The 72089-nt window shown below is 35.5% G+C and overlaps 1 pseudogene; it reads left to right on the top strand.

Moving 5' to 3' along the window:
* Window positions 1–44204: 44204 nt before the first annotated feature.
* On the top strand, window positions 44205–44911 carry LOC140523709 (complement component 1 Q subcomponent-binding protein, mitochondrial pseudogene; annotated as a pseudogene).
* The last annotated feature ends 27178 nt before the right edge of the window (window positions 44912–72089 follow it).

Below are 72089 nucleotides of genomic sequence, written 5' to 3'. Positions count from 1 at the left end.
TTAAAAATGAAAGGGGTGAACTCACCTCCAATGAGGAGGAAATTAAAACAATAATTAGAAACGAGTTTGCCCAACTTTATGCCCACAAATTCGATAATCTAAACGAGATGGATGAATATTTTAAAAAATACAAATTGCCCAGATTAACAGAAGAGGAAGTTGAATACTTAAACAACCCCATCTCAGAAAAAGAAATTGAACAAGCCATCAATGAACTCCCTAGGAAAAAATCTCCAGGGCCAGATGGATTCACAAGTGAATCCTATCAAACATTTAAAGAACAGTTAATTCCAATACTACATACACTATTCTTGAAAATTGGGGAAGAAGGAGTCCTCCCAAATTCTTTCTATGATACAAATATGGTTTTGATACCCAAACCAGGAAGAGACAAAACAGAGAAAGAAAATTATAGACCAATTTCCCTAATGAATATAGATGCAAAAATTTTAAATAAGATTCTAGCAAAACGAATACAGCATCTTATCACGAGATTAATACGCTATGATCAGGTAGGATTCATACCAGGACTACAGGGCTGGTTCAATATTAGGAAAACTATTTGCATTATCGATAACATCAACAACAAAGCTGACAAAAACCACATGATTATCTCAATAGATGCAGAAAAAGCTTTTGACAAAATACAACATCCATTCCTACTAAAAACATTGGAGAATGTAGGAATAAAGGGAACTTTCCATAAAATAATAAGCAGTATCTATCTAAAACCTTCAGCAAGCATTATATGCAATGGGGATAAGCTAGATGCATTCCCAATAAGATCAGGGGTGAAACAAGGTTGTCCATTATCACCACTATTATTTAATATGGTACTAGAAATGTTAGCTGTAGCAATTAGACAAGATAAAGATATCCAAGGAATTAAAATAGCCAAAGAAGAAACTAAGTTATCACTCTTTGCAGATGATATGATGATTTACCTAGAGAATCCCAGAGATTCAAGTAAAAAATTACTAGAATTAATAAACAACTTTGGCAAAGTTGCAGGGTACAAAATAAACCCACACAAATCTTCTGCATTCCTATATATTAGCAACAAAGTCCAACAGCAAGAGATAGAAAGAGAAATCCCATTTAAAGTTAGGGTAGACAGTATAAAATACTTAGGAGTCTACCTGCCAAAACAAACCCAGGGATTATATGAACACAATTACAAGACACTTTTTGCACAAATAAAGTCACATTAAGTAAGTGGAAAAACATTAGTTGCTCATGGGTAGGCCGTGCTAATATAATAAAAATGACAATTCTACCCAAATTAATATACTTATTTAGTGCCATACCAATTAAACTATCAGACAATTACTTTCTAGAGCTGGACAAAATAATATCAAAATTCATTTGGAAAAACAAAAGGTCCAGAATATCAAAGGGACTAATGAAAAGAAATGCTTGGGAAGGTGGCCTAGCGCTACCAGACCTCAAACTATACTATAAAGCAGCAATTATCAAAACCACTTGGTATTGGCTAAGAAACAGAGAGGTAGACAAGTGGAATAGACTTGGCACTCACGATGCAGTAGGCAAGGAATATAGCAACCTTCTGTTTGATAAACCCAAGGACCCCAGCTTCTGGGATAAGAACTCATTGTTTGACAAAAATTGCTGGAAAAACTGGATAACAGTGTGGTGGAAATTAGGCATAGACCCATACCTGACACCGTACACAAGAATAAAGTCCAAATGGGTACATGATTTAGGTATAAAGATTGATACCATGAATAAACTGGAGAAGCAAGGAATAGTGTATTTATCAGATCTATGGAGAAGGGAAGAATTCTTTACTAAAGGAGAGATAGAATGCATTATGAAATGCAAAATGGATAACTTTCATTACATTAAACTGAGAAGTTTTTGCACAACCAAACCCAATGCAACCAAAATCCGGAGGGATGTAGTAAATTGGGAAAGAATTTTTACAGCTAAGCTCGGGGATAAAGGCCTCATTTCTAGAATATATAGAGAACTGATCCAAATGTATAATCATACAAGTCATTCCCCAATTGATAAATGGTCAAAGGATATGAACAGGCAATTTTCAGAGGAAGAAATTAAAGCTATCTATAATCACATGAAAAAATGCTCTAAAGCACTATTGGTTAGAGAGATGCAAATCAAAACAACTCTGAGGTACCACATCACACCTATAAGATTGGCAAACATGACAGAACAAGAAAATGATAAATGCTGGAGAGGATGTGGGAGAGTTGGAACACTAATTCATTGTTGGTGGAGCTGCGAGCGCATCCAACCATTCTGGAGAGCAATTTGGAACTATGCCCAAAGGGCTACAAAAATGTGCATACCCTTTTACCCAGCAATATCGCTACTAGGACTATATCCCCAAGAGATCATAAAAATGGGAAAGGGTCCCACATGTACAAAAATATTTATAGCAGCACTCTATGTAGTTGCCGAAAACTGGAAGTCAAGGGGATGTCCATCAACTGGGGAATGGCTGAATAAATTATGGTATATCAATGTAATGGAGTACTATTGTGCCATAAGAAATGATGAACAAGAAGACTTCAGAGGGGCCTGGAAGGACTTATATGACCTGATGCTGAGTGAAAGGAGCAGAACCAGGAGAACTTTATGCACCGCAACAACCACAGTGTGTGAGAGTTTTTTCTGGTAGACTTAGATTTTTGTAATAACACAAGAACTTCTTACCAAAAAAAAAAAAAAAAATCCCAATGGAGGATCTCAAGGCAAAATGCCTGCCACACTCAGAGAGAGAAATATGGAAGTCACTCACATATTGTAGCAGATCATGTTTGTGTATGTGTATGTGTTTGTGTATCATGTTCTGATTTGTTATACGATTTCTTTCATTTATCATAGTCTGACTACATAGCATGACTATAGTGAAAATATACTCAATAGGAAAGTATATGTAGAATCTATACAGAATTGTATGCAGTCTTGGGGAGAGAGGGGGGTAGTGGGGAGTAGGTGGGGAGGGATAAAATCACAATTGTATGGCAGTGATTGTTAAACATTACAAAATAAAAAAAAATAAAAAAATAAAAAATAAAAAATATCTTCCTTAAGTCAAATGTAAAGTACATGAGAATGTTATGTTTTTGCTGATAATCATCTATTCTATGAAAAATTTTGGATCTGTAAGAAAAAATTATAAATACCAGAATTGTATTTTTTTATGACAATTTTGTTCTGTGGTTTCACTTTGTTTACTTTTTATTTTGACAATTTGAAACAATGTTTTTAATTAATTTATTTTTAGTTTTCAACATTCACTTCCACAAGATTTTGAGTCCCAAATTTTCTCTCCATCTCTCCCCTTCTGTACATTCTGATTACCCTTTCCCCAAATCTACCTTCCCTTCTCTCACTCCCTCCCCTTTCTCTTATCCCCTTCCTTTCTATTTTCCTATAGGGCAAAATACATTTCTGTACCCCATTGCCTATACATATTATTTCCCAGTTTCATGAAAAGACAATGTGCAACATTCATTTTTAAAACTTTGAACTCCAGATTCTCTACATTCTGCCCTCCCTATGCATGTAATTAAGAAGATAAGCAATATGATGTGTAATCATGCAAAATAATTCCATAATAGTCATGTTGTGAAAGACTAATGGTATTACCCTCCATCCTATCTTGGCCCATATTTATTCTATTCTCTCCTTTGACCCTGTACTACCTAAAAAGTGTTTGCTTCTGATTGCCCCTCCACCATTTGCCATAGCACAGTGGGAATGGGCCTGAGTGGGCTGAATCCCACACCACTCAAGAACAGAACAGGACTCCAGCAGAACTTGGTGAGACAGAGGCAGAGGGCACCACAACTGCAGCAGTTACTCCTGCAGCTATGAGCCCACAGACTAAATGTTTGAAAGTCACCTACTTGAATTTCTCAGAGCCAAGATGGGGGAGAAAACTGTAAGTGCTCTTACCCTCCCTGGTTAATCCTGAAAGTTCCAAATAATATTACTCAAGGAAAAATTCTGGAATAGTGGAGCCAGGAGAATAGGTTAAGAGTCTTTTAGCTCTGGAGCTAGGGAGATCACAGGGAAGAGTTCCCCTTGTTGTGACTGAAGGGAATCAGTGCAGAACCTGAAGTGTCCCAGCAAGCTCCACATGAGGGGACCAGCAGAGATCCTGAATCCAAGGGTGGTGGAGTCAGTAGGCACCAAGACCAGGACCCCAGGTGTGCCTCAGCACAGCCAGAGGGATTGGGGAGACAACAAGGCAGACAGAGTTAGTGCAACCCTAAAGGAGGAGGAGAACTATAACAGCCAAACTACACCTCCTCCACACCTCACACCATGAGCTTAAGTGTAACCCTGGGGAAATTCAGACTTCACCTGGCCTCAGCCTTGGCACATATCAGGCAGCTCAACACAAAATAAGCTGCAACATTATATAGCTTCTAGTTGAAAGAACGAGAGACCACAGAACACAAAACCAGTTAGCAGGGCCCTAGCTCGCAGCACAAGAAACATGGGACATAACCCCTGTGCCTGAGAAGCAAAGATCCACTTTAAAAGCCAAGAAAAAGTAAATCACCATGAGCAAGAAACAAATTAGAAAACTAAAGAATATAGAACCTTATTACAGGAATAGGAGAGAACAAAATGCAAATTCAAAAGAGTACAGCATTGATACTGTAGATACATCTAAAGATTCACAAGATTTATCTTATCTTCTCTCAGGCCTAAAGACTATTCTTGGAAGAGCTCAAGAAGGACTTTAAAAGTCAAATTAAGGAGGCAAAGTAAAAAATGACCAATGATTTTAAAAATATATTCTGCTCCTTGAAAAGTATAATTGGGCACATGGATAAGGAGACACAAAGCCTAACTGAAAAAATAATTCTTTAAAAAAGAGGTACAAAAACTAACTAAAGAAAACTACTCAGTAGGAATTAGATTTGAGCAAATAGAAACTAAACATTCTATGAGGCATCAAGAATCAGTCAAACAAAATCAAAAAAATGAAAATAGAAGAAAATGTAAACTATGTCATTTGAAAAACAACTGACCTAGAAAATAGATCTAGGAAAGAAAATCTAAGAATTGTTGGTCTACTGAAAAGTCATGATAAAAAGGTCCCTAGACAGCATCTCCAAGAAAACTTCAGGAAAACTGCCCTGAAGTCTTAGATCCAGAGAACAAAATTGTCACTTAAAGAATCCACTGATCACCTCCTGAAAGAGATCCCAAATTGAAAATGCCAAGGAATATTGGTGCCAAATTTCAGAATGATTGGGTTAAGGAGAAAATACTGCAAGCAGATAGGAGCAAACAATTCAAATATTGATGAACTATAGTCAGGATCACCCAGGACCTTGCAACTTCTACATTAAGTATCAGAAAGATTGGAATATGGATTCCATAAGGCAGAAGACATTGGACTATAACCAAGGATTAACCACCCAGCAAAATTGAGCATAAGCATTTAGGCAGGGAGATGGACATTCAATGAAACAATGAATTTCCAAACCTTCCTGATGAAAAGGTCAGACCTCAATAGAAAATTTTATCTTTAAACACAAGATTCAGGAGAGCCATAAAAAGGTAAACAGGGAAAAAAAAGAAAAAAAAGCTTATTATTCTCTTTTGGCAAACTGTTTACATCCCTATATGGGAGGATGATAATTGATAATCTTGAGAACAATATTTATTACAACATTTTAAAAGGATATAAATAAAGGGTATGGGTATAAATTAATGGATGTGATGTTTAAAAAACCTAATTAAAAGGTGCAGGGGGAAAAAGGAAAGGAGGAGGAAGAAAAGGGTAAATTGCATCATGTGAAGAGGCATAAAATTTTATTATAGTAAAGGAAAAGAAGGGAAGGAGATGAGCATTGTCTGCTGGACTGGAAAAAATTGAATGGGGATAGAAAGGAATATACCTTTTTCTCAGTGATATATAGCACATGCACAAAAATTGACCATGTATCAGCACATTAAATACCTCACAATCCAGTGCAGAAATGCAGATAGTCAATGCACCCTTTTCAGAGCATGATAAAATAAAAATTATATGAAATAAAGGGTCGTGGAAAGATAAACCTAAAATTATTTGGAAATTAAATAATCTAATCCAAAAAAAATGAGTTAGTCAGAGGTTGGAGTCAAGATGGCAGAGCAGAAGCAGAGACTTGCTATAGCTGCCCCCCAAAGCATTCAAAAACCTATAAGAATGACCCTAAAAGAATTCTACAGCAGCAGAAGGCACAAAATGACAGACTGACACAAATTGCCAGCTCAAGACAATATGGAAGGTTGATGAGAAGGGTCTATCACACCAGGCTAGGAGCAGAGCACAGTTCAGCATAGGTGGCACCAGCACAGAGTGGAGCCAGCCTGAGGGGACCGAATTGCTGGCAGTTGCTGTGAATTCCAAGACTTCTCAACCCACAAATGCTAAAGACAGCTTCAAAAGTCAGTGGGAAGGGCCTCTCACCTGCTTGTTAGCTGAGCGTGATCTGGCCCCAGTTCCTTCCAAGATCTCAGGGCCAGACCCCACCCCAGGATGGCTATAGTCACTGCTGAAGTGAAGGCTGCTTCTGGAGCCCTCCATTTAATAATGCTCTAAAGTCAAGCAAGTGGTTAGGCAAAAGAGGAAACAGGAGAATAAGAAACAGATGATAAATTCTTACTTTCTTGGTGGAGAGGTATTTTCTTATGCCATGGGTGACAAGGATGACCATACACCCAGAAAAAGAAAAAAGAGGAGAAACTTCTCCATCCAAAGCATCTAAGAGAATATAAAATTCTCTCAATCCATAGAAGAGCTCAAAAATGATTTTGAAGGACAAGCAAGAGTTGAGGAAAAATTGTGAAGAGAAATTAGAGCAATACAACATAATCACGTACAATGAGCCAACAACTTGGTAAAGGAAACCAAAAAGAAATAGTGAAGAAAAAATCACCTTTAAAATTAGACTAACCAAAATGGCAAAAAAAAAAAAAAAAAAAAAAAGGTCAAAAAAGTCAATGAGGAGAAGAATGCTGTAAAAAGCACAATGAACCAAATGAAAAAAGAGGGTCAAAAGCTCAGTGGAGGAAATAATTCTTTAAAACTTAGAACAGAGCAAATGGCATCTAATGACTTTAGGAGAAATCACGAAATTATAAAGCAAAACCAAAAGAAAGAAAAAATAGGTGACAATGTGAAGTATCTCACTGGAAAAACAACTGACCTGGAAAATGAATCCAGGAGAGATAATTTTTAAATTATTGGGCTACCTGAAAGCCATGATAAAAAAGGAGCCTAGACATCATCTTTCAAGAAATTATCAAGGAAAACTGCTTTGATATTCTAGAACAAGATGATAAAATAGGAATGGAAAGAATCCACCAATCACCTCCTGAAAGAGATCCCAAAAGGAAAATTCCTAGGACTATTGTAATGAAGTTCCAGAGTTCCCAGGTCAAAGAGAATTATTGCAAGCATCCAGAAAGAAACAATTCAAATATAGTGAAAACACCATCAGGATAACACAGGAATTAGTAGCTTCTACACTAAGGGATGGAAGGGTTTGGAATATGATATCCCAGAGATTCAAGGAGATAGCTTTACAACCAAGAATCACATACCTAGCAAAACTGAGCGTAATATTTAACAGGAAAAATGGAACTTTATATCATAATCACCCCAACATACACAGGAGCGGGGCCTGCTACCACAGGTTCTTTGAGTTGTGCTTCTCTAAAAGGAAAGGCAACTGTTGAGAGGATAACAATCACTTTAATCAAACACAAGTATCACAGAAAATAAAAACCAAAATTTCAGAGAAATCAAAAATCAAAGGGGGTAGAGCCAAGATGGCAGAGGAGAAGGACAGACCTGCTGTAGCTCTCCCCCCATTTTCCAGAAAATATCTGTGAAAAATGATTCTAAACAAAATCTAGAACAGCAGAAGCTACAAAATTACAGAGTGTAAGAGAATTCCAGTCTAAGGCAGCCTGGAAAGCTAACAGGAAAAGTCTATAGTACCGGTTTCAGAGACAAGCACAGTACAGCCTTAGCTGTGTGGTGTGGCATGGCATAGACAGGATTGGAGCAGGCCTCAAGGCATGGAATCATGGGCAGCAGTTGCAGTTCTCAGATTTCTAAACCCATAAATGTCAAAGACAATTTCAAAGATCAGTGAGAAAACTCAACTGGGTGAGAATCAAGCAGGGTCCAGTCCTAGCCCTGGGCTCAGGAAAGCAGCAGCCACTGCAGCACAGTGTCCATTTTTGGAGCTCTTGGCCAAAAGACCCTGGGGGAATCAAGCAGCTGATCTGGGTCTGCGTTCTGAGTAGTGGTTCTGGGGGAGGAGGTGCACTGATGTGATGGAGCTGTTGGGGGTTCTGGAGAGGGAATTCTACTCGCAGATCCTGGGCAGAAAAATTTGTGTTGCTCTCAGCCCAGAGCACAGGCCAGGAGAGGAGTAAACTCCTCTCCCTTGAGAGTGCGACCTTGAAGGAACTGAGAACTTAGAGGCACCTAAAATATACTGTGCACTTGGCAAAATACTCAAAACTCAAGTAAGAGGCTGGGAAAATGCTCAAAAAAGGAAAAAAAATAAGACTATAGAAGGTCACTTTCTTGGTGAACAGGTATTTCTTCCATCCTTTCAGATGAGGAAGAACAAAGCATACTATCAGAGGAAGACATCAAAGGCAAGACTTCTGCATCCAAAACCTTCAACAAAAATATGCAATGGTCTCAGGCCATGGAAGAGCCCAAAAAGGATTTTGAAAATCAAGTAAGAGAGGTGGAGGAAAAACTGGGAAGAGAAATGAGAGAGATGCAAGAAAAGGATGAAAAGCAGGTCAGCACTTTGCTAAAGGAGACCCAAAGAAATGCTGGAGAAAATAACACCTTGAAAAATAGGCTAACTCAATTGGCAAGAAGTTCAAAAAGCTAATGAGGAGAAGAATGCTTTCAAAAGCAGAATTAGCCAAATGGAAAAGTAGATTCAAAAACATACTGAAGAAAACAGTTCTTCAAAAATTAGAATGGAGCAGTTGGAAGCTAATGATTTTATGAGAAACCAAGAAATTACAAAACAAAATCAAAAAAATGAAAAAATAGAAGACAATGTGAAATATCTCACTGGAAAAAGACAACTGACCTGGAAAATAGTTCCAGGAGAGATAATTTAAAAATGATGGGACTACCTGAAAACCATGATCAAAAAAAAGAGCCTATACATCATATTTCTTGAAATTATCAAAGAAATCTACCCTGATATTCTAGAACCAGGTGGTAAAAGATATATTGAAAGAATTCACCAATCACCTGCTGAAAGAGATCCAAAAAGAAAAAACTGTAGGAATATTGTAGCCAAATTCCAAAATTTCCAAGTCAAGGAGAAAATATTGCAAGCAACCAGAAAGAAACAATTCGAGTTTTGCAAAAATACAATCAGGATAACACAAGATTTATCAGCTTCTACATTAAGGGCTTGAAGGGCTTGAAATATGATATTCCAGAAGTCAATGGAACTAGGATTAAAATCAAGAATTACTTATCCAGCAAAACTGAGTATAATACTTCAGGGAAAAAAAATGATCATTCATTGAAATAGAGGACTTCCAAGCATTCTTGAAGAAAAGACCAAATCTGAATAGAATATCTGGCTTTCTAACACAGAAATCAAGAGAAATATGAAAAAGTAAACAGGAAAGAGAATTCATAAGAGGCTTACTAAAGTTAAACTGTTTACATTCCTACATGGAAAGATAATATTTGTAACTCTTGAAACTTTTCTCAGTATTTGAGTAGTTGAAGGGATTATATACATATACACAGAAGGCATAGGGTGAGTTGAATAGGAAGGGATGATATCTAAAAATGAAACTAAAGACTGAGAGAGGAACATATTAGGAAAAGAAAGGGAGAAATGAAATGGGGCAAAGTATCTTTCATAAAAGAGGAAAGATAAAACTTTTTCAATGCAGGGAAAAAGGAGAGAGGTGACAAGGAAAAAGTAAAGCTTGCTCTCATCACATTTGACTTAAGGAGGGAATAACATGCACACTCAATTTGGTATGAAAATATATCTTACACTACAGAAAAGTAGGGGAGAAGGGGATATTGTGGTGAGGGGGTGATGATAGATAAGAAAACTATTGAACTAGTAAATCAAAATAATAGCTGGTTTTATGGGAAAAAAAACAATAAAATTGATAAATCTTTGGTGAATCTGATTAAGAAAAAAGAAAGAAGAAAACCAGATTACAAGTATCAAAAATAAAGAGTCAATTCACCTCCAATGAAAAGATTAAAACAATAATTAGAAAATTTTTGCCCCACTATATGCTCACAAATTTGACAACCTTAATGAAATCGATAAATATTTACAAAAATATAAATTGCCCAGATTAACAGAAGAGGAAGCAAAATACTTAAATAAATCCACCTAAAAAAAGAAATTGAAAAAGTCATCAATGAACTCCCTGGTAAAAATCCTCCAGGGCCAGGTGGACTTATAAGTGAATTTTATCAAACATTCCAAGAACAGTGAATTCCAATATTATACAGACTATCTGGGAAAATTGGCAAAGAAGTAGTCCAACTAAATTCTTATTATCATAGAAATATGGTGCTGATGCCTAAACCAGGAAGTCAAAAACACAGAAAGAAAATTATAGAACAATTTCTCTAATGAAAATAGATGCAAAATTTTTAAATACCATATTAACAAAAAGATTACAGCAACTTACCATGAGAATAATACACTTTGATCAGGTAAGATTTATACCAGGAATGGAAGGCTGGTTCAATATGAGAAAAACTTTTAGCATAATTGATCATATCAACAACAAAACTAACAGAAACCATATGATTATCTCAATAGATGCAGAGCACTCATTCCTACTGAAAATTCTGGAGAGCATATGAATAAGTGGAACTTTCCCTCCAATAATAAGTAGCATCTACCTAAAACCATCAGCAAGTATTATATGTAATGGGGATAAGTTAGATGCATTTCCAATAAGATTCAGGATGAAACAAGTATGTTCATTATCACCACTGTTATTCACTATGGTACTAGAAATAATAGCTTTAGCAATAATAGAAGTAAGGAAATTGAAGGAATTAGAATAGGCAAAGAAGAAACTAAGTTATCACTTTGCAGATGATATGATGATATACTTAGAGAATTCTAGAGAATCAAGTAAAAAACTATTTGAAATAATAAACAACTTTAGCAAAGCTGCAGGATACAAAATAAACACACATAAATCATTTGCATATACATATATGTGTATATATATATATATATACATACATATATGTATATATATATATATACATATATTTCTAACAAAGCCCAACAGCAGGAGATAGAAAGAGAAATCTCATTTAAAGCTACTGTAGACACTATAAAATATTGGGAAGTGCACCTCCCAAAACAAACCCAGGGACTATATGAACACAATTACAAAACACTTTTTGCACAAATAAAGACAGATCTAAATAATTGGAAAAACATCACTTGTTCATGGATAGGTCTAGTGCCATACCAATCAAACTACCAAAAAACTATTTTATAGATCTGGAAAAATAATATCAAAATTCATTTTGAAGGATATAGTCCAGGGAGCATTAATTCAGTTCTTCCTCTTCTCTGTCTAGATTCTTTAAATTTCCGTTAAATCTTTGGTACATTATGGTTTGGTTTTTTTGTCCTTCTTTGTTCTCAATAAAGATCTTGGTTCTCAGTATAAGACCTTGGTCCCTCTAGGGGGTAAAAACTGGTCTCATCTATGTTTCTAGTCTTTTTATATAGCCACTATAGCTCTTTTCCTCTGACTGAGTCTTCTGCCCTCCTTCTCCTTATACCCAGTTGTTCTTTTTTTTTCCTCTCTGGGCAGAATCTGATTTTCTGTCTCTTTTGTTGTGCTTATGTGGTAATGAGATGAATGGAACGGGTTTAGGTTTTGAGAGTATCCTAGCCAAGTCACTGCTGTATGGAAACTGATTAAGGATACCCACAGTACGACACCATAGCACAAACCTGGGAGATTGATTGTACAGCCATCTAGTAGCATTCCTCATTTGGTTGAGGAATGAAGATGCTGAGGGGGAGTTCTAAGTATTTACATTCCTCCATGTAATTTCCCGGTGTTATTTACCGTGGATATTCTCTTTGTCTCCTGATCTTTTCCTTTCTACCTCACAGTACAATACATCTGACGCTTAATTCTTTCTTTTCCTGATTTTGGGTGTTTATAAAGTTTTGAAGAAAACAATTCTTCTGGCACTTCTTCGACAATCGTATGAGGTTTCTGAAACTTATTCAAAAAGTTATCACTGACATAGCTATGGCTAGGCAATTACTAGAAAGGAGCACAGAGAGTCTGTCGTTCAAAACTTCATTGTACAGATGAGAAAACTGAGGTGCAGAAAGGTTCAGTGTTCTTCCAACCAAATGTCACAAAGGTAAATTGGAAAATTGGGATTGCCCAAAGGAATTCTAAAAATTTTAGCCCTATAATGCATTCAAGCATACTAGTTTTCAAATGTATTGGAAGGACAAAATTACAGAAATAAACATATTTTTAATATATTTCAAGATAACTATTCTAGGTGTCAGTACAATCTGATTAATCTTCTGACTTCTAGGATTGAAAGTAAGCTTCCATAAACAAGCCAGAACCCCTGTCTACCTGACTTCTTTTGATTTTTTTCTGCTTTATGATTATGAAAGAACAGAGAGTAGCAATATAATCCTCCACTTTGCTCCATTTTTCTTTTCTCTTTTAAGATATAATACAGTGTAGGGATACTTGGAAATTTCCTTCTTAAAGTTTAATGTTTTCCAATCTTGAAGGGGAGAGAAATGGGTTCATATTTGTTTCCATCCAAGTTTGCTTTCATCCAACTTGGCTCAACTCTCCCTGGAGTAAAGTGACTGCTTACAAAAGCCATTTTATTCACTCACCAAAGGTCAACACGATTGCCAGAGAATTGCATTGGAAAAAAAGCTCCTACTAGAGTATAAAAGATCAAGAAAAGATCAAGAAGCTATGGTCTAATCTCTCTCTCTCTTTCTCTCCCTCTCTCTCCCTTTCTCTCCACCACAGCATCCTTGATTACCTGAATTTTACAGGATAAACTGCTCACTCTATTTGAACATGAAAGGAAAAGTACCAGAAATACATAACAGGCTCTAGGAATGGTGCTGTGAGCAACTTCTTAAGCAGCTTTTTTTCTCTGCTTTCAGACGGAAATTTTTGGAAAAACCTACCTACTCTCCATCATCTCCACATATGCTATTCTACTGTTCTCTAAAATCCTACTTACTGATGATTGACTTTGGTGAGTCAACAATTCAAAATGCTCAATTTCACATATTCATGAGTATTTTTTTATTTTAATCCTACCGATTTTCCGACAAGAATATCAAACTGACATTTGTAAAGAAAAAAGCACAACAATGATTTTTTTTTAAAACAGTAATGTAAATAAGTTGTCAGAGGCCTGGATGTAAGCAAAATAGACAAGAAACAATGAACTTGTCAGAGCGAATTTTGGAGCTTGTTTGAGAGGATCATAGAATTAAAACTGGAAAGAAGCTATCAAGTTCAATCTAATAATCCCAATTATAATGATCACACTAATCACAAGTAACACGTACATAGTACCTTAAAGTTTGCAAAGAGCTCCACGAATGTGTGTAATCTCATAATAATCTTGTGAAGTAGGTGCTATTATCATTCCAATTTTATGGGTGAGGAAAATAAGATAGCAAAACTAAATGACTTGTCAAGGGGCATGTAAGTAGTAATTTTTTAATTTGAACTAATCTTTCAGACTCCAAATTGCATGCTCTATGCAATGTGTCATACAGCATTTCTTTTAAGACATGGAGACTGAGGCACAGAGTGGTTAGATGATTTGCCCAGGCTTGCACAGCTAGTAGCTATCTAAAATATCATTAGAACCTTCTTCTGAGTTCAGTGGTTTTTTCATCACACTATAATGTCCCTATTTTTGCCAAGTAGAGAAAAGTCTGGCATTTCTACATATGTACCATGACATTCATTCCTGTGATATTTAACAATTGGAAGGCTAATTAGAGTAGCTTGAAATACAGAGAAAAAATACAGTTATGACAAAGGAAGACTGTGCTACCTAGAAAAGGAAAGAAAATACATTTAAGGAAGACAAGTATCCACTGAAATTACTCTTTCAAATATCATTAATGACTTCCTAATCATTAATTTCAATAGTCTTTTTTCCATCCTTTCCTTTCTTGACCCACTCTATGTTATGATTCTATTTATTCCTCTGATATCTACGTAGGAATTAAAAATCAATAATAACCTTTACTGTGTGTTAAATGCTAGGTATATGAGTAGAAAAGTGAGACACTTCGTGCTTTCAAAAAGCTTGCATTCTAAGAAGGGAACACAGCATTTATAGGAGGGATCTGCTACAGGATAGATGAAAAGGCCTAGTGGTCCTTAGAATTTAGAAACAAAGCAGATGATAAGACCTGATGAAAGTAATTTAGTCTGGCTGAGGGTTAGAGAGAAAAGGCTGGGGTTACAAACACTTGTTCTTTATTGCCATAATGACTGAGAAAATATTCATTTTTAATCTTGAAACATTTGACAGGGATGTAGTGGTAAGAACTTTATTTTCAGGGTCTTCCATAGCTGTTGCTCCTGGGGAGGTGGGGAATGAAGCACTAGCAAAAGTACTTGACAACTATGTCTCCACTACGATTGCCTCTCTGGATAATCTCAATGTAGACCAGGTTGAAGGCAGGGCTGCTATCGCTGGGATTTGTATGTGGAATTCTGGATCATCATCACCAATGTGTGAGGCGCACACTCGGAAAAAAAACATCTAGTTAAGAAGATGATGTCTGACAAATAGTTTGGACCTCTGGACCATGGTTTGAAGTACCCGTAACAAGTAAGCAGTTGTACAAAAGGCATTTGCCTGTGTTCTTGCACATCTAATTAAAAGTTTTAAATTTAAAAGAAATAGTAGAAAACTTCCTATGTCTTATAATATTCATTCATTGATTTTTCTCAAATGCTTAAATGGATCTGTAAGTTTATCAGTACAATCCCTTCAATTCCTTTCTCCTTTGATATTCCTCATTTATTGCATCTATCAATTATCTTTCTTTTTTTTTTTCCCCTTTGGAGTCAAGGACCAAAACACAGATACAGAATAGAGAAAAGAAACAAAAACATATCATAAACTTAAATAGTGGAACTGAAATACAAAGTAAGAAAGAATAAAAAACATGTCATATGCATAAGAGAATATGAGAGGATTCAAAATAGGTAACAATAAATTTTCATTTCACGAAAGCCTGTATGATGAATACACATTATATTGAGAATTTGTTCTCTACCATGAAATTTTTTTTACTTTGTTCTTTTTCCCTCCCCCTATCCCTCCAGATGGCTGCAATAAAATTTAGATGTTTCTCTATAGCTATTGATATATACATACACATATACATATATGCATACATACATAGACATTTACTTTCCCAAAAATATTCTACTCTTGATCTTTATTTTTGTGTTTGGGCAGTTCTCGTTTCTTATCCCTCCTGCCTGCTCTATTTTAATTTTATCCACTACCTTGCTTTCCTATTACTTGCCTATCCCCCTCTAAGGATCCCTCCCCTATCCTTCCATTCTCATAAATCTAAACACCCTTCTATACCCCCATTTTACTGATTCCCTCACCCTCCCCTCTAAAGATCCCTTCCTTGTCCTCTGCCTCCTCTCTAATGCTCCTACCATTTTATTTCTTTTGAATTTAGAAGATTTTTTATAATCTTCTAAATATATATGTATTGTTCCCTCTTAAGCCCATTCCTGATGCAAGTAGGTTACCAGAACTACCAGCCCTCCTCCCCCATCTAATTCCTCTGTATCAATTCTTTCTCTTGCACCTCATGTGTATAAAATAATTACTCTTTTTAGTAAAACCATTCCTAAATGTTTTTGTTTGTTAAATTAATATAAAGGTCAAGTTTACCCCAATCTTTATGAGGTGCCCAAATATTAGTAAGAATCTTAGACATACATTTTACATATATTAAAGGCAAGCAATCTGTTGTTATGAATAACTTATAATCAGTCATTGGTATATATCTTATATTTCTCTTGGTTCTTGGGGCCATTCCCATGACTACTTTTAAAGAGCCCTACCCACTGAATGGACATTACCACACTTTAAGTGACAAGCTGAAAAAGCCTCATCCTAAAAGGCCAAGGTCTCCCATAGCATCCTGGGCTATCTCCAGTTATCCTGAAGAATATCTGGTCACTGGATCCAGATGATTCAGGAGGAGAAAGTGAGGCTGGTGACCTTACACAGCCTTCATTCACTCAAAACAAAGTGCAGTGCAAGTTAAGTCATCACTTCTTTGATATTATGGTCTTCTTCGAAAACAAAGGATGAAGACAACAACAATTTCAAATCTTCTATTAAGTTCAGGATTATTTTAATGAAGTCTTAAAAGTCTAAGAGTTTATCAAATGTCTGTTTTTTCATTCAGGATAATATCTAACTTTTCAGGGTATAATATTTTTTACCACAGCCCCAATTCTTTTGCTCTTTGGCATAAAGTGCTCCAAGACTTGCAGTTCTTTAATGTCTCTGCTGCTAAGACTTATGTGATTCTAATTGTTGCTCCATCATATTTAAATTGTTTTAATCTTGATACTTTTAATATTTTATCTTTGAGCTGAGGGTTTCAGAATTTGATTATGATATTCCCATGAGTTTTCCTCATAGGATCTTTTTTAAGTAGTGAGTGATGGATTTTTTCCTATTTCTACTCCCCCATCCTCCCTTTGTTCTAACGCTTCAGGACAATATTCTTTAATTATTTCTTGTATTATTGTATCAAGATTCTTTTTTTTTGGTCATAACTTTTAGTTAGTCTTATTATTTTTATATTTTCTCTTCTTGATCTATTCACCAAATCTGTTGTTTTTCTTATAAGATGCTTTGCTTTCTCTTCTATTTCTCATTAATCATATTTTGTTTAATTATTTCTTGGTCTCTTATCATTTCACTGTCTTCACTTTGCCCAGTTCTAATTTTCAAAGTGTCATTTTCTTCCTTAAGATTCTAGATCTCCTTTTCTAATTGCTTGACTTTCTTTGCATAACTTTCTTGTTTTTCTTGGATTATTCTTTTTTTTTCTTTTCTTTTCTTTTTTTTTTTTAGTTTTTCCTCCATCTCTATCATTTGATCTTCAAAGTCTTTTTTAAGATCTTCTACAAATTCTTTTTGGGCAGGTGACCATTTGACTTTCCTCTTTAGGGGCTTCTCTGCTTTACTATCCTCCTCTGAAGATGATCCCCAGTTATCTCTATTCCCATGATAGCTTTCTATGATTGCATTCTTCCTCCTTTGTCTGTGCATTTTTGTGTATGTGTGGTAATAGTTTAATTTTTGTAATCACTTCTAGCCCTGGGGTACGGGAAATGGTGCCTCTTGCCCCAGCTCTTCAGTTCTCCCCTCTAGCCTGGAAGCAAAGCCAAGCCTCCCACCTCCTGTAAGTGCCCACAGGCAGAGGCTTTCTACCACACTGCTTCTGCACTCACCATGTGTGTGCTGGCTTCTTCTTGTCCCGCCCCTCTTTGCAGCAAAGCTGTGACTGGTGTTCCTTATCAGCAGAGGTTACCTCAGTCTTCCTGAGCCCAAATGCCCAATTCCCCCCACTATGGGGGGTAAAATTTCCTGTTGCCGAGGCAGCCTCCCAGACCAAATAACCCCAGGGCTTACCATTTATTATTTAAGTGGCTTGTAGCTTGTTAAAAGAGAACATAACGTGGAGGTGTTTGCTCTTCACAGGGAACAAACCTAGTCCTGGGATTTTTTTTCCTGATTCTCTAAAATTGTCCCAGGAAGACCCCTATTGTGCCCCTACTCTTCTTTGTACCTATACTTTGTTTGCCCTAAAGTGATATTTTAACTCTTTTGTGAGGGAAAATCTTGAGAGCTTCGAATTTTCTGACCTATTCCACCATCTTCCCAGAATACTCTCTATCCACTACCTTTCCAATGAAATCACAGTCACTGATCCTGAAATGTTGACATATTCTCTCAGTAACTGGGGTATAGTTCCTCTGGGTCTCACAACCTGACCTCATCAGGTAATCTTCACTTCCTTCAACCATTTCTCATATGAACTTCCACTAAGCTTGTAACTCTCCTTTGGGGGTTCTCCACTTAGTAGCTGTGTGATCATAGCTAAGTCACTTACTATCTTGTCTGTGATTTTGTTTAAGAGAGTCTGCTTGTGATTTGTTCAATGGAACTAGTTTGTGGGCAGCCTAGCAGGGGGGAGTCTTGGGGATGGTGTTGTTCTCTGCATGGTTATTATGTATAGATTTTTGTTACTATGATAGATCTGGCTTTCTGGTGTCTTGATAAATATTTTGGTTCTGTCTTCCATGTGGAGAGTCTGTGGTATTTCACAATTCAGAATTACACTGGGATTTTCATGGCTACCAATCTACATTGGTAGAGGAAGTTTATTAACCAGAGATACAAATAAAATCACAAGTCAGGTAAAAAGAACAAATCAAACCAAAAAACATTATAATTGTACTAGATTTAAGCCTAGATTATATAGCTGCAGTGATTTTTCCTTGTTGCTTTCTTTTTTTTTTCAATCCTAACACTGTCATCCAACTGATGTTTAGGAAAGATCTATCCTTCCAAGTTTTGGGTAATCCATGAATCACTTAACATTTATGTTTTAATCCACAATGTTGATAAAAATGTCAAATTGTAAAAGTCTAAGCATAATTCCTTGAGATTACATAGGAGACTAAATTGAAAGATCATGGTTATTCTTTGCATTCAACAGTTCATTGATCTCTAAATCCACCTAATTGTACTACTGTCTAGATCACATCTTTCCATGGCCTTGATCTACCAATCTATTAGGCACATCCAAAAAGAAAACTAGCTTAATTGTATGCCCTGTTCTTGCTAAAACTACACTGGTTCTTTGTGGTTTTTACATATTTGTCTAGATGTTCACTAGTTATCTTTGAGAACTGGTCTATTGTTAGACCCTGGCTGACAGAAGTGAGTATGCATTTGATCATTGATTGACCTATCTATATAAAGAGAAATTCCTATGTACCCAACAACTTATTTGGCTGGCTACATTTAGGGATATGAATGCAAAATTAGCAAATCATCAAGTTTAGAAAGCTTTAGTTAATCCAGGTATATAAATTAGCCAACTTTATTAATTGGCATGCTTGTGGATAATAATAATAATAATAATAATTAGCATCTATGTAATACCTACTCTGTGTCAGGCACTATAACACGGGAGGTTGCAGTCTAGAACACCTGCTGAATAACTGCCATTAAAGCCTCCTCATACTCATTTACTATGAATCTGCTCAGCAATAGTACTTAGATATAAGGGGAGAGACCTAGAAGATCTGGGCTTGTAGTTGGGGTATACATCCCACTGTATGTCTGAGCTACTGACTTGTGCCCATGAGACCTGTGAGGAAAGGGAGTTATACAAAGTCTTCTTGATCCTTTAAGCACTTATTGTCCTTCTCAGGTTCTCCTCACCGAAATTTTCCTCATATTATCCCTTCAGCAATATATTCTAGATTTTTTTTCAGAAACTGAAGTCAAGTTCATTGACAGAGAGTTGCCAATTTTTCCTGTTTTGAGTTTTTTTGTTTTTTGTAAATCATGACATTTGCCCTTCATACTAGAGAGATACTGGTTCTACTATTATTCTTATAAAAATAGGTGGCCATACAATTTTGTGCAGATTTGTTTCATTTCACATTTTATAGTGTCATAAAATTTAGAGATGGAAGTTTCCTTAGACATTATCTACAAATTGTTTTGTCCTCATTCCTGTTTTATCTACAGATTTTTTCACCATTACCTGATTTAGCTAGGTCTCATACAAAAGGCTTTCAGCCAGGTTTTTTGTTTTTTTTTTATGTTTCATACTTTATTGTAACAATATTGTTATTGATTTTTTATCCTCCATAGTACTTTGAAAATTCATCTTGAAACAATAATAATAACTACTTGTACATATATTGTACTTTAAGAATTATTAAGCACTTTTCTTCTGACCCCATTCTAATCCCAGGAGATTAGGTTGTGCAAATATTATTTTCCCCATTTTACAGATGTATAAACTGAGGCTCAAAACAGGAAACCAAGGTCAATAAACTAGTCAGTTTCTGAACTTAAATTCAAACCCAAGTCTCCCCACTCCTTGCCCAGCTTTCTTTCTAACTCTTTGGTTACCTTGTCTTTCCACTTGGCAAAATCAAACATTTGTAGTCTGAAGCAGATTCTGGGGTATTTTAATGTACTCCCTACTGTTGCAGAGATTTTTTTATCATTCAAATTTCTCTAGAAATGTCTCAAAGTGGTGAGTCAATGTTTTTACATTTGTCAATTTCCCATTTTTCAGACACCTTGTTTAAGCAGATTGGTTCATCACTGTAATCACACAGTGCTTCTCATATTTATCCTTATTTTGGTATTTTTTATCTTTGTTCTAACAATCAAAGATATGACTCTACACCGATAGCTAAATCCAGAATGACTCTCTCAAAGGCAGCCAGCAACTTCTTGTTGACATGTGATATATATCATTTTCTATGCTTTTCTTTAGTGCTTATGTTTGATTCCTCTCTTCTTGAAAGAAAAAAATAAAGTGACGACACAGAACCACTGGGCCAAGGGAGGCTATGATAATCACCTTTTCCATTACCAGCACATCTGGCTCTAGACCTACATGCAGAGTAACAGGTTCACTCTTCTGAGAGCTTCGAATATGAAGGGAGGAAACAGATGCTTTTTTCCCCACACAGTCTGGCTCTTTATGCAACCACCCCAGAGCCTTGGCAAGAATCATTTAACGCATAAACTTTGACTCATATCTAGTGTCCCAAAAAGAAAGTACAAGTTGCTGAGTGTCCAGGTTAGATCAGGTATAGGACAAGTACTTATTTTTTCTACACTAAAGAAACATGACAAAAATAAGAGATTCAAGCATGTATTGATAAAAACTTAAAACATGAAGAGTTACTTATGTCTATTATTATAATTCCCCAGGAGAGCAGTAGTTACAATACCAAAATCTGAGACATTTTATGAAACTGCTAAAGCAGCATTTGACCCTGGAAGTTTTCTACTCCCTTTTGCCCCATGCCTTGTCCAAAAAAAAACTAGCTCACACTCAATGTCTTCTGATTGGGGTCCTTATTCTGTTGGGAGTAATCTTTTCTAAGAAACAGTATAGTCATTTCAAGCACTCCTCCCAACATATAATACTGACTGAGGAACCTAGGAATATCCAAATTCCTTAGACATCCACTCCAAAATGATGTATGTTTGACTGTTTATGCTCAGAGAAAGAAATGCAGAGTAGAAAAGGTAGCCAAGACAAAAAAAGTTTCAGGCTTGCCTACCACTTTATGTGCCCACTGCTCAGACATATCATAAGTTAAAGGAGAGAGGAGACAGTGAGACACAGAGAGAACTCTCATCCCCAAAATCTCTCCCCTAAATAAGTCTCAGAGACTTATATAACACTACATGTTCCAGAGAAAGAGAGAATAAGAATCAAGTCAGCTGTTTCTCCTTTCCAAATCATGCAATCCCACCATACTCCTAATAATATCACAGAGTAGGGGCAGAGGAAAATGGGAAAGGAGTAAAGTTTGGAATTAAGAAATGAAAGAGACTAAAAATTTGCATATTACTCAGCGGCCTTATATCTCTATATCATGGGGACTATTGTTATGGGAACAAATAGGTGAGCTCTCCCTTTGATCTGTGGGATGTTGGGTCACATTTGGTATTATAAAATGCTCTTCACAATCCAGCGTTCTTCTCAAGAATGAAGTGTTTGATACTTGGAATGATGCAGTAAATTTTGGTGGGCGATTGTTATTTGTCTCCCCATTTTAGAAGATGTTCTATGTCTACAGAAAAGGAAAAAATTAAAAAGAAGGTAAAATATAGGACATGTTCAAAATTCAAAGAGACCTCACAACTTATATAAGAGTGGGTCAGAGGCTCTTCTCTAATGATTGAAATTAAAGTCCCTTCCCCTAATTTGTTTTCCTATTCAAATGTGATAAAAGTGAAGCCAGACATTTCTAAGTTGGAATTTTGTTTCTGGGCTGTATCAAACTAATCATTCTTGGAAGTGATCTCATCAATTATGTGGAATGAATAAGTGAAATCTTCCTAGGCACTCCTACAGTCATTTATTTATAGATTCATTCAACAAATTTTTACCAGGTTTCTTTTATAGCCACAGTATAGTGCTCAGCCCTGTAGGTGACATAAAGGAATATCCTATGTGATCTGCAATGTGAAATTATTTATAATCAAGTTAATTATAATCAATTGTAATATTATCAATATTATCAATTATGATATTATAATATCAATTATAATTATTTATAATCAAGTTACTATATATTTGAAAGACTTATTATTTAAGATGCAAATAATTATAGATAATGAAAAAATTGTAGTACTTATGTTACAGTGGAAAAAAATCAAAGCAATGGCTTTGGAGTAAAAAGTATTAGATCCAAATCCCTCATTAGACACTATTTGTGTTGCCTTGGGCAAGTCATATGACCTCCTTGGGTTTTGGCGTCCTCGTGTAAAAGAAGAGGGTTGGAATAGATAGCCTTCGAGTTCTCATTTCTTTGGGGTTTGTACATTCATATAGTTCATATGACATAAAGTCATAGTATCTTGTATTTACAGCTTAAAGAAACTTTAGAGCTATCAAGTACAAATCTGTCATTTTAGTGATGACAAAATGTAGGCTTAGAAAAGTAATATAGGACATATACAGGACAACACAGCTAGTAAATGTGGGAGATAGAATGGGAACTTAGGTCATCTTCACACCAAGTCTAGTACTACATCCACTTTCTGGTACTGCTTCTTAAGTTATAAAATATACAGTACATATCAAAAGTGCCTTAAGATCAAAGAAGGGAAAGTGCATTATGAGAATTCCATTCAGAAAGTGTTTACTAGGTGCCTTCTATGTGCTAGGCATTGTTCAGTACTACTAAGAGAAAGAAAAAGAAAACATTCCATGCCTTCAAGGAGCATGTTTTAACTGCAGCCATACAAAATATATACAGATATAGAAAGTAACTAAAATACAATTTGGAAGCAGGTATAAGGGAAAGCACTAACAGGGTACTGGGGATCTGGAAAAGCCTAAACTAAAAAGAAGCAGATGAGATGAGCTTTGAAGGAATCTGGAGATTGTAAGAGTTTGAATGGAGCAAAGAAAGGCATTACAGACATGAAGGATAGCTTATACAGACATGGATGAAGAAGATGGAATATCATATATGGAAACAGTAAATAGACAAGTCTGACTACAAAGTGGAGAGTGAGAAATAATAATGTGAAATCAGTTTGAAAAGTAAGATTAATATTGGATGATGAAAGGCTATACATAGGAGTTCTCATTTTGTTCTCATATAGTAGCCTTCCCCTATCTAGTCTTCCAGCTCTTGTCCATAAGACTGAAAATAAATACCAGTCATGGATATATAAGAATAGGTTCCAGTATTTTGTCTTGTTTTGTTTCCCCAAAGAACAATTGTTGTACATTCAGAAAATCTGAGCTTCTTTATACAAGACCTAAACTGCAAACACTAGAATGTTACTGGAGCACTTAGTACAATGACCACTATTTGGGGATTATCAGCCTTATAGAGGGAAGGAATTAGATTCAGGAAATTTTTAAATGGAAGAAAATCAGTGTGTGTGTGCGTGTGTGTGTGTATGTGTGTGTGTGTGTGTGTGTGTGTGTGCATAAAATCAAAAGCCATTCCTAAATTATTTGTCAAAGGGTATAAACAAATAGTTCTCATTAAAATGTTTATAAACAATTAAAAATCATATGAAAGAAGGCTCCCAAACTCTAATAATGAGACCAATGTAAATCAAAAAACTCTGAGGTTTTACTTCACACAGTGATTTCGCAAAGATAACAGAAGATGGAAATAGTTAATGTTGGAGGGGTTGTGGAATGATGCTAGGTACAGTAATGCACCGTTGGTGGAACTGTTAATGACTACAAACATTTTGGAAAGCAATTTGTAATTATGCCAAGAAAGAGATTAAAATGTCAATGCCCTTTAATCCAGAGATACCACTACTAGTCTTATCACCCAAGGAGGTGTATCAGTAAGCACCCCAACATACACAAGGGGCCTGCTATCACAAGTTCTTAGATCTGCATTAATAAAAGGAAAAGCAACTTTTGAAGGGTTAACAATCACTTTAGTCAAGCACATGTATTATTCCTTTAACCAAGCACATATATCACTCCTTTAGCCCAGCACATATATCATTCACCTAGTTCAGGGGAGCAACCTGAACTTCAAAGAAAATACAGAGAAATCAAACATCAACAGATATGGTTTCCTCTGCCTGAATTCAACAGACAGGTCCAATTGTCTGGCTATAATTACCAGAGAAGGAAGCAGAGATATCTGGGTTTTCAAAGTTGGGAACTCCTTAGCAACTTCCCAGAGTCCTCTTCTGGACAAACAAACACTTTCAATCAGTAAGCCCCAAAGGAAAACTTCAACTCAGAGTATTTATACCTATTTTAGAGCCAGAGGGCATCACAACCCTTGAGAACCTGTAGAAAAGGTTTGGGACTTCCCACAAATCTTCACTAATCAAACTCCCTTTAATGGGCAGGGCCATTAATGGGTGGGAAAGATCTTTAATCACATTAACAATAATTAACAATATAAATACATTTGCTGTTTCTAGTTAAAGAAACTCTTGTTTCTGTACTTACTCCCAGTAAGGATTCTTGACTGATAAAGGCAAGATTCTGTCAGAGGTCCTTGATTACACTAAAACAAAATACAACAAAAGATCCTATTTTGCTTGCCATCACACTCCACCCTTCCAGGATCCTTGGCCTTACAATCTAAATGACCATGGATCCTAGAACAAACAGAGGCATTATACTTCTTGATTATACTAAAACAAAAACAGTAAAAGATCCTACTTTGCTTGCCCTTAAAGAAGGTCATCAAGAAGAATAAACTATGTAAACCTGGAGCAAGCCTTGAGAGTGACTGAATCAGCAGCAGCAGTGGATACTTCCAGAGCTCTCAGACCTTAAAGGGGTTGAACAACTGGTCGAAAGGAGCTTGCAAGGGTTTTCTTGCTAGCACTGAGGCAGGACTGTTGCTTTGCCCATATTCAGATCTAGGTCACAGTCCTGAGTGGCAGTCCCAGGGTGAGGAGGAGCACGAGCATAGCAGCCCTTGTAGCCACAATGGAGGCAAGACCCTCCTCAAAGTTCTAGGGCAAAAAAAGAGGACTTGTGGTCACTCACAGACAAGAGCATAGGCCAGAAGAGTACTAGACAGCTCTCCTTACATCATGCCACCTTGGAAGAACTGAAAACTTACAGGTCCCCAAAAGTGTCTCTGAAAATTTTGGCACAAAAGATGAAAGTACTCACAGACACCAAAATATTTGTAACAGCACTTTCTGTGAGAGAAAAAATACATAAACAAAGTATATGTCTGTCAATTGAATCATGGTCAACCAAAATGTAGTACATGCATATAATGGAATATTACTGTGTTGTACAAAACGAGAACTATGATGAATATAGAGAAGCATAGAAAGTTATACATGAATTGATAAGTAAGCAGAGCCAAAAAAGCAATATACACATTGACTATGACAATGTTAACAGAAAAAACAACCACACACACACACACACACACACACACAATTAAAAGTGAATGTTTCAAAATTGTAAAGAATGAGTATGGCTCAAAAGTCATATGAGAAGAGATATGAGAAGATACCATCCCATTACATTGTATACAGTTTTAGATTTTTTTCAAAGTATCAATCAGTTATGTTACTTTTTTTCTTTTTTACTTTTATTCTTCTTTTAAAACACCATTATATGAAAAGGATGAGAGGATATTGAGAAAAATTATAGTGATGTAAATAAAAACATTTTAAATGGGATTTGAAAAACACTATTGCAGTAGTCCAAGGAACAAGTGACGAAGTTGAAGCTACAAATGTGTGTGTGTGTCCATAAAAATGAACATCATTTCCATATGTAACAAAATCTAAGAAGCAATAGTAAAAAGGAAAACACCATTCCAAATAACTACAAAATGTATAAAATATCTTACAATCAATTTATCAAAAACAACTAATTTTCTATAGATTCAATAATTAAGTCTTCCTTAAAGAAACAAACAAAACTAAGTAGCTAGAGAAATATTCAATGCTAATGGTTGGACCAGGTCAATACTGCCAAAGGTAATTTACAATTTTAATTCCATTTCAATCAAATTATCGAAGTGATATTTTTTCAGAACTTGATAAAATAATAACAAAATTCATTTTGTAAGGCAAAACATTAGAATATCAAAAGAAATAATGGCAAATAAAAGAATAAAGTACGAATAACACTTCCGGACAGGAAGTATATCCTGAAGCAAGAGTGATAAAACTTTTTAGGGTATTTACAGTTAAAAGTTAGTAAAGTTTATCAAAAGAGAAAATCAGAAACAATGGAACTCAGTTACTCACTATTCAATAAACCTGAAGACATAAGTTACTTTAGAAGAAACTCTGTATTTGATAAACTACTGGGAAAACTGAAAATTAGTCTGTCAGAAATTAGGATTAGAACATCTTATGCCACATTCCTCAATAAATTCAAAATGACTATTTAACCTTAATATTGAAGCTCATATCATAAAAATTAGAGAAGAGGCACATCATAAGTATTTCATAGGTATGAGTCGGAGAGGCCATCTTAAACAAAAAAGGGATGGAAATAGTTACCAAAGATTAAATAGATAATTTTGAGTACATGAAATTGAAGAGTCATTACACACACACACACACACACACACACACACACACAAACTAATGTATTTATGCTAAGAAGGAACGTTATGGGATAGAAAAAAATAAATTTTTTTCAGATAAAAGTTTAGAATCCAAGATATATAAGCAAAAGATATATGTGTATTCACATAAATATATGCATAGAACCAAAAGACATCCCCCAATAAATCAAAAAAGACTATAAGCACTTTTAAAAAAAACAAAATAAATGACCGTATGAAAGAATGCCCCTAATCACTAATAATGAGAGAAATGAAAATCAAAAGAGCTCTGAGGTTTAAGCTTATACACAATAAATTAACAAAGATGATATAATGGGAATTGTCAATGTTGGGGGGACTGTGGGAAGACAGGTAAATTATTAGATTTTTTTTGGTAGAACTGTGAATCAGAATAACCTATTTTGGAAAACAATAAAGAATTATGTAAATAAAATATTTTCGATGCCTATACTCTTCCCATCAATTCCACTACTAGGTTTAAACTCCAAGCATGTCATTGTTAAGAGGAAAATCTTATACACCAAAATATTTATAGAATCACTTTTTGAGGTAGCAAAGAACTGGGAAAAAAGTAAATATCTTTCTATAGAAGGATGGTTAAATAAACAGTGGTTCACACATGTAATAGAATGTTATTGTATCATAAGAAATGACAAGTATGAAAAATACAAAGACGCATGGAAAGACTTAAATGAACTGATACAGAGTGAAGTAAACAGAACAAAGAAAACAATATATACCATGACTATAACAATATAAATGGAAAGAACAAATAAAAACCAACTGAAGATGAATGTTGTAGTTAGAAGGAAAAAGAAGAGCCTTGAAAAGATATTATAAAATAATTCCCTCTCCTCCACTCTTTTGCAGAAATAGGAGACTCGTGGGTGTGAAATATTGCATGTATTTTCATATTTTTTTCAATAAATTCATTATTTCTACTGTTTTTTATCTTTTTTTCCTCTTTTCATTTATTTTTAAAATATGGGAAGGTTGTGTGGAAAAAGGAGAAAAAAATGTACTAGAAAATTAGGAGATGTAAAATAAAAACATAACAAATATTTATCTATTTTAAAATACCATTTCAATAATCAAGTCAAGAATTTATGAAAACTTGAACTAGGGTGATATTCATAACCCTATCTAAGCTAAAGCTTACTCTTTTATGAGTGCAAATTTGCTTTCCCCTTCATCCCCAAAACTTGAGTTCCATGAAAGAATTGTCAAGCCAAAATGCACACTGAAAATACAAAGATGCTGTGTACCTCCTAACTTCACGAATACAGAAAGGGGAAAAAATGTGTCTATGAATAAGGCAGTAGGTGGAAACAGTATTTTCTCTGTTTAGCTATGCTCCTAACATATCTAATAGCAATCATTTTATTCTAAGTGTGTCATCATTTTAAACCAGTTTGGTATTCACTATAATTGAGCCAATTTTAATAAATTGATTTGACATTTATGAGAATACAGTATGACTATTTCCACCCAAGTCCACCAATAATTCTACAGTTTTTAGGATCAATTGCTCACCAATACTGTGATTTTTTTTTCCAATTTGTACTCCCTATAGAAAAAAAAAACTATATATTTCTTTATTGAAAGAAGTAAAAATAGCAAGTAAAAGCAACTTTGCTTCTTTTTTGCAAATTTCTTTTTAATGTTTAGAGTGTTATATGTGTTTATCATTGTCATCTGTAAGTTATTTCTTTCTTCACATAATTTATACCACCATCTGGGGGGCATTAACCATATATTACATTTCAGTAATCATTCTGCTCTTTCTATTTTGCTCCTAGATAAAATATTTAGGAGTAATTTTTGACAATTCACATTAGTGACTGGTACTATTATTGATATAAGAAATAATAATAGAGCATTGAAATAGGATATTTTAGTGGAAACCATCATTTCTGAGATGGGTACAATTACTCCCATCAGGGACATAATAGTTAAAGACTTTGTCCTAGATATTGGGCCTCAGTATAGTATGGCTAATTTTTATTTCTTCTAGATTCCTGTCACTAAAATTAGTATTAGATCCAATATTCCACTCACATTACCTGCAATAGCTAATGTTCAAAAGAATAATATTAATCAAATATATGTATATAATATAAATGTATGCATATATGTGTGTATATGCATTGACATAGTCATATGTATGTATGTATGCCTATATACACATGCATATTGTGTTTATAGCTATATAAAGGAGTATGAGAAGTATTTTATAGAGGAATTAAGTATTTTGTTATATATAAGTAGTGAAAATGATTACAGATTAAAGGACATTCTCAGGTAAGGGGCCAAATGAAAATGTAAATGGTGGACGACGGTATTTTAAATATTTTAATGGAAGATAGTAGATCATTCTCAGGACCAGATGGTAATGCTTTTAACATGCTAATGTGTATTGTGTATACCTAAAAGGAGAACAGGATGATGAGAAAGATAAAAATTTGGGGAAGATGGGCCTTTCAGCTGAACCTAGCGGACTGATACCAAGGGAGAGGGAAAAGTAGAGGAAGATCCCAAGAGAAAAGAGACATTTAAAAAAAAAAGAACAGGATGTGGGAGAGTTGGAACACTAATTCATTGTTGGTGGAGCTGTAAGCTGATCCAACCATTCTGGAGAGCAATTTGGAGCTATGCCCAAAGGTTCATACCCTTTGACCCAGCTATACCATTTCTAGGACTGTATCTCCAAAGGATCATAAAAATGAGAAAGGGTCCCACATGTACAAAATTATTTATAGCAGCACTCTTTGTGATGGCCAAAAACTGGAAATCAACAGGATGCTCATTAATTGGGGAATGGCTGAATAAATTATAGTATATGAATGTAATCAAATACTACTGTGCCATAAGAAATGATAAACAGGAAGACTTCAGAGAGGCCTGGAAAGACTTATATGATCTGATGCTGAGTGAAAGGACCAGAACAAGGAAAACTTTGTACACAGCAACAACCACAGTGTGCGAGGATGTTTTCTGGTAGACTTAGAACTTCATTGCAATGCAAGGACCTAAAAAATTCCCAATGGCCTTTTAAGGAAAAATGCCTTCCACATCCAGAGAAAAAACTATGGAATTCAATCGCAGAATGTAGCAGATCATCTTCTTTTGTATTACGGTTTGGTTTGTTAAATGATTTCTTCCATTTCCTTTAATTCTTCTATGCAACATGACTATGGTGAAAATGTGTTTAATAGGAATATATGTGCAGAAGCTGTATAAAATTGCATGCTGTCTTGGGGAGGGGAAGGGAGGGAAAAATCTAAGCTATATGGTAGCAATTGTAGAACAATGAAAATAAAAAAAATAAAATATAAAAAAAAAACAGTAAAGAGAAGAATCCAATATAAGCTGATCTAGAATCTGCTAGAGAAACATACAGAAGTAGGACTTCAAAGGGAGACCAAGAGTCTTGAAGCTAGAAACAAAATGGGATTCTGAGAAACTGATCTCAAGACTGGCTAGAAGCCATGGAGAAAAGAATTTTAATATTCCTGAGACCAACAGGTGACTAAGAATTTGGACTGGTGATAGTTTTTTTGATAATTGAACCAGTCCTGAATTTTTAGTATAAATTCCACCTGGTCGTAGTGTATGATCATTATGATCACTGAGATATACTGCTGCAATCTCCGCAGGTATTTTGTTTAAAACTTTTGCATTGCTAAGCATTAATGAAATTGGTCCAAAACTTTCTTTCTCTGCTTTTGTTCTGCTGGTTTAGGCATCAAAACCATAAGTCATAAAAGGAATTTGGTAGAACTCTTTCCTTACCTATTTTTCAAATAGTATAGCAGTGGGATTAATTGTTTGTTAAAGGATTGGTAGAATTCACTTGTAAATTCATCTGGTCCTGGGGATTTTTTCTTAGGCAACTTATTGATGGCTTTTTAGACTTCTTTTTCTAAGATAAGGTTATTGAAGCATTCTATTTCCTCTTCTGTTGATTTGGTCATTTTATATTTTTGTAAATATTCATCCATTTCACTTAGATTGTAACCTTTATTAGCATATAATTGGGCAAAATTATTATCCTGATAATTGATTTCATTTCATGTTAGTGGTATATTTTACCCTTTTCACTTGTGATACTGGTCATTTGGTTTTCTTTATTATTAATCAAATTCAGCAATGATTTATCTGTTTTATTATTTTTAATAAAAACCCTTTTTTTATTAATTTAATGGTTTTTATTTTTATTTTATTATCTTTCCTTTGGTTTTCAGGATTTCCAATTTAGTGTTTAAATAAGAATGTCTAATTTGTCCTTTGGGTTTTTTTTAGTTACATGACCAATTCATTGATCTGCTCCTTCTGTCTTTTAGAGAAATAAATTTTCCATTAAGCATTGCTTTGTCCACATTCCACAAAATTTTGGTATGTTGTCTCATTGTTGCCATTATATTTAATGAAATTGTTGTTTATTTGTATGATTTGCTCTTTGTTCCACTTATTCTTTAGGATTAGATTATTTAGTTTCAAATTAGCTTTTAATCTATTCAACCACAGCACTTTATTGAATGCAATTGCATTATGGTCTAGAAAAGGTTCATCTAATATTTCTACTTTTCTGTGTTTGGTTGTGAGGTTTTTATGCCCTGGTATATGATCACTTTTGTGAAGGTGTCATGTGTAGCTGAGAAAAAGTTTCTTTATACTTCTCTCTATTCTCATTCCTTTTTCTCCAGAGATCTATCATGCCAAACTTTTCTAAAATTCTATTCATCTCCTTGACTCTTTTCTTATTGATTTTATGGTTACATTTATCTAGTTCTAAAAGGGGAAAGTTGAGGATGCTCACTAGTATGGTTTTATTATCTCCTTTTTCCAGTAATTCAATTGAGAGAAATAATTATTAATAAACATTGATGAGAGGAGGCCCAAATTCCTCCTTTTTCTCTAGTCCTCATTTGAAAGTTCAGTCTCTTGAAGGACATTACTGATAATGGTCTTAAAAATCTAGTTGAGACCTTACCCAGATGAGGAAACCATTGTGCTCTACTCAGTTTTAGGAAGGGACAAATTCTTTGAATAGATTTCCTAAGTCTGGAGGTAACTTGGAAATAAATGTAAAATCAAAACAAATAAGTTAACATAAATCAAAGTTCATTAAAATGGGGCCAGTCCCTCATTGTAACATTCATTCTCTCATTAATTGTTAACCAATCAGAGTTGACTAAAACCCTCAGGAATACTCCTCTTCCAAGGACCTATAAGCTGTCAGCCTGCCACCATGATTGCGACCATTTGACAGTGTCAGTGATTTTTATTAAAAATGTTGGCAATATTAATAAAATAATTAAATTACCCAGAAATTATCTCTTGAACTTTTTAAATGCCACATATTTAAATTTTTCTTTAAGAATTTGTATGCTATTCTACTTGGTGCATATGTGGTTAGTAATAATATTATTTCATTGTGCATGTATCCTTTTAGCAACATGCAGTTTCCCTACCTATCCCTTCTCATTAGGTCTTTTTTTTTGCTTTGTCTGAAGTCATAATTGCTACTCAGTGCTTTTTTTTTTCTTTACTTCAGTTGAAGTTCATTCTGATCTAGCCCCTTATTTTAACTTCGTATGTATCTCTCTGTTTCAAGTATGTTTCTTGTAAACATGTTGTTGGATTCTAGCCTCTCATCCATTCTGCTATCTGATTTCATTTTGTAGGTGATTACATCCCATTCACATTCACAATTCTGATTACCAACTGTGCACTTAGATACATTCTATTGTCTTCTGTTATCCTGCTCTCTCTTTTTATCCTATCCCTCCCCTCAAGTCTGTTTTTCTCTCATAGATATGTGTATATATACATGTAAGTGTATGTGTATACATATATACTTGCATATATACATGTATGCATGTATGTTTTCTCTTTTTTGAGATTTTTGAGATTAAAGCATTGCCTGATCCACCTCCACCATTTTCCCTCCACAGTAAAAGTTGTTCTCTACACATCACTTTAATGTGAGGTGAATTACCCCATTCTTATTCTTCCTTCACCCCTCACCCAGGCATCCTTCTCTCTTGCCTATCCAATTGTTTTCTTCATTCATACTTTCCCTCACCCTTTTTGTGTGTAGAATTCTTCTAACTCTCCTAATAGTGACAAAGATCTTAAAAGATATATGTATCATCTTCCAATATAGGAAGGTAAACTGTTTAAGCTTATTGAGTCCCTTATGATTTGTCTTTCATATTTACCATTTTATGCTTCTTTTATATCTTTTATTTCAAAGTCAAATTTTCTATTCAGCTATGGTATTTTCATCAGAAATTCTTGAAAATATTTTATTAAATGTCTATTTTTCCCTTTTGGTTTCTACTCAGTTTTTCTGGGAAGGCTATTATTGGTTGTAATCTCAACTGTTTTGCCTTACAGAATATTATATTCTAAGTCATCTGCTCCTTCAGTGAGATAGCTAATAAATTTTGTGTAACTCTTACTATGGCTTCATGATATTGGAAGAGGTTTTTTTCTTACTTCTTGCAGTATCTTCTCTCTGACCTGTAATTTGGCCAGAATTTGGCATCTGTAATTTGGTCAGAATACTCCTGGGAGTTTTCATTTTGAGGTCACTATCAAGTGGTAATTGGTGGATTCCTTCAATTTCTATTTTGTCCTCTGGTTCTGTGATATTGTGGCAGCTTTTTCTTGACAGTTTCTTAAAATAGGATGTCTAGGCTCTTTCTTTGATAACAACTTTCAGGTAATTTACTAATTCTTAAATTCTCTCTTCCCTAATCCCAAGTCAATTGTATTTCCAGTGAGGTATTTCACATTTTCTTCTTTTTTATTTTTTCATTTTGTTTTGTTGTTCTTTGATAAGTCATGGAGTCATTAGCTTCTAGTTGCCCAATTCTAATTTTTAATGAATTATTTTCTTCAGTCAGCTTTTGAATCACTTTTTCTATTTGGCCAATTCTGTTTTTTAAGTAGTTGGTTTTGGTTTGCTTGCTTGTTTTTTGCTTGTTCTGATTTTAGTGGATTTTTGTACTTCTGTCTCATTTGGTCAATTCTGTTTTTAGGGTATAATTTTCTTCAGTATTTTTTGTGCCTCAAATTGTTATATATAAGTAGCTGTTAATTCTTTTTTTCATAACTTTCTTCCTTTGCTTTCATTTTTTGCATAATTATTCCTCTACTACTCTTATTTGATTTTGAAACTAATATTTTAGCTCTTCTGGGAATTTGTGCAAGGTTGGTACCAATTCATATATTCCTTTGAGGCTTTGCTTGTAGTTGTTTCATGGTCTTCTTCTGAGTTTGTGCCTTGGCCTTTCACCTCTGGACTAAAAATGTTCCTTTCTGCCTTTGAACAACAACCCAGATGTTGTTATACAATAGACTTGAAAAATAGCATACAGCCCTGTGTCTAGTGCTAGCACAGGGGCACCCTGTAATCTATTCTGACCTGTAATATACTCTGACCAGTTGCCAGATGCTCTTACTATCTCTGACTTGACAGATCCTGAAGCTGCAGCTACTTCTGTCACCAAGACCCAGTCCCATCACTGGTGCTCCATTTGCATGGACTGCTTATTAGCCTCCACTCCCTTGTCACAAATCTCTTTCCTACTTCCTGAAGTATCTTGGGATAGAAAATTGTCTCACTCTAACTTTTTATTTCCTCTGTCATTCCAGTATTCAATATGAAGCAATATTTTAAAGTTTTTTAGAGGGGAATGTTGAGAGAGCTCAACTAAGTCATTTTCTATTTTCCCATCCTGGCTCTGCCCTTGGAAGAATAGGAATGTCTTTTCTAAAGAGACTGGTTTAGGGGGTTATGGAAAATATCTGTTATGGCAAAGCAAATAATATTAGTACATTTTAAAAGAAAATGACAGAAAGGTAATTCAAGAACAAGATATGGAACACAGTTCATGAGTCTACAATGTATTTGTCTTTGTGGAGAGAAAGCTCTTGTGTCAGAGCTGGGGTACTGTATTGCATCAATTTCATCAACTAAGCACCTTTCCTGATAACTTCAGGGAATTACAAAATATGAAGTTATTTTCTGTGAAAAGCAGCTTCCTAATTTTATGGTAACTAAAATTCTGTAACTATATTTATGTGAATCATGCTTGCTCAATATCTAAAAGTAATTGCTCATTTTTTTTAAAAAAGTTAGTTTTTTTAAAGAATATGAAATATATAATTATAGGTACAGGTTCTGAAAAGAAATTCTTTCTTCAAGTGGTACAGACACAGCAAGCTGAAGGTATGATGCCCAGAGTTTTGAATTCATGGAACTCCCTTTTTTCTTCTAAGAGCATGCTAGTTTCATTATGTATGCTCTGGGGTCACTGACCATTTTGTTTTTCTTCCTATATATAATGCCTTGAATTGAACTGAATTGTATTTACACCCAAGATAGATTCATGAGTACTTGGAAATCATTTTTATAGCCACCAATGCCATCTGAAATTCCCACCCCAGAGGATAGACATCATACTATTTCTTAAGTTTGAAGTGACATTTTGTTTCTAAATGCGTCATAAAACATTCTAAGTTTAAGCTCTGAATCCAGATATTTCTAGGATAATTAGGTTTTAGCATTTAGTATAATACTAAGTTCTCATATTCTGAATAACTACCTACTATTAGGCAATTAAAACTCCCTACTGGATAAAACATAAACACTTTTTCTCCTTTATGGAAAATACTTATTAGAAAATCCAATAATATGACTATTACTCAAAGTGTAAAAGAAAAATTATTTTATTTAAACTTTCAAAAGCAAAACATGAGGGTTCTCTTTTTTTATTCTGCCAAGGAAGGATGCATTTCTCAGTTCACTTTCTGACACAGATAGCATGTTAATAGTGAAGACACAGGGAGAAGCATTCAAAACATTTTCACATATTTTATCTCATTTGATACATACATATACATATATTTTTAATATATATATATATATATGTATATATATATATATATATATATATATATATATATATATATATATATATATATATATATATATATATAATTACATGCTAGTTGTTATTATTCCTGATAACAACGTCTTTGGAAACTACCACTGACTACTTCCTTATCATAAAGGCAACAAAGTAGAGCAAGATACCCAACAGTTTCACAGGCATGGTATCCTCCAACTGAAAACTTGTTCTTGTTAAATGTTCTTTTGTCCACCCTCATCTAGCTTAAAGTATGACTATAGCAGGTACTAAAGCAAAGAAAACTTACAACTGTTTCCTGAGAGATTAATCAGAAATGGTTTTCATCAACTACACCAGAGTCCTTTGAAATCAGCACCTTCCTAATAATTACTATCAACCTCCCCATTTCCAGCCAATTCCCACCTTGCATGCTATAGGTTTCTCCCTCAGTATGGAATTTATCAGTGGCCCTTGAGTCAAAGAAAATGAGACTAGCTTCAAATGTTCCAGCTATTTAATATTGTTTTTGAACCACAGTTATTGGTTTTGATTTTTGTTCCAACTCTTGAATGCAAAGCTACAGAAAGAGAAAGAGAATCCATAGCTTAAAAGATACACTAGATATTTGCTTTTCCCCTTAGTGGAAGCAGAAGAAAGGGGGCCCAGAGTAGAGAGGAATTTTTGTGCTAAAATTAATAATTCTCTATAGTGCACTTATAAAGCATACATGGATATATATCCCTGGACCTTTAATCTATTTTTTAAACCTGGTATGAGGAAAATTAGTAGCTATGGGGTATGGCTTTTTGCAGATTACCTGAGGGCGTCCTTTGATGAAAAATGCTAAGGCCATGATAATTTTTATCCTTGCCCTTGCACCAGGAAATATCTAGGATTTGTATCCTCACTGTCCTCTGAGTTAATTGAAACCCAATTCAGGGCTGCCATCTTCATCACATACCCCCCGACATAATACCAAACACTATATAGGAATCAAACAGGTTACGTGACTTGTTCAAGACCTTATAGCTACTAAGTGGCAGAAAAGTGATTGAGATCTGATCCTTCCAATTCCAAATCTAGTTTCTTTTACATAGTTTCACACTATCCTCAGAAATGCTGAGTTCTGAGATGGTGGATACATTTTAAGATGATCTGCCTTGGAGGGATTTATACTTAAACATTCAGTTTAATTTTTTCTAAAGTTCTCAAATTTGAAGAAAAGTTTTCATTATTATTTCTTGCTAAGGACTACTTTCACTAAAGTCAGACAAACTTTTCTAAGATGGTTTCAGATAAATATCTTCTTCTGTTCTTGCCATTGTCATTCCCCATAAGTAACCATCTCTGAGCTCAGATTAACCACCCTCTCTTATTAAACCATGTTTCTTGATTTAAAAAGAAGATATAATGGAGACTGTCATGAAACTATCCAAAGAAAAATGGGTTCAAAGTTGAATAGACCCTCATGATAATTCAGAAAAGCAAAAAGTTTACAAAATGGATATTTTATGCATAAGACACATACCAAAGAACTAAAATTAATAGGATGATCAGGGAATAGGAGGTGCCCAAAGGTAATTGATTCATTTGGGAGAATAAACACAGAAGCAATGAAAAATGACCATATTCTTGACCATATTCTTGATAGTAGAAACAGGATGAATTAGCCTTCTAGTTGGTCTATCTGCCCCACGAGTCTCTCCATTCCAATTCAAATTCCATTCAGTTACCAAAATTTTTTTCCTAAAGTGCAGGTCTGATCACGTCCAGTGGCATCCTAATACCTCCAGGGTCAGATACAAAATCTTCTGTTTGGTTTTCAAACTACTTTATAACCTAGCCCCTCCTACCTTTCCAGTCCTTTTTTCCCCCTTATTCCTTACCACATGTTCATTAATTCAGTGACATTGGCCTCCTTGCTGTTACATGAACAAGAAACTCTATCTCTCAATTCCAAATATACTCTCTGGCTGTACCCCATGCCTGGAATTCTGTGCCTCATCACTTACCCTACTGGCTTCCCTGGCTTCATCTTCTAGAGGAAACCTTTCCCAATCCTTCTTAATTCCAGTGCCTTCCCTCTTTTAATTATTTCCTATTTAACTCACATAAAGATTATTTGTATGTATGTGTTTGCTTGCTGTCCCCCCATTAGACTGTGAGTTCCTTGATGGTAGAGACTTGTTTACCTCCTTTTGTATTCTTAGTGTTTTTGGCATAGTGCCTGGCATAAATGTTTATTGACTTACTGAATTATTAATAATTACAAAAAGAAATAGAAGAAAAAAAGGAAGGAAGCAAGCAAGCAAGCAAGGAAGGAAGGGAGGGAGGAAAGAAGGAAGGAAGGAGATTCAGGTAGCTTACTGCACATATACTTCAAGAAAGTCAAGGACAGAAAAAAATTTTCATAGTAGCATATTCAGTTGTTGAAAAAATTTGGAAACAAAGTGAGTGCCTATAAATCAAGGAATTACTGAACAAATTGCAATATGTTAGTTAATATAGTAGAATGTTGTACCTTACAAAGTAATGAATATGAATAATTTAAGTGAAAAATAGGAAAGATTTGTATTGACTTATGTAGATAAAAGATATCATATCGAGGAGAACAATTTGCCCAATGATTATGATAATGTAAGTAAATATAAAACTAACAGGGGCCCAATCTCAAATTAATTGTATTGATTAATCTTAGTCAGAGAAGATGAAACTTATTTCCCACTTTTCATTACAGAGGCATGGGGCCATGGGTGTTAAATGCTATATACTGTCAGGCAGGATTATTTTGTCAGAAATTTTTTCTTTGCTGTTTTTCTTTACCTCAGGGGAGAGTTAAAAGGAAGGAGGTTTGTATCAGAAAATGACTATGGTATTTTTTTTTTTAAAAAAAAAGGAATCAATTTTATTTTTTAGTAAGAACCAGATGTGACTGGTCAGTAGTAAAACTCTTGAGACTGTGGATACCTGACTAAATACCCCATGTCTTTATGACTTTGTTCCCCTGAACTATGCGTGTCCATGGGGGGAAATTGTGAGCAATGATTTATATAATACAAGCTATTATAGACCTTAAGACAAAGTTTTACAAAATAATTGGACAGTGATAAGGCTGCATCTCAAGATCAGGAATAATGACATAATGATAACATCTTCTAAGTCCTTCTTTATTCTCTTATGCATCTCTATGTTATGAGATTCTAGTATGTTGTTTCTAACATTGGGTTTTCATCCATCTCAAAAGAGAACAAGGAATTTAAGCTGTCTCTTTGATACTTCATCAGTCTCAAGGAAATGGTAAAGGAATGGTACAGACAACCAAACATGCCCAGAAGCAGAATGGGAAGTGTTATATAAACTGATACAGATTAACAAAAATCAAACCAGAAGAATATATGCAATGACCACAATAAAGCAAATGAAAACAAAATTCAAAGACAACTAAGCTCAGATTGAATATGAAGACAAATCTTTATTAGAAAGGACAGATGAGGAAACACAGCCTCTCATTTTGTTAGAGGGGTGGGGACTATAATAATGAAACATTCCATGTTCTGTCAAATTTATTCACTATATCATTTGATTTTGCTTTGTTTTGGGGGGTTTTTTTGTAATAAAAATAGCTGTATGTTGATGGCATATATTGGGATATTTCTTTGGTACAATTTAAAAAAAACCTTTTAAAATCATAATGAAGACCTACTTATTCCTTAACCATTTCCTTACAGAGAAATAAACCATTGGTTACATATTCCCAGGTGTTTGATATTTTTTTCAGACAAAAGCCAAACTCAATTAGCAAAACCTCTCATTTGGAAATACCTTCCAGCTGCAGACATTATAACAAGTCTTAACATATGAATATAAAAATTATATTCATTAATTGAGATTTAGGGGTGCTGGGAACCCAAAATAGTGACACATGTCCTGCCTGAATGAATTCAACTCAAACCTTTCAGCCAAAGGAAAACAAAGTTTATTAAAGATCTGCTATATTGGACATCTTCTTAAGAAATCTGAGCATTGGCTATACTCTTAGGGAATCTAAACATTTTTGATGCTTATATTGGCAAGCAGAGCAGATTGAATTTGGGCACTTTTAAGGAGGCCAAGATGGATATTATATACAGAAAGACTGAGGGAGGGATCTAGGGTTGGCCAAGTAGTCTGAGGAAGAGGGGATCTAGGGCAGATCATGATGCGGGTGGCCAGTAGGCTAGAGTTGGACACCAGGGTCTTAGATAGGATCAAGCATGGGAAGTACCTGAAGGTTGATCTGGGCAGACAATGGAGGTCCAGGCTAGGTTAAAGGTAACATTTGTACATAGGAATAACGAAAGGCTTATAGCCTCAGATGAATGCCAGATCAAGTGGGCAAATTCAAGGAGAGTTCAAGGTGGTTCCCAGAGCCTATCACACTGATCTGCTTAATCTTCTTACTGCAAAAAAAATTTCATTCCTCAAAGATCATTATGTTTCACAATTAAAATGCTAGCCATCAATAGCTAAATCATCTTTCCTATTAAGATATCTTAAAAATCTGTTCTATATTTCTCTAATGTACAAACACTATTAAGCTAAGTTATTAATAGAAATGGAGAATAGATTATCAATTTTACAACATATGCTACTAAATGTTTCCCTTTGAGCTTTGAATATGCAGTCCCCAAGTAGGTATAGATGAAATTCATCCTAATACTCAGCTCATACTCACTACCCTGGAAAGGAATCTGCCATGTACCTTCTCAAAAATGACAAACAAATGCCACAATTGATGCATAGAATCAAAATTTTAGGGAATCAAAGCATTGCATTTGAAGACAAATGAGCAAAGTTCAAGTCTATGCTCTGCCATTTAGTAGTTAGATATATGACTTCAGACAAGTCATATAATCTCTCTTTATCAGTTTTCTCATTTCTAAGGAACAAATAATAATACTTGTTTCACCTTCTTTACCAGGTTGCTGTAAGGATTAAATAAGATAATATAGATGGATCACTTTGTAAAGCACAACTACCAAGTAAGATTTTATATTCTTATTATTATTAGTTGAGGGGGTCAGAAGTGAAGTAAGAGTGCAAGCTTTGAGGTGGAGTTTACTTTTTTGATTTCAGTAGCATCTATGTAAACCAGGAAGCAATAATAACAATTATAGTACTACAGGTCCCATACTCTAAGGCAGTTATAGAATGATAAGCAATTCCTCACCAAAAAGAAGAGGATTGAGATACATTTCTTAGGGCACCTGGTCAATGGACCAAAACCTTCCAGATATAAGTTTTGGAACAAATAGATAGGATTACACTGAACAATATAAAGGCTCTTAATACACATCATTGAATTTGCCTGAAGTAACCAGAAATTATTTGCTTCTGTTTAGAGCCTATGCAAAGGCTAAGATCCAGTATAGAACCAAAAGTTCTTCATGAACAAAAGTAATAGCCACATTAATTAAATTATTAAATTATGTCAACAAAGGAGCATTGAATAAATGGCTTAGGCATGTGGATTTGATTGTGAAAATAGAGAGGTTTATGGTATGGTATGGTATGGGCATAAAAAGCTACTGTAATGGTAATTTAAAAATGGGAAGATCTTTATCATTCATGAATAAGACCATGCGACCTGCCCCTGAGTCTGGAGCTTGTGGTGGGAGGAGTTTCCTGAATGGGTGGAACAGGAAGGGTGGAGTTGGAAGAGGCAGAGCTAGAGCAGAGCTGAGAGGAAGTTAGTGAGAGCAGTCAGAACTGAAGGATAAAGGCAAGTCTGCAGCTCCCTGTGAGTATGAGAAAGGCATTTGTTTCAGGGAAGCCTGTTTGTGATTTGTCTAATGGAGCTGATTTGTGGGAAGCCTAGCAGGGGGAAGGCTTGGGGCTGGTGTTGTCCTCTGCATTGTTATTGTGTATAGATTTTGTTACTGGGATAGATTCAGCTTTCTGTTGTCTGAATAAATGTTTTGTTCTGTCTTCCATGTGGAGAGTCTGTGCTATTTTGCAATTCAGAATTGCACCAGGATATTCATGGCCTCCTTAGGCACTATGAATATCGCATTGGTGCTACAACTACCTGACAGTTGTAGTTCTTAGTTGTACTAAGAAGTCTGGACTTTGTAAACAATATACATTATGCAAGGAAATGGCATAAACCATAAAAAGCATCACTGCAGTTGAAAAAAAAAAACAGTAGTAGCTCCTAGCGATATGTGACCGAACAGCTAGAATTATATATCAGAAGTTCAGTGTCTTTCATTGACTAAGAATAAATCTTCATATTGCAAATATTCTGGAGAACTCAACAAATAAGGTATATTGAACCAGATCATTTTCATAGCTCAAATTGTTGCCCAAAATTGAAAGCATATGACAGTGATTCATGAAATATTGATTTTAATAGGTCACCATGCCAAATAGTCATAAACTCTAAGATATATGAAACAAAGGGCTTCCAAAACGTAGAGAGCTAGGGATAGAATGAATTTCATATTATTCCTACAATTTTGTCTGCCACTGGAATTCTATCGTGAATGACTGCTGAGCATGAACTCCTTCTGCACAGCAGTTAAATAGCATTAAATATAAAATAAGAGTAGCAGAATAGTGGCTTTTCCCTGTACCATTTTTATCTGAAACTCATTAATAAAAAATGAGAATGAGATCATCATAAACATAATAATAGTAATAATGACAGCAGTATAGTAACCTGTTCCAGAAATATTTCTTTCTGGACTTCATCAAAAAAGATATGACACCAAATAATCAATCAAGATGAGAGCATAAGAATAATAGCAGCAATAACAGCAAAAACTGACTTTTTCCTCAGCTCAAAATTCCCTAGTGTTGTGTATCCTCATCTTCAACATGGCCATTTTCCATCTTGCTCCTGCTACAACATTATCCAAACTGGACCTCCAGAAACTATTTCCAGTAAGAGTTAAGCCACTCAGCACTGACATCTCTGATACCAAACATCTTCATCTTCAACTCGACCATTGTCCTGCCCTTCAGTCATGCATGGGATTTATCTTCCCTTCCAATGTCCATATTTTACTCTAATGACTATAATCAAATCAACACCACAGTTATTTCTAGAGAGTATTTAGGTCCTTCTCACCTCTATGAAATCACTTAAATCTAGTACCTCAGAAACAATATGCAGTTGTACTAGATACAATAGCACAGTGGTAGGCTACTAAAAAACCTGTGTTAGTTCATTTTCTACAATTGCAAACATTCCTGAAGATGGAAGTAAACAACTTTACAAATAGGCAAAGGATGGAAAATTCTGAAAAAGGGTATCTCTTTCTTGAGGAAATTGGGCTTTCGATTGGAATATTCACAAAAATTGACATGGTGCGCATAAAAGTAGGGTAGAAGAAAAAAAAAGTTGATCTCTGTAAGGGGCCCAGAGGGTCCCAGGGGGTGCAAGTCAAAGGCAAAGCCTGTTCCCGTGGGAACAGTGCTGACACACACCCTGGCAGAAGCTCTGTGTGACCCTGGAACCTGATGTTCTGTACAGTAAAGTTACAAGTGAGCCTGGGAATCCAGAAACTAGCTGCAGGAAGAAGATAATCTTCCTTCCTTACTGCGGGTGTAAGGATGTGGAATGATCATGAGATGGTGAAGTAATGGGATGAGCTCAGCATGTATGTGATTGGTGGACACAGCCTTTATAAACCCTAACCCTCATCTGAATAAAGTTGTTGTTGCCTGGATCATCTTGCCTCCAGTCTCCTTCCTTCAGGGCCCACAGATTAGAGGCCCATGGGTCAGGGGGATCCAGGGGGCTCGGGCCCTGACCCTGAGCAGATCTCAAGTCAGAATGTTAATAAAATTGAAGATTTAAAATGAGATTAAGTGATGACATATTGAATAATGCATCACTCACATAACAAAATTCACAGTGAACAGCTCTTTAGAGATGACTCCTAGATCACCCTAAGTATCTAACTTTTGACTGTCTCCTGAGCCCTAATATCATACTACCTTCTGTCGGGTGGACATTTTGAAATGAATGTTCCATAGATATCTCAAATACAATATGTGTAAATTGAAACTTAATATCTTTTCCTTTGAATCTTCTCTTTCCAACTTCCTTGTTTCTACTGATGGAACCCCCATGCTTCCCACTTTTTTCAGAGAGAGTTAATCATTATAGTCTTTAAGAGGCATGCATCCTGGTGAAGGTTATGCCCCTCTTTTGAAGTTTATGTCTTTAAATGCATGAAATAAAAGACATAGGATTGCAAAGGAAACCAATTATGTTGAAATGTAATTATTAAGATTTTTAAAAATAATTTCATGGAGGTCACTCCCACCCCCCTCTGCGTGGTCATGGCCTCACTGCTGCTGCGCCCTGCAGCCCATGCCCATGTGCCCCCACCTCCTGCAGTCAGTCTGGAGTGCACCCGGCTTATGCTAGTGTACGTGCAGGGGTCTCCACACCAAGGGGTACAAGGCCTTTGCTGAATTCCTGAAAGATTAAGTTAAAAAGGAGAAGAAAATCCAGAAACACAAATTCCTTCCCAAGATATCCAGGGATTGGAAACTGGCTGTGCAAGAGACAGAGGCCAAGTTAGTTCAGAGATTAGCTGGCCAGAGGATCAAGGTCACATTCAATATTTAAATGTCTTACCGACATTTGATGATGAGCCGCCAGCCCAAGAACAGCAAAAGCCAGAAGGTTGTGGAAGGTGGAGGTTGTGAAGGAGGATCCTGAGAAGGCCCTTATGCTGGACTGCCACCATCCAGAGGACGAGGTTGGACAGGAAGAACAGGAGGAGAGTGACATCTTCTCCATACTTGAAGTTAGCTTTCAGCCCACCTCCGAATCCAATGGGAAAGATACAAATTGCAAGGTCCACACAGATTCTCTGCGCTGTATACCCACTGGATGGATGTCCTGGCTGACCCAGCTGTGGACAACACGTTTGCAGATGAACTGATCAAGCTCAGCATGCCCTCAGAGCACCAGGAGTGCCCTGGTTTGGGAAGATCTGAAAGGGTTTGTCATGTGTCAATAGGGAGGCCTGAGGCTGCCTGCCCCTGCAGTGCACGCAGAGCCCTTCCTTCCAAGAGAACATTATCTAGAAGCTATCACGGAGAAAGTGCTGTAAAATGCCACCAGGCATAAATTATGTCCTCTAACCCTTTTAATTCCTTTGTCTGTTGGCATTTTTGTATACCACCACCAAATGACGAAAAATAAAGCCCTTGGACTCCTCTTCCCCCCCCCCAAAAAAATAATAAGATCATAAACTCAAATATAAGAATCCTTGGTTAAATACTGTGATTTTGGCATTTTACAGTCCTTTTCAACATGATACAACCTCATTTCTTCACTCATATCTAGGCCACCATTTTTGTTGTATTGGCATAGTACCTTTCTCTCAAGATCTCTGCCCCCTAATCCTAAACCCTGGAGGGGCACAGGCTTGATTCTCTTGGGGATGATGGATCATCTTCCCTGGAATAAATGCCCTTTGTACTGCTTTTCCTCCCATCATAAGTCCTACTCTTCCAATCTCTTGTGTCATTTCCCAAACTCTTTTGCTCCAGATGGCAGAAATCCTTGTTACTATGCTCTGAAGAAAGCAAAAATTAAATATGAATTGAGTCACTATTTCTTCTTTAATCCTATTGTCAGTTTTTATACCCCTAAACAGCAGTCTTAGCCCTTATTTGATTTGTCACTAACATAGATTTAAAGAAAAAAACTCTCTTTTGGTTATTTTGTTCATCATAAGCCCCAGTTCATCCTGAGACTTAGTCTTCCTGACATTTTTATATGACTGTGCCACTCTCATATTTATCCTCAGTTGCCTGTCCCTTGTTTTCATATTCTATATACATATATTTTTTTTCAATTTTGGTTAACATATGTGTGTATATATGAACACATACACACACACAAATATGCACCTCACACATTGGTTTCTTTAAATAAGTCCATTTTTCTTCTACATTTTTTTTGTGTCATCCAAGCTTTATTGTTGAGAAAAGTGAGCCTGTTGAGCTATCTTCTCCAGTCAAAGTTATCCTTCTTCTGATCTTGAAATCTATTCTCTATAAATCTAGAATATACCAGATGATACCTAATATCCCTGTTCTTATCAAGCACAAGTTTTATGATTTAGTCACTTTTTCCCAAGTTTCTCTGGCCCTATTACTTCATCCATTTTGAATAAGTTGAAATTAACATCAACCAGGCAAGAATGTGTCCCTAGGTAGATTCCGCTCTTCTGGAGCTCATGTATAATAGTAGAAAACTAACTATACAGAGCAGAATATGATTTTATATATGTATATACATATATATATATATATATATATATATATATATAGAGAGAGAGAGAGAGAGAGAGAGAGAGAGAGAGAGAGAGAGAGAGAGAGAGTTCACAGAATGGAAAAAGGATAAAGAAAAGTTTAATGGATCAGGTGACCTTTGATTTGTACCTGCTCTGAAAATATTATATAAGAAAGATTCTAATTTTCTCTCTTCACTGTTATTTATTCCTCCTTTGAGCAGTAAGTTCACAAAAATTATCTGAAATCATGAAGTAGAAGATTTTTAAGTGGCCTATGTTAATAGGACATCTAAATAGAGTTTTATTGAACTTTTGAAAAGTTAGTAACAAAAGAAAAGCAGACAAAAGAGCTCAATTGTTAGAGACCAAAGTTCTTTGAGCTACCAAATGGACTTCTCACAATGTGTCAGAATGATAGCACTTTTATACAACAATGCTAATACTTTTTCAAAGTCATCCAGCATATCTAGATAAATTTTCTGTTTATGTATCATATGTTATTCTGGGATATATCTAAAAGAGCTGAGAAAATACATTCTAATATCACACTAATTTGGAAAACACCTGGTAATCTCTTCTAAATTTGTAATTCATAAATGTGAATTATAAAATTTCTTTACGAAAGCTCAGGTTAATTCTGGAACCCTGTAACTTGTCGATGAAAAAGGGGTCTTTTTGGTCAGATCTTTTGTAATAGTTCCCATGCCCCTGCCACACACTATTCTCAAATTGATCCTAGGTCTTTGAAACACTACCCCACTCTCAACATCCTTTCAATCCAACAAGCAATCAGGAAGCATTCGTTATCAAATATATACCAGGCATAACTATAAATTCTGAAACCACAAAGACAAAAGTTAAACAATCCCTGACTTCAAGGAGTTTTTGTTCCAAATATGGAAACAACATTAACATATTTAGGTTTATATAAGACACATAAAAAGTAAATGAAAAGTAGCTTTGGAAGGAAAAGTGCTAGCAGCTTGAAGGGAAGAGAAGGGGGAACTATGCTTAAGCTAAGCCTTGAAGGGAGGAAGGGATTCTAAAAGGTTAGATATGGGAGAGAAGGTGGTCCAGTGAATAGACAGTACAATACTACAGGAGGTGGAATGTTTTGTGTGAGTAAACAGACCAGTATAGGTAGACCTTAGTTTATATTTGAATCTAGAAGTAACTGGGAGCCACTGGACACTAAAGTGTGTGCTTTAGGGAAGTCGCTTTTAAAGGCTACATGGAGGATTATTGGTAATGGAAAGAGACTTGAGTCAAGCAGACCAAACTAGCTAAGACCTCTTCACATAAGTAGTAAAAAAAAAAATGATGTATGTTAAAAAGACAAGTCCAGAAATCAAAACATCTGATTTGTAATCCTGATTATGCCACCAACTACCAATGTGGCCTGATAAAAAAAAAAAAAAAAACACCTAGGCTTATTGTGTCTCAATTTTCATGTCTGTCAACAATAATAATTTCTACCTACTTCACATAATTGTACTGTTGCTTAAATAAAAAGAGAGATATAAAAGCATATTGGAAAAATCTTAAAGTATTAGGGAAGCTTAAAGTATCTTTGGAAAGTAGATAGGAGAGTAATGTGCAAATGCAATTTCCAAAAGAGGGAATAAGTGGGAATCAGTCAGCCAGCAATGCTGATTAACTATCCTTATGAGGCACTGAAGAAAAAGGGAGACAAAAAGGAAATAGTAGCAACATCCTGTCCCTGTCCATAGAGTGGACAAAAATAACAAAAGTGACAGTGTTATTTATCCTTCATGGTTGAAGAAGACCAAAATGACATAACGTGGATGATATCTTTCAACTTGCATGTTTATAGGATTTAAGTGAGGCAGAGTTGCACAAAGTCCTCAAACTCACTCACTCTTCCAGAGTCATCTAAACCCTGTGTCAAGACAAAACTCAAGACAACTCGTGATGGCTCTGAATGCAGTAGATGATCTGCCTTTTCAGTGTCTGACCAAGCTCTCAGTACTCCACAATGTCTGCTTCTGCCACTTTTATGGCCTATTGAAACAGAATGTTCAGACTCTACTGTTTCTCCAGGATGGTCTTCTTGTGTTTGAAAGAGTATTAACGTGCAATAAGAATAGTGGCTTACATTTATATAACAATTCATATTTACATTAGGTTTAAGGTTAATAAAGTGCTTTTCCTACAACAATCCTCTGAAGTACTGCCATTGTTCCCATTTTACAGAAGAGCAGACTAAAGCTCAGAGATTCCCCTACTCACATAATATAACTTGTAAATATTGCAGCCAAAATAATAAATATCATGAAACACAAAAGGGCAGAAAAAATAGCTGAGGCAAGAAATACCTTGCTAAGGAATATAGATGTGTGTATATAAAGACAGAAACACTTCTAGTATATACATGCATTTCTACTAACATGTACATGTTAGTAAAAGAAGGCTTGAAAATATAAATATATGCGTATGTATATATATGTATATTCATTTGTATGTATATATGTATGTACATTTTATATGCATGTACATCATTTATACTATATATTTATGCACATATACTATACATAGACTATGTGTGTATACACATATGTGCACAAATATACAAAAAAATAACTATTAGCTGCCATTTTGTGAGGCACAGGAAATAGAGTACTCAGTCTGGAGTCAAGAAGATGAGTTTAAATGCAACCTCAGAGAGTTAGTAGCTGTGAAAATCTATGTAAATCATTTAATTTCTGTCTACCTCAATTTCCTCATCTATAAAAGGGGCAAATATTAACATCTTCTTCTCAGGATTCTTGTGAGGCTTGCGTAAGATGATATCTGCAGGCAGTTAGTTGGCAGAGTGGGTAGAGCATCGTGTCTAGACTGAAAAAGAGCTGAGTTTAAATCAGGCCTCTGATACTTGCAAGTTGTGTGACCCTGAGCAAGTAACTTAATTTCTGTTTTCATCAGTTTCCTCAACTATGAAATAGAGAAATTAGCACCTAGAACATCTTGTTGTATGGAACAAAAAACATATTACTTAACAAAAATCACCAGGAAAACTAGAAAAAAAGTATGGCACAAAGTAGGGACAGACAAACATCTCATACAACATACCAAGATAAGGTCAAAAAGGGTACATGAGTTAAACATAAAGGGCAATACCAAAAGCAAATTAGGAGAGCATGGAAGAGTGTATATTTCAGATCTATGGATGAGGGAAGAATTTAGGAAATATAAAGAATAGTATAAAATACAAAATGCATCTTAATCATATAAAATTTAAAAGCTGTTGCACAAACAAAACTAATGCAACCAAAATTAAAAGGAAAGTAGAGAACTGGAGGCTGGGAGGGAATTTCAAAAAATATCTGATTAAGGATTCATTTCTCAAGTATATAGAGAACTGAGTCAAATTTATAAAAAATGCAAGTCATTTCTCAGTTGATAAATGGTCAAGAGATATGAACAGGCAGTTTTCAGACAAAGAAATCAAAGGTATCTGTAGTCATGTGACAAAATGCTCTAAATTACTACTGATTAGAGAAATGCAAATTAAAATAACTTTGAGGTAGAACCTCACACCTAACAGATTGGTTAATATGACTAAAGAAAAGAAAATGTTAAAGGTTGCAGGGAATATGGGAAAAGTAGATCACTAATGCACTGATGGTGGAGATGTGAACTGATTCAACCATTCTGGAGAGCAATTTAGAACTATACCCAAAGGGCTATAAAACTGTACACACCCTTTGATCCAGCAACACCACTGCTAGGTCTATATCCCAGAGATATCCCCACAAAAGGGGAAATGACCTATCAGTACAAATATATTTATAGTAGCTTTCTTTGTGGTAGCTAAGAATTGAAAATTGAGAGGACATCCATCAATTGGGGAATGGCTAAACAAGCAGTTGTATATGATTGTGATGGAATATTATTGTGCTATAAGTATTGACAAAAAGGATAATTTCAGAAAAACCTGGAAAACCTTATATGAACTGATACAAAGTGAAGTGAGCAGAATCAGGAAAGTATCATATTTAGTAACAGTAATACTGTTTGATGATGAATTGTGAATGACAACTATTCTTAGCAATACAATGATCCAAGATAATCCCAAAGGACTAATGTTGAAGCATATCATCTGCCTCTAGAGAAAGAACTGATACTGTCTGAATATAGATTGAAACATGCTATTTTTCACTCTTTTTCACTATTTCTTTGATTCTTTTTTATTTGAATCTTCTTGTACACTAATATGGAAATGTTTTACATAATGATACACTTATAAATTATGTCAGAGTGCTTACTATCTCAGGGAAGTGGGGTCAGGATCAGGGAGGGAGGTGGAAGGGATTGAATTTGGAACTCAGAACTATTTTTTTAATATTAAGAATGGTTTTAACATATAACTGGGGAAATAAAATATTTGATGTATCTAATACATAATATATATCTATATATCTGAGTGTGTGTATATATATACACATATATGTATGTATATATATAATATATATGTATATATATATATATGCAGAGAGAGAGAGATGAAAAGCATTCTTTATTCTCACAGTATTTAAAGTTAGCCCCTCTGAGTTGCTTTGTATTAGTCAAAACAGAAAGCTGTTCTCTTTGCCCAAGAACAACTTAGACATAGTCATCTAGTACCTGAAGTCCTCTTCTCTTGGAGAAAAGAAAGGATCACAGTCCTGGTCACATTCCAACACAAAGAGGAGAATTTCAGTGACATAGAGCAGTCAATAATAGTCCAGAGACAATTTGATTATGCCAGTCTAAAGTGTTGTTATAATGATTTTCCTGCAACTGTTTTTAGTATGGCTGAAAGAATAATGAGTAACATTTCAGCTAGTAAGAAATCTAAGAAATGATTTATGTTCATGGAACTCAGCATTTAGAACATATTATGGCCATGGAAATATCTAGGGATACTAAGAGCGATATTAAGGAAAGAGAGAGAGAATTTTGTAAGTTCGTAGGAATTATAGCAAGTTGCCATATGGAAAATCATTCTGAAGGAATCTGTCTTCAATAGCAAAGGTGATTATCACTGTCATACTTTAGAAAACTAAGGGACCAACATTTCTTCTCCCATTCAAGAAATATGGACAGTTTTCACTTCTCTCAAAGATCATGAGTGAAATGAGGGAAATAGTTGTTAAATATGGCTCACCCCAAGCATCTTGCTGTTCATATCTGTGTAGTTTTCTAGAAAAGAATTACAAATTGTCAATGACAATGCAAAAAAGACCTAAATCATTAATCATAAGAAAAATGAAAATTAAAATACTCTGAAGTTTCACTTTACAAGGAAAGAAGGAAGGAAGGAAGGAAGGAAGGAAGGAAGGAAGGAAGGAAGGAAGGAAGGAAGGAAGGAAGGAAGGAAGGAAGGAAGGAAGGAAGGAAGGAAGGAAGGAGATAAGGAGGAAAGAAGGAAAGAAAAGGCATTTAAGTGCTTACTATGTGCCAAGTACTGTGCTAAGCACTAGGGATAAACACAAAACCAAAGATACTCCCTGTCCTTAAAGAGCATATTATATTCTAATGGGAAATAACCCATATAGGAGAAAAATGACCAGAAAGAGTTGTTCTTGCTTTATTTTTCCAGTATCATTTTTAGATTTAGCCAGTCCCCTCCCTCAATTCAGCATTCAATCCTCTCTTTTTCAGTAGTCTACACTTATCTATCGTTCTTTGGTACAAGGCTAGGATGAGGAAATGATAGGAATTATGATAGGAATTAAATGATACATTGTTTAGGTATGAGGCTTTTATATGCCCTCTACATATTTGGCTACTTAACTCTCCTAATCCTGAACCATGATGTTCAACATATTTTATAATCCTTGCTTATGCCCATCTTCAATTAAAGTCAACAATTATCTAAGTATGAATCAGTCAATAAATATTTATCGGTTACTATATACTGGTCACTGTGTTGTGTACTGAGGATACAAAAAAGAAAGCATTGATCTTGCTCTCAAGGAGCTCACATTCTAACGAGAGAGATAACATATATTTATAATAAGTAGACGTATGAAACCTAAAAGAGAGTAGACAAAAGGTATGCTTAAAAGTGAAGATGTTTACTAGGATAGGGGAAAGTTAGTAAACGCCTTCTACAGAAGACTGCCTTTGAGTCAAGTGTTTAAGAAAGGAATCACAAGTGACAGAGATAAGGTGTCAAATGCTCCAGAGAACTCAAGAAGAATGAAAACTGAGAAAAAGGACAATTAGGTTTGGCAATTGAGAGATCGCAGGTAACTTTGGGAAAGTAAATTTCAGTGGAATGATGAAGGTGAAGCCAGACTGCAGAGGATTTAGAAGTTATGGAAAGGGGAGGACGGAGAGGCACTGAATATAATTTGTTTTGTCCAAGATTGTGGCTGAAAAGGATAGGAAAGGTATAGGATGATTAACTGGTAGAAATGATAGGATCAAAGAGGTTTGTCTGGGTTTTTCTTACCGAGATAGAAGAGAAATGGGCATGTTTGTAGATAGGAACTGGTACATAAGAAGAGATTTAAGTTTTGCACAAGACAGAGGGGGAGGATAGAAGCACTTATCTCCTAGAGAAGATGGATGCATGTAAAGGACTTTGTTTTTGCAAGGAGAAGGGTGACCTCTTCAGGGGACACTGCATTGAAGAAGTGTGTGTGTGTGTGTGTGTGTGTGTGTGTGTGTGTGTGTGTGTGTGTGTGCGCGCGTGCGTGCACGTGTGCATGCACGCATGCAAAGAATCTGACACCAAGTGGCCAGCATTCTGGTAATGAGCCTCTCTGTACTTTGCTATGTTGGTTGTCAGAAAGAATATATATTATCTGTTGAAGTTTTCCAGCATCGTACAACCTGTCAGAGGTTGTACTCTGTTTTTGTAGCTTACAACAAACTACAGTCACCTCTAAGCAATACTGAACCACTGGCATAGAACTTTATGGAGAACAGTTTATCTAAGTAAAAATTTATTTTAAAAAAGACAGTGGGATTGGAGTTGGGGGCATGTGAGTTAGGTGACAATACTGGTTAGCATCAAGGCATTATCAAAAAGAACAAAACCAAAAAACAAAAGTAACATTTGACAATTTTTATAAAACCAGCTGGACTGTTGTACTTATCCACATCATCTACTGAAAACTGAGCTATAATGAACCAGAGAATCATAGAAATTTTAGAGGTACAAGAGACGTAGTGATTCTCTACACCAATGCCCTTATTTTATAGGTGGGGAAACTGATGCCAAAGAGATTTGGTAAGTTACCCAAGGTCACATGCAAGCAATAAAAAATAAAGAAAAACACCATGTCAAGTATTTTTCTGTGGATGAGTTTAGTTTCATCTGCTTTTGAGGTAAAACACTAAAAGTATTACTTCATTTCCCTCTAGTACTAATCTTCATGTGACAAGAATCAAAGAATCTATGAAAAATGGGACTAGGGATGGGGATAGTAAAAGTGTACTAATAAAGTGTAATAATGATACTAATAATTTCCAGTATTCTGCATATCCCCAAATACATCTGCAAAATTTTGAACCCTGCAGGCTTTGTATAATGTACACACCAGGGTAACTTGTTGCCATGATCAGTTCTCAACTTTCCCTGGGCATTATAGTTAAATGTGAGAGTAAAAACAAAAATTGTATTAATTGATGAGATTTTAAAAACAGATGTGGCATTGATGCCAAACAAGAATTCAAATAAATTACACATGATTTTCTTGTTCCATGGTTTAGGATTCTAAAAATATTTAGAAATTAGATATTGAAAAGTTTAAAATGTCTCAATAACTTAAATAGAATAGTCACACCAAGGACTTTTAGAAGAGTTTATTTTGAGAAAATCTACTGGAACAAAACAGATTAGCATTGTTCAGTTTGGCCTCTGAGAGCAAAAGTAGGAGAAACTTAAAGTAGAAGAAAGGTGGATTTAGGCTTGTTGTGAAGGAAAATGTCCTAAAAATTACAGTTGCCCAAAAGTGGTTGTACACAGACCACTGAATTCCCTCCCTTTCGATCTTTAAACAAAGGGTTTTTTGTTTTCTTTTCAGTAGGTTGTAAAAGGAATTCTTGTCCAGGGATATCTGGCAGGTATGAGATGACCTCTGTTAGCTCCTTCATCGCTGAGATTTCTGCTATTCTATGATAAAAATATGATTAAGAGGTAATTGGGAAAAGTGAGTGACAAAACAAAGGATATACCAAGTTCCTTGCTCTCTTAGTCAAATGGGAGCCCATTTTTTCTCTATGAGCACAATAAAAATACGCAGATATCTCACATCTCAGATTCTGAAAAGCTCCGCTGAATATTTAATAGTAAGAGTGGGCATATATATAGTGCTTTAAAGTTTGCAAAGTACTTTACAATTTCTCATTGTTTCCTCACAGGAAGATAACTTTATATCCCAAGATGTATCTGTTATTATTATCCCCATTTTACAAATGAAGAAACTGTGACAGATAAAAGTCAAATAACTCCCACTTACAAGTAGTAAATATCTAAGGATGAATTTGAACTCAAGTCTTTTTGACCCCAATTCCAGTGATCTAACCACTGAGCAGCCTTGCTGCTTCTAATAAAAGCCCCATAGGGAAGGAAAGTGTAGGCATTTTTTAATGATCTTAGTCTTTAATCAATAAAAATAGGGGTTTTATGAAAATATCATTTTGTGGACCTAGTCTTTAGCTATCAAATCCTGGAACCCAATCATTTCTGTTTCCTCATCACTTGCAGACCCCAGAGCAAAAGTTTGTTTAAGAGAACAGAATATAATGGACCTTTTTTATTACCTTGGTTTTACTCTCCTAAAGCAAATTAATTCAAGAATAAATGATACATAACCAAACTTGTGAAAAAGGAGATTATACTTTTCACCTTGATCTCCATTGACCTAATTTCCCTTTCTCATAATTGAACAAAGTACTTTCTTGTCATAATCACATCTAACCAATGTTTCAGAGAAGTTAAAAATAAGCCATATATAAGCCATAAAAATAAGCCATATAAAAATAAGTCCAATAAGCTACCTTAGAGAAGTGCACGTGTGTGTGTGTATACACACACATATATACACATACACACACACATATACATGGGTCATTTTCTGAACTCTCAATATCTCTGCATGTGTGTTTCTCTCTCTCTGTTTCTCTTCCTCTTTGTTTATCTATCTGTCTCTCTCCCCACACCCCCACCTTGTTGTGGGGTTTATGGGGACAGCGGGAGATAGGAGGGGGAAGAAGAGGAGGTTCTGGTAGGAAGAAATAAGAAATATTTTCTGGTTTAAAGGTTATAGAATTAGGTCAATGTAATAAGTGAAACGGTAATAAATGCTAAACCGTGTCGGAAAAGACCAAGTGAGTGGCTAATTACTGCCTAGCCTACAGTTCCCAGCCTCACATTTAGTGAAGCTACAGCAGTTTAGTACCTTGGTCCTGCCAAAGCCAATTACCAAAGCCAATTTCATGCATGGACAGCACTGATTTTACCCTTTCTCTCCTTCTCCCTCCCTGCTTAGCCAGAGCCAATGTATTCTTGAGCTTTCTCAAATGCAGATTAACAAATGGACATGACAGTTTGGCTTCAATTTGAAGAATGTTTTGCTATCATTTGTGACTTTCTTGTTTTATCCCACTTATATGAACATGTGGTTCTTGCCAACCAGGGAAGGTTTAAAAAAATGGAAACATTTGAGCATCCTGGGGCAGCAAAAGTACAGGACCGTAGGAAAGGAAGGGAAGGAACAAGCATTTATTAAGCACCTACTTTGTGCTAGGTACTATGCCAAGCATTTTATAAGTATTATCTTGTCTGATTCTCACATCAACCATGGGAAATGGGTGATAGTTTTATCATCATTTTGTGGACAAGGAAACTAAGGCAAGCAGAAGTTGTGCCTTGCCTGAGGTCCCATAGCTAGTAAGTGTCTAAGGTCAGATTTGAATTCAGATCTTCCTGATTTCAAACCCAGCACTCTATACACTGTACTGTCTAACTGGAAAGTTTGAAAATGTTCATAAAATATTTAATGAGGTTCTGAAAACGTTAGGCCACGTTTGAGAGGCAGGCAATGTAATGTACCATAAGATACTAGACTTAGATAAAAATCCTATCTCTTTCAGTACTTATGTCAGTATGGTCAAGTTACTTTAGGATAATAATCCCTGTAACACCTGCCTCACAGGAATGGAAGATCAAATAAAATAATATGTGCAAAGTGCTAGGTAAATATCAGTTACCCTGAGTTTGTGGATTCTCTTATCCAGAATACTAACTGAATACAGGAAGATTCATTTCTATATACATAATTTCTATGTAAAGAAGAAAATTATATAAAGTTCAGATTGATAAAAAAGGATCACTTCAAATCCTGTCAGATCTAGACTAAGGATAAGTAATCATGTTCCCTTAAACTATATAATGGTAAATTATAACAATTAATTATGTTTATAATGCTACCCTTTGTATCTAGAATTCTGTTTATGCATGAAATGCATTTAACATTATATGGAGATATTTCCTAGCTAAAAAAAAAGATGTGTACATGCCTCTTAGGTGAATACACATATTCTGTTTGAAATCTTCTTGTAATAGACGCTTAACATCTCACAAAGAATTTTATTCTAATTTTTTAAAGAAAATTTCTTTTCCCTTCTAATGAGCTGAAATCTACTCCCATTTTGAACCACTGGTCCTAATTATAAAACCTCTAAAGCTACTTAAAATAAGACTGATATCTTTTCTAACAACAGTTATTGCCCTCAACTCATCACACTCCTTAAGGCAACGTCTCTACTCAGTCATCTAAATCTAAACATCCTCATTTTATAATATGACATAGTTTCTAAACCTTCATATACTTCTTGTTTTCTTTTGGACACAATCTAAAACGTCTCCTTCCCATACTGAAGTATAACATTTCATGTGTGATCTGAGCAGTGAAAATATAGTACAGCAATTCTCCCTCACATACATCAAATTGGCAAAGATGATTCTTAAAAATATTAAATGCTGGAAGGTCTATGGAAAAAAATGAGTACATCGATACAGTATTAATGGAGCTGTGAAAGGGTCTTAGTATTCTGGAAAGCAGCTTGCAATTTTATATAAAAACTCAGTAACTAGTGCATTCCCTTTGACCCAGTTATGCCACTTCTAGACCTATTCTTTAAAGAGATGAAAAAAGAGTCAAAAATAGTATATGGGCAAAAATATTTTGAGCACTTCTTTTTGATGTAGAAAAAAGAGAAACTAAGAAGGTGCCAATCAATTAAGTAATGACTGAACAAACTGTGGTAAAAGAAGACAACAGAATACTACTATGTTATAAAAAAATGAGGGAAAAGATGGTTTCAAAGATACATGAAAATATTTCTATGATCTCACACAGAGTAAAGTGAGAGAACCAGAAGAAGAATTTATCTATAATATTACTATTATAAAACAATTTTGAAAGACAAAAGTACTCTGATAAACTAAATGATCAATCATGTTTATAGAGGAATGATGAAGAACTATGCTCAGCTCATAACAGAGAGATGATGGGCTAATATGGGGAATAGGAAATTCATTTTGGGGCATGACCAAAATAGGAATACTTTTGCTTGATTGCACTTGTTTTTGTCATGTGTGTTTTTATTTGATTATGTAAAGCAGAGAGTCTACATTTTCTTCTTTTTCCTTCCATCCTTCTTTATTTCTTCTTCCATTTCTTTCTCTCTGTCTACTTTCTAGTGAATAGGAGAGATGAAAGGGAGAAAAATATCAATACTTGATAAGTGAAAAAAATTAAATTATTTTTAAAAATAATATAGTCAGCCATTTTTCTATTATTCTAACAATTCTACTTCTATTAATGGAAATTATTATTATATTCAATTTCTTCACAGTCATGACATGCTGTTAGCTCATATTGTACATGCAATTATCTAAAATTCTCATGTATTTTAAAATGTCATTAAACTAGCTCTCCTATTCATTCTCTATTGGTGTAACTAATTTTTGGAACTAAAGTGAAAATTTACATTTATTCTTAAGCTTCTTCTTATTAACCTGAGGCCATTTCCCAGTCTGTTGAGATCTTTTTGAATACTGATTCTGTTATCCACTGTTTCAGCTTTCTCTACTTTGTATTAAACAAAAATATGGGTAAGCACTGTTTTTCTGCAAAATCTTTTTTTTAATATTGTACAGAATAGAGCTAAGGATAGAGATCTGTAGAGATAGACACTAGAGAATTCCCTTCAGATTGATAAACTTCCACAAATTAATGTAATCAGTTGGAATGGAACTATTTTAGCCATCATAAATACCACATTTTCCCCATTCTTCCACAAGTAAATGATGAATAAATAAATGAAAATGTTTTTTTAAGCACTTTTTACATGACAGGCTAAGTATCGGAAATATTTATAAAAATAAACAAACATTCTAATAGAAAATGACAACACATAAAGAGGAAGTAGTAGGCAGAAAAGCACATTTTGGTCTAAGAAATCACAGGGAGGTTAAGAATAGAGTAGTCACTGGACAACTGATTTATGTAGTCCTTTCCAGAAACAGTACTGTTGATTTTATTATCATTCCTAAAGCTATAGAGAGAAGGATCACAGGGCAGTACACAAAGCACTTAGTTAGTTGGTATAAAGATAGCTGGAGAATAGGAATATAGTGTGTCGATTGGGGAAGAAATGGTAATATCTCACCAACCAGAATGGGAATTGGAGTACCAGGTTGGATATGTAGCTTAGATCACAGGAAGAACATGTCATGCAAATGGTCAGAGAACTGCACTGTGAGGGTTTGGGTTGGATTAGAAATAATGACATCTCATCAATCAGAAGCTCAGGGACCCAGGGTGGAAAATGGAGTGTAAGGTTGGAGGTACAGACTGGAGATTAGTTAGTAGTAGCATGGTAATTCCTAAGGCTTTGACATAGTAGGTTTGGGGTATAAGCTGGTATAGAAATGTAAAATCATCCTTACTTCCCTAACTGATTCTCTGTTTTACTCTCCACAATGGCCATGCCAGACTTGTCTTAGTTCCTCAATCCTCACACAGCACCTCTGCTCTTACTCATTGGACTGAAGTCCTTGACTCATGCACCAAGATCAAATTAAAGACTTTCATCCTAGTCCACTCCTCATCTCACAACTTCTCTGCTTCAATTCACAACCCTGGATATCATCTTTCATTACTTCTTTCTTTAGTAAGTTTCGAGTGAAAACATGATCCATCTCCTCACCAAGACTTATTGCTCTACATGTACTCTTGATCGAATCCTGTCCATTTTTCTCTTGACTATTACTTCTACTATCATCTCCTCCACACACATCAATTCTAAACAGCTCCTTATCTACTGGTTATTCCCCTGATGCCCACAAATATACACTTCATAAGAGAATGAATTAATGGATTAGAGTTGTGAATATCAAACATACATGAGAGGAGTAAAAGGGGAGAAGAGAAACCTCTATTTTTTTCAGCAAAGTATGAGACAAAGTCCTCAGTTGAAAGGATAGAGACAAGTGGTGATGTGGTAGGCCTGGGAAGAGAGGACTTGGAACCACCACTACGCTGAGTAGGATGGAAAATCAATATGGGAAGAATAGAAGGATTATTATCTTCCTACTATGAGAATCCAATAGAGATTAGATGACAAAATTTTCTAATGGATCCAGTCATTAAGATTTTGTGACTTCCTGTTGCCACATTCAGCAGCATATGAATTGGAGTGAAGGAGGCAGATACAGGAAATAACTTAGAGTTTGAGTTTTAGTAAAGCATAATTGGCGATAGGATGAGGGAACAAGGGTTTTGAGAGAAATGAATAATGTATAGTTGAACTGATTTATAGAGGTTAATATTGGAAAAGGATGAGACTGCTGCACAGGGAACTAATTTGGAAGTTTCCATTCTAGGTGGCAACATAAGAACATGTCTTCTTTTTTCCAATCTTATAATGTAAACAATTTTGTCAGCCTCACTAAATTCACATGTTGATTAGTGTGTCATAATTAAAAACGAAACTAAATTTAATGATCTGGAGTACACAATAGAACCCAAATACTTATACATTCATTGATATGTAGAATTTCAGAGTTGGAAGGGGCTTTATTTGATTGACTCTTTACTTACACTTAAGTACCATTTTGTTCTTTTTAGTTGTGAAGTTAAGGAAGCAAATGACCCAAACATTATATTAATTATTATTTCAATTAGCAAGCATTAATGGGAAGCACTTTTTGGACATAACTAATGTACCAAACATCATTAAGGTGCTTTTTTAGCAGGAACTTAACAGAATGCCTTTTGTTGGCTTACAAGTAAGTTCCATTCTGGTGGAGGTGATGAACTGCCTGAGCTTTTAAAAATTGATGTATCCATTTATGGGCCTCTATTCACTTTTTACTTCTTCTGTGGATTGAAATAAAAGTAATTCCATACTATATATGTAAGTGTGTGTATATATGTATGTATATACTTACACATAATATAATACACATACACACATACATGTGTGTATATATGTACATATGTTCGCGCACACACACAAACATACACTGGCTTGCTTTATCAATCTGAGGTATTTTCACAGAGATAGAAATCTTCAGAAATAAAATCCCTTTACTGTACCACACAGTGATTCTAGATTGTCAGTCAATTCTGCTTTCAGAAACAGATCAGGGAAAAGTCAGCCAGTTCTCCCTGGGGCCAAATATGCTGTCAAATGCCTGAACATTTTCTACTCTAAACAGTATCAGTCTATAGATTTTAAGCAAAGCAAAGAGAGGGGAAAAAAATAAAAGAAACAGAGGCCCTATTAGCTTCCACCTGGAGAAGAGGAGGATAATAGATCCCAATACTTAATTCAGTAATAAAACCATGCACTGAAAGGTACCCAGGTGCCAAGCCCTTGAGAATGTGATGTTGGAGGAAGAGAATGTAAAAGAAAAAAATCAGTTCAGTAGTTTGTCAGTAACTAGTACAGAGACCTCGGCAGGAGAGAATCAATTGTGGGGGGAGGGGAAAGTTTATGGTGAAAAAGGAGTTTTGAGTAGAGCCATCATCAGAAGGAGCTGATATCAAGGAAAGGAGTTATAATTCAATACCTAGCCAAGGTAAATACATGAATTCAGAAAATTTTCCTCAAACTTATGAATTCAAAAATATGATTTCAATAGAAGATAGGTGCCAGGAAGACTTGATTTCAAGTCCTGCCTCAGACACTTACTGGCTGTATGACCCAAGGAAAGTCATTTTACCTGTTAGTGGTCTCCACATTCTATAAGACAGTATAGAACTGAAACTTTTTGGTCTCAAGCCCCCTTCATACTCTTAAAAATTATTGCAGAAGCTTAACACTCTTAAAATTGGGGATGATATTTTATTTGTTTCAAATATATTTATCAAAATTTACTGTATTTTATATTAATAATTGTAAAAATTCAAAATATTTAATAGTTCATTCATAAAAATAACCATAATAAACCCTTCAAATGTTCACATAAACAATACAGTTTATTAAAAATAACTGTATTTCCAAAAGATAGTAAGGATAGTAGCATTGTTTTACATAATTTTACAAATCCCTTTAATGTCTAGCTTAATAGAAGATAGTTGGTCAAAGTGTATAAATAAAAGACTATAGCTACATAATAAGAAAGGGAAGAAGTATTTTAGGAAGCAAATAGATATTATTAACATAATTTTAAAAATAGTTTGGACGCCCATGGAGGTTCTCAGAGTTTCCACAGAATCCTCAGACCATATTTGAGATATGCTGCTCTAGGACTGTAAATTGCAGAGAAAAGTGCTGCACATGTAGAAGGAATTTCCTGAAATGGGGAAGGGGAAGAAATAGTGTCTACTGTATGCCAGGAACTGTTTCTAAGTGCTTTACAAATCTTATCATATTTGATTCTCACAACAAATCCTGAAGTTGCTCATGCCAATGAAATCACAGGTTCAGGTTCAGTCCATTTTCCCTATTTATTTATTTGTAATTGAACTGACTTATCACACAGCCATAAAACAAGAGAATACCACAAAACAGTTTCACTAGTTCACCCTTATCCAATCTAATACAAGTATTTGTGAATTAGATTAGATGTTGGCAATACAAAAAAAACTGTTCTCAAAAAACTTTAAATCTTCTGTGGGTGACAAAGGAAGGAAATAAGCATTTATTAAGCACCTACTGTGTGCCAGGAACTGTGCTAAGCACCTTACAAATAATATTTTATCTTCACAACAACACTTATAAATAGGCACCATTATTATTCCCCAGGAACCTGAGACAGACTGAGGTTGACTTGCCCAAGGTCACATAGCTATTAAGTGTCTGAGACCAGACCTTCCCAGCACTATATCTACTCCACCATGTAGCTGCCTCCTATAGAGAGACAACAGATACAGAGATAAGCAAATACAAAATATATAAATACGATAAATATAAAGTAATTTCAGAAAATTTTCCATGAGCAGTTAGAGAGACAATGTTATAAAGTCCATAAAGCACAGAACTTGGGAATCAGGAAGATGGAGACCTTCTCTGAGCCTCAGTTGACTCATCCATACAGTCCTTGCGATATTGAAGTACATAGATAGATAACGTGTGTAAAGTGATACACAAAGCAATTCACTATATAAATGTAAACTGCTACTATTATTTTTATTAACAACAGTTCCATGGAAATGATAAAAATATTATTTCCTTTCCAAAATCTTAGTTTTAAGACTCCTCTTACCATCTACAAGAACTCAGCGAAAACCTCTCCATGAATTGAAAGCTATTGACCATGTATTACTAACAGAAAAAAATTCAAGTAAGCAGTCCAACTTTGAGGTACCTCAGCCTATCAGGGGAGAGGTAACCAGTAATAAGACTTTTCACCTTCAGATCACTGATTTGCATCCTGAGCAAGTTTGCAGTATTTCTAAATTGTTGCCATCTGGGGATGAAGGGATGACCTGGGTGAGATGAATTGGTTTCTGTCCTGTTTTTAGAGCACAGGTGTCCACATAGTAATTACCACTGATTGGCACTCTACAGACGTTTCAGAGAAATAGGACAAAGGCTAAACAGACACAGAGAGCAAGCCGGAGTTTTGCTCCTGGCGGTTGCTTCTACAGGACAGGTTGGAGCCATGTAATCACTGAACCATTTTGTAAAAGGAGAAGGATGACTATTAATTCAACAGGGGGGAATTAGAGTTAATTTAAACTTGAATTTAAGCCCAAGGTTTTCAGCACTTTTAAAGAGAAACTGTTTCAAGTGAATCAATTTATAACCTAATGGCCATTGTATAATGCTGATTTGCAGTCATTGTAAACCAACATGAATTCCTCAGATAGAGAACAGGACTCTGAAGCAAGTAGTGTGATAACCCCACAGGCAAACATCTATGAAATAAATTTGCTACACTAGAAAGGAACTCAACTATAAGCTCTCATTCCCTTTTGTTTAGAAAAGAACTCTATGCATCCACACATTTTTCCAAATACACTTGAAATATATGCCCTTCTGTTTCTTAAGCAAGCTTATACAAAGGATAGAACTTGATATATACTGAACAATTGGGGGAAGAGGAGAAGAAAAAGAAAGACATAATATATAAAGAGAAGGAAATATTCTAGAATATCAAATTTTCCACAAATAATCCAAAAAATGAATTATTAATAAACAAGCAAAAGAGATGGTTTTTTTTATATTTCCCTTAAACGTCCTACTGCAGTGACCTTGAGGAAATGACTTAACCTCTCTGCATCTCAGTTTCCTTCTCTATAAAATAATGGGGTTATAATAGAGGATTTTAAAGCCATGATGACAATGATGATAGAATCTTATTGTTAGAAAGTAATGCAGACACCGTTTAGTCCAATCCACACTCATCTACAAATCCCTTTTAAAATATCCATGACAAATGATCTTAGAGTTCTCATAAAGACTGATAATAATATCCCAAGACAATTCATTCCACTTTTACATAGATTTCTGTGCAGATTTTCTTTAAAATCATTCAATAAATAAACATCTATTAAGCACCCGTTACATGTCAGACACTGTGCTAAGTACTGGGGATAAAAAAAAATCAAAACAGGCAAAACGCAGTCACTGCCCTCAAGGAGCTCCCAATCTAATAGGGAGGCAACAAATAAATACAAACATACATACACATATTTAACAAACAAATATATGTATATATCTAGATATATACATACATTTAAGTTCTATACATGGTAAGAGAGGAGAAAATGAAGCTAGTGACCTTGCACAGCCCTCCCTCACTCAAATTAAAGTCAACTGCAAGTCATGTCATCATCTCTGTGATGTCAGGATCCCCTTCTAGAATGAAGGACAAATAGAACAACAATACATGATAAACAGGAAATAACAGAAGGAGGCCACTGAAAATAAAAGGGTTTAGGAAAGGATTTCTGTAGAAGATGGAATTTTAATTGACATGTAAAGGAAGTCAGGAAAGCCTATAGGCAGAGATGGGGAAAGAGAGCATTCTAAGAAGTAGAGACAACCAGAAAAATGTCCAAAGCCAAGAAAGGGAAAGTCCTGTTCCAGCAGCAGCAAGGAGGCCAGTGTTATTTTCCTCTTTGTTAGTTCCACTTATCATGGTTATTCTTTTTTGTTACTTTATTTATTTTTAGTTTTCAGCATTCATTTCCACAAGACTTTGAGTTCCAAATTTTCTTCCCAACAGGCCTCTCCATTGACCCCAAGACACTGTGCATTCTGATTACACCGTCCCCCAGTTTGCCCTCCCTTCTATCACAGCCTTTCCTTTGCTTATCTCCATCACCTCTGTTTTCTTGTAGGGCAAGATGGATTTCAATAACCAATTGCTTATATGTTTTATTTCCAAATTGCATGTAAAATAATTTTTAACATTTGTTTTGGGGTGGAGCCAAGATGGTGGAACAGAAAGTCACATAAAGGCAGGCTCTCCCCCCATAGCCCATAAAATGCCTGTAAAGATGGACTGCCAACAAATTTTGGACAAGCAGAAGTGGAGAACAACAGAGTTGAGGAGATTTCCAGCCCAGAGTGACCTGAAAGGCCCACAGGAAATGTCTGATGCACCAGATGCAGAGCAGAGTGCAGAGCCCAGCCCAGCCTTGGCTCCACCTCGCAGCTCACTAACAGCCTTCAGGGACAGAATCTCCAGTCACAGAATTCCTAGTCCCAGTAGTAGTGGGTTCGCAGATCCCTCAACCCACAGGAGCCAGAGATCAGTGACATGGTTTTTTCAGCTGGCCAGGAAGGGAGAAGGGCCTCCCATAACTCCCACAGCAGGCAGCGGCCACAGAGGCCATACAATAGTCCATACAGCTGACCCTATCCATTGTTGGAGAATACAAACCCTGGGGGCACTGAGGAGCTGAATGTTACCTCAGCCCTGTGTAGAGGCCCTGAGGGAGAAGATCTTTATCTCACACTTAATGGCAGCCCTGCCCCCCACAGCTTAACTGAATCTCAGCCCCCCAGTGCTGGCTTGGCAGAACTGGAGGTCAGGTGGCTGTGGAGAGGAAACTGCTGAGATTCTGGGAACAAAAATTCCTGCCTGTGATCAGACCAGTGTACGTGCTTGATTGTACCACAGACCAGTGTACATGCTTGATTGTACCACCTTGGAAGAACTGAGATCTTATAGATTCCCAAAGTATACCCTACTCTTGGCAAAGGACCCAAAAGTCAAGTAACTTGTTGGGAAAATGCCCCAAAAGGTGAAAAAGAAATAAGACTATAAAAGGCTACTTTCTTGGTGAACAGATATCTTCTTTCATCCTTTCTGATGAGGAAGAACAATGTTTACCATCAGGGAAAGATATAAAAGTCAAGGCTTCTGTATCCCAAACATCAAAAATAGATATTCAATGGGCTCAGGCCATGGAAGAGCTCAAAGAGGATTTTGAAATTCAAGTAAGAGAGGTGGAGGAAAAATTGGGAAGAGTAATGAGAGAGATGCAAGAAAAGCACGAAAAGCAGATCAACACCTAGCTAAAGGAGACCCAAAAAAATGCTGAAGAAAATAACACCTTTAAAAATAGGCTACCTCAATTGACAAAAGAGGTCCAAAAAGTCAATGAGGAGAAGAATGCTTTAAAAAGCAGAATTCTCTGAATGGAAAAGGAGGTTCAAAAGCTCACTGAAGAAAATAGTTCTCTAAAAATTGGAATGAAACAGATGGAGGTTAATGACTTTATGAGAAAAAAAGAAACCACAAAACAAAACCAAAAGAATGAAAAAAATGGAAGATAATATGAAATATCTGATTGGAAAAACAACTGACCTGGAAAATAGATCCAGGAGAGACAATTTAAAAATTATGGGACTACCTGAAAGCCATGATCAAAAAAAGAGCCTAAACATCATCTTCTATGAAATTATCAAGGAAAACTGCCCTGATATTCCAGAACCACAGTGCAAAATAAATATTGAAAGAATCCACCAATCACCTCCTAAAAGACATTCAAAAAGACAAACTCCTAGGAATATTGTGGCCAAATTCCAGAGTTCCCAGGTCAAGGAGAAAATATTGCAAGCAGCTAGAAAGAAACAATTCAAGTATTGTGAAAATACAATCAGGATAACATAAGATCCAGCAGCTTCCACATTAAGGGATAGAAGGGCCTGGAATATGATATTCCAGATGTCAAAGGAACTAGGACTAAAACTAAGAATCACCTACCCAGCAAAACTGAGTATAATACTTCAGGGGAAAAAATGACTATTCAATGAAATAGAGGACTTTCAAGCATTCTTGATGAAAAGACCAGAGCTGAAAAGAAAATTTGACTTTCAAACGCAAGAATGAAGAGAAGCATGAAAAGGTAAACAGCAAAGAGGAGTCATAAGGGACTTACTGAAGTTGAACTGTTTTACATTCCTACATGGAAAGACAATATTTGTAACTCTTGAAACTTTTCAGTATCTGGGTAGCTGGTGGGATTACACACACACATACACACACACACATACATAGAGAGAGAGACAGAGCACAGGGTGAATTGCATGGGATGGGATCATATCTTCAAATAATGAAATTAAGGTGTGAGAGAGAAATATATTGGGAGGAGAAAGGGAGAAATTGAATGGGGCAAATTATTTCTCATAAAAGAGGCAAGTAAAAGACTTTTCAGTAGAGGGAAGAAAGGGGGAGGTGACAGAAAAAACATGAAGTTTACTCTCAATACATTTAACTAAAGGAGGGAATAAAATACACCCTCATTTTGGTTTGAAAACCTATCTTACAATACAGGAAAGTGGGGGAGAAGGGGATAAGCAGAGTGGGGGGGGGGACGATGGAAGGGAGGACACTGGGAGGAGGGAGCAATTAGAAGCCAACACTTTTGGGGAGGGATAGGATCAAAGGAGAGAATAGAAGAAATGGGGGGCAGGATAGGATGGAGGGAAATATGGTTAGTCTTGCACAACACAACTGTTATGGAGGTAATTTGCAAAACTGCACAGATATGGCCTGTGTGGAATTGCTTGCCTTCCCAGGGTGAATGGGTGGGGAGGGAGGAATGAGGAGATGTTGGAACTCAAAGTTTTAGGAACAACTGTTGAGTATTGTTCTTGCAACTGGGAGATAAGAAATAGAGGTAACGGGGTACGGAAATTTGTCTTGCCCTACAGGACAGAAGAGAGGAAGTGGATATGGGAAGGGAGGGATGCTAGAAGGGAGGACAGATTGGTGATAGGGGTAATTAGAATTCTCAGCGTTTTGGAGTGGGGGGAGGGGAGAAATGGGGAGAAAATTTGGAACCCAAAATTTTGTGGAAATGAATATTGAAAACTTAAATAAATTAATTTAAATATGAAAAAAACCAAACATTTGTTTTTAAAACTTTGAGTTCCAGCTTCTCTTCCTTTCTCCCTCCCCACCCATCTGCAATAATAAAGCAAGCAATTCAATATAGGCATATGTGTAGTTTTGCAAATGACTCCCATAATTGTCATATTGTATAAGACTATATTTCCTTCCATCCTGTCCTGCCCCCTATTTATTCTATTCTCTCTTTAGACCTTGTCCCTCCCCTAAAGAGTTTACTTCTAATTACTACCTCCTCTCATTTGCCCTCCCTTCTACCATCCCCCAACCTCACTTATCCCCTTCTCCCCTACTTTCTGGTAGTGTAAGTCAGATTTTCATACCAAATTGAGTGTGTATGTTATTCCCTCCTTAAGCCAAATGTGATGTGAGTAAGCTTCACTTTTTCCATCTCAGCTCCCCCCTCTTCCCTCCAGTGAAAAAGCTTTTTCTTGTATCTTTTATGTGAAAGCTAATTTAACCCATTCTATGTCTCCCTTTTTCCTTCTCCCAATATATTCTTCTCTCACTCCTTAATTTTATTTTTTTAGATATCATCCCTTCATATTCAACTCACCTTGTCTATACATACATACACAGACACACACACATATACACACACACACACACATACACACACATATATATATATATATATATATATATATATATAATCCTTCCAACTATCTTAATATTGCAAAAAATCTGTAGAGCTACAAATATTATCTTCCCATACTGGACTATAAAACATTCAACTTTAGTAAGTGCCTTATAATTTCTCTTTTCTGTTCACCTTTCCATGCTTCTCTTGATTCTTGTATTTGAAAGTCAAATTTTCTATTCAGCCAGCTCTGGTCTTTCAAGAATACTTGAAAGTCCTCTATTTCATTGAATGACCATATTTTCCCCTGAAGTATTATACTCAGGTTTGCTGAATTTTAATACCAGCTCCTTCAAACTCTGGAATTTCATATCCCAAGCCCTCCGATCTCTTAATAGAGAAGCTGCTAGATCTTATGTTATCCTGATTGTGTTTCCACAGTGCTTGAATTATTTCCTTCTGGTTTTTTGCAATATTTTTTTCTTTGACCTGGGAGCTCTGGCATTTGGTTCACACATTCTAGGAGTTTTCTTTTGGGAATCTCTTTCAGGAGATGTTTGGTGGATTCTCTCGATATCTGTTTTGCCCTTTAGAACATCAGGGTAGTTTCCCTTCATGATTTCTTGAAAGATAATGTCTAGGCTCTTTTTTTGATTATGGCTTTCAGGTAGTCCAATAATTTTTAAATTGTCCCCCTTTGATCTATTTTCCAGGTCAATTGTTTTTTTCCAATGAGATACTTCACATTGTCTTCTATTTTTTTATTTGTTGGTTTTATTTTATAATTTCTTTATTTTTCATAAAGTCATTAGCTTCCATCTGCTCCATTTCAATTTTAAAGGAATTGTTTTTGGCAGTGAGCTTTTGGACCTCCTTTTTCATGTTATGAATTCTGCTTTTACAGTGTTCTTCTCCTCATTGGCTTTTGGATCTCTTTTACCACTTGGATTAGTCTATTTTTTTAAGGTGTTATTTTCCTCAATATTTTGAGGATCCCCTTTAGCAAGCAAGTTGACTCATTTTTCATGATTTTCTTGCATCACTTTCTTTCTCCTACCAGTTCTTGCTTTACTTTTCTCACTTGATTTTCAAAATTCTTTTTGAGCTATTCCATGACCTGAGACCAATTCATATTTTTCTTGTAGTTATTGGGTGTAGGAGCATTGACTTTGTTGTCTCCTTTTGGTTGTATGTTTTGGTCTTCCTTGTCACCAAAGTAAGAATGTATTGTCTGATTTTTTGTTCCTGTTTTGGCTCATTTCCCCAGCCAATTGCTTGACCTTTGAGCTCTTTGTCAAGGTAGTTCTCTGCTACCAGTAGGGGTGGGGAGATGTACTGTCAGCCATACAATTACTCCACAATCTATAGGCCTAGAGCTTCCACTGCCACTGCTGCTGCCACTGCCCATGAAGTCTGGAAACCACTACATGTGCCAGTGATTCATTTCTCCCAAGAACTGCTCAAGTCCTTTCTGTGCTGTGATGGCCCATTCTGGACTATGTTCTGTTCCCAGTCTGCTATGATAGATGCTTCCTGTCAACCTTCCAGGCTGTCTTGGGCTGGATATTTGTTTCACTGTCATTCTTCAGGATGTGCAGCTCCAGGAACTGATTAGTCATTCTTATAGGTATTTGGCTGGGTTTGGGAGAAGATCTCTAGCAAGTCCCAGCTTTTTCTCTGTCATCTTGACTCAGTCCCCTTCATGGATATTCTGATCCATAGGGATGTGGAGAACTCAAGTGAAGAACTCAAGTAGTAGGCTTGGACCTATGAATAGCCACTTTACTTTATACTGTGTAAGTCATGAGTCTCATTTTAGTAGGATATTTCTCTAGAGTAGTATGATTCTGATTTGAAATGCCAGAAATCTCATTTTCAAATCATACATAAATATAATCCCTTTTATGGACAACATAAGGGAAGAAAACATGCATTTATAAAGCATTTACTATGAATCAGGTACTGTGCTGTGCATTGGGGATATAAATACAATCAGAAACAAAAGAATTCCCTTCCCTCAATGAGTTTACATTCTAACGGGAGAAGACAACACATGAAGGGGAGCTGAAAAGTAGTGGAAAGAAGAACATGCACAAAAGTATGGCAGAGAAAGACAGGTTATCAAAAGCATAGCCAAGAGGAAAATAAAAGTTGGCCATCTTTGATCAATCACCAAAATGGATTCTCTAAAGAGGAATTCACCAATGATAGGCAACATGAATGGGAGATGTTCTCAGATGCAAAGGTCTTAAGCTTTAAGGGAAATGCAAGGCATTTGAGTCATGATAGTGAAATCCAAAAGTCAGCAGCACAAGGGAACCATTCACATGACAATTTTTCAAATACTTGAAGAAAAATTTCATGTCTCTCTTAAATGTTCATTTTCTAACAAATAATTACAAAGTCACTACAGTAGAAAGGTTTCCCATACCTTCTTCTAGTCCTCATCATCCTGATCATATTCTTCTACACAGTCCTTAGTTTGTCAATATCTGTTCAAACATGTGGAATGAAGAAGTGAATACAATATATTAAATGCAGTCTGATCAGAATAGAGAACAATCTTCTAGACATTATTCTTTCATTAAAGCATTTGGATCATATGAGCTTCTTTGTTAACCATAACAGTGAAATGTAAATTATTTAAAGGTAAAAACTGCCTTTCTTTTATCTTTGCATCCCCAGCACCTAGCATGGTACTTTGCACATACTTTTTAATAAATGTTTGAAATTAATGTTTGAATATTGATGCATATTAGTTTGCAGTCCAAAAAAAGGAACTCCAGGCCTTTTTGTAGGTGAGTATCTATCTAGCTATGTTCCCTCATTTTGTATTTATGAAGTTAATTGTTTGACTCAAGTATGAGACTTTATGTTTAACTATGAAGTTTTGATTCAGATAGTAGAAAAAATATTAGTATAACATTTTCAACTTCCTAAAAATAGTTAAGCCTTTTACTAAATTGAATAAGAACCAAAATAAGTAAGTTCAATGTTTTGTTAAAAGCAAAATTTGTATTATCTTGTTTTTTTCAATTTAACAAAAGTGATTTTTAAACAAGCCATGTGAGTACTTTCTAGACATTGATGAAACTTTCTTTGCACTAAGGTAGGCACTGCAAACCAATATACAAACACAGGAACTGTCTAACATTTTCTAAGCATACACACACAAACACCAGTACTCCATTTGAATAGATATTTTAAAAATAATTCATCTTAAAAGAATTATCCTGATTTTTAAAACACTTTCAATTAAATTAAAGCTGCAATCAGAGTGCTTTTACATAGTAGTAAATTTTAGAAAATGAAGTAAATTCCAATTGATTGGGAGAAGACTAAACAGAATGTAGGATAAGAAGATGGAAGAAATTATGAATATGAAGACTTCATAAAAAGTTTTGGAAAATGTATATTTTATTCCACACTTTTGCAATGTGGAATAAAAAGAAAGGAAAACAACATACACCTTG

Source organism: Notamacropus eugenii, chromosome 1, assembly GCF_028372415.1.
Source record: "Notamacropus eugenii isolate mMacEug1 chromosome 1, mMacEug1.pri_v2, whole genome shotgun sequence".
NCBI classification, from domain to species: Eukaryota; Metazoa; Chordata; class Mammalia; order Diprotodontia; family Macropodidae; genus Notamacropus; species Notamacropus eugenii.
Note: the sequence above shows the minus strand (reverse complement) of the source record. Positions and strands in the feature narration are given on the sequence as shown.